The sequence below is a fragment of the Trichosurus vulpecula genome, chromosome 2 (assembly GCF_011100635.1).
Source record: "Trichosurus vulpecula isolate mTriVul1 chromosome 2, mTriVul1.pri, whole genome shotgun sequence".
Classification (NCBI taxonomy): Eukaryota; Metazoa; Chordata; class Mammalia; order Diprotodontia; family Phalangeridae; genus Trichosurus; species Trichosurus vulpecula.
Genome location: NC_050574.1, coordinates 252543867 through 252615955, shown reverse-complemented (window position 1 = coordinate 252615955; position 72089 = coordinate 252543867). Strand labels below are relative to the sequence as shown.

Genomic DNA, 72089 nt, shown 5'->3' with positions numbered 1-72089 from the left:
AGCCATGAACACACCTGCAACAGAGATCAATGGCACACAGATGTATTATCTTGTGTTTCTATTATGGATGATGGGGAGTATTTAGCAGACATTTAAGAAAGAGGCAGAATGAAAATCATTGCCACTAGTTACAGATTAGCATTCAAGGTAGATCATTGCAGTTGGTTTGGTAGTCTTTGTAAACTGACTCAAAGCTATGTGAGGCCCTGGGTTTGAGGAGGAGTTTAGTTGAATAGTGAAGATCTTAAGAAAACCTAGAAGGGCATCAATCATTGTGCATTCTCTGTGTGGACACTGACCTTTTAGGGTGATGAAAGAGCTACCAGATATGATTGTTGAGCAACCGTCAGTGATCTTTGAAAGACCCTGAAGTCTGGCAAAGATAACAAAAGACAGAAGCAAGCAATGTTAGAAGGTCTTTGGGAAGATAGTCACACTAATACCTAACTGGAAGAGCTACAAATTGGTTCAAGTGTTCTGGAAAATAGTGTGGAAATATGTTAGAAAAGTCAGCAAACTGCTCATACCGTTTGATTCAGTATAATGACAGAAGGGTTCTATATGTGACAAAGTGCTAATACCACCTCTCCGTGGTAGTAAAAGAAAAAAAAAGACTGGAAATAAAGTGAGTGCTTATTTATAGGGAAGTGGCAGAACAAAATAGTGTATGTCAATTAAATGGAATATTATGAAGATATAATTTTAAAATTAAATAGGAATTCAGGAAAAGGCACAGAAAGACCTGTATGAATTCATGCAGAGTAAAACAAGGTAGATCCAAAAGAACAATGCATGCAATGACTTAGAAATGTAAATAAAAATAATACTTAAATATACTAAAACAGATTAATTTCAATAGCTAGTTTTGGTGCCAGAGTGCAGACAATGAAATGAAATACATTCCTACCGCCCAACGGAGAGTAGGGGACTGAGGGTACAAAATGTTCAATATAATATCATACCTGGTTACTTTGACAATCTCGTTCTAATTTTCTCCCTGTTAAAAGGAAAGAGTAAAATGGACATAGATATCCTGGGAAATGATTGTGATGGAAAAAGCAAAAGTCATCAATGAGCTTGTTTTAAAAAGAAAAAGCATTAATAAGAGGACTAGAAAAGGGAAAATGTTTTCCTGATTTTCAAAAGAAAAAAAATCAGGAAAGTATTAGAAAATGTGAACTTTAAGGCTAATGAGTTTAGCTTCAAGTTCTGACAAAACTCCATAAGATATTATTAAAGGAGTGGTTTCTGAACATTTAGAAACAAAAGTGTAACACTAAGAACAAGCAAAGCCTTAACAAATCTAGGTCAGACCAGACTTAGGCAATTTCTTTTTTGTAACAGGGTTACTGGACTGGTAGTATGGGAGAGACCACAGACATAATTTGCCTAGATTTAACAAAGATTTGATACAGTCTTTCATGCTATTTTTCTGGATAAGGAGAGACATGGGCTGAAAGAAAATAAAGTTAGAAAAATTCTGGACTGGTTTAAAGACTGAAATCTAAAAGAAAAAAATAGTAGTTTAACATGAGTTTAGAAAGACTATTTTAGTAGTGTTTGCCAGGAATTTGTCCCTGGCCTTGTGCTCTTCAAAATTTTTATCAGTGACTTTGGATGAGGGCCTAGATATATTCTCATCAAATTTTCAAATGACACAAAGCTGGGAGGGAGAGCTAACACTTTCAATGATATACGCTGCATTCAAAAGCACCTTAACAGTTCTTAACAAATGAGTTATAAATTTAAAGAAAATGTATGCCACTTTTTTGTAGCTCCCCAATATCCTTACTCTTACACAAAAGTAAACAATTAAGCAAAACATACTTAGTAATTGAAAACATAAGAAACAATCTTCACCTGTGTGACAATTATGAAGGCTGCTCATCCACCTTTGGTGTCCACCTGTCACCCAACTCTTATTGGTGGCTTCAAGAAGCTATAACATGTGCAGTGGCCACATCACTATAAAATGATCTCAGCAGATAGGTTAAACCAGGTTGAGGATAATTGATAGACTTCAAAACAGTTGATGAGTTAGGGGGATTCCTACCCCAAGCATGTGAAGATTCCTCTCAGTGGAATAGACAGATAAAAACGATTTGTTCCAACAGCCACAAATGTGGCTGAAGCAGGTTCTGTGGGGTGCTTAGAGCTTGGTGAGACATGGAAGATGCCAAGGTCATCCACTGCATCCCAGGCCATCACCAGTCTGTCTGACTTTCATCTTACCACTGGACTTTGTTGACTTTGGAAGAGATAGTGAGATTGATGATTTTGTGCAACTCTTGTCAATTTAAATGCAATAAATGCATGAGTCAAGACCCTTTCATGTCATTAGTCATCTTCAAAAATTAAGAATGAGCAACAAGCTCCTCTATGTTAGGGACTGATTAATTCCTATTTTTGTATCTTCATTTAATAACAAAGTGCTTAATAGGTAGTACTTAGTAGGTACTTAATAAAATAGTTTTTGAATCAAGTTGAATTAATGCCTAGAGAGGTTAAATCACTCACTTGAGGTCACACATGTAGGAAGTAGAAGAGGTGGAATTAAAACCCAGGATCTCTGACTGGATAAGTGTTCTTTTCATTTCACTAAAATTTACTGCCTCTAGCCATCTTCATAAATTTAAAGGACTGTCATGTAGAAGAGATGGTAGAGTAATACAGTGGAAAGAGCCCTGAACTTGGAGTCAGGAAGACCTGAATTCAAATCTGGACTTAGAAACTAAAGAGCTATGTGACCCTAGGGAAGTCACTATATTTCTGTCTGCCTCAGTTTGAATGAAAATCATAAGAGCACCTACCTCCCAGGGCTGTTGTGAGGATAAAATGAGATATTATTTGCCAAATGCTTCTCACAGTACCTCACACACAGTAGGTTCCATAAGTGTTGAAGAATAAGAACAAGAAGAACAAAGACAAGAGCAGGAGGAGGAAAAGAAAAAAGAGGAGGATGAGGGGGAAGAGAAGATCAGGTTTGTTCTGTTTGGCCCTAGAAAGCAATTCAAGGATGCTGAATAACAATTCCAAAGACTTCAGCTTCATCTAAGGGAAATTTGAATATTGATTAAGCCTGTTGAAAAATGGAGTTGGCTACTCTGACAAGGAGTGGGATTCCTCTTCCTAGTTCTTTGCAAGACTGAATGATGACTTTGGGGGATTTTTTGCACAGAGTTCCTCCATGGGGAAAGAGTGATAGGAGGTGGTCTCTGAGATTCCTTCTTGTTCTGTGATTCTGTGATTGTTTTTCTCCATGATCCCTTCTAAAGGGCTCATGGGTATTTCAGTGTTCCCTCATCCAGAGTTTCTTGGGTACCACTGCTATCTGTTAGTTAACAAGTTCAGTCTGTGTTGGTAAATAGCAGCAAAATAAAATGTGAGAGGTTCTGTCCTGTCTCCATCAACTGTTATCTTCATCCCATCCACCTTGATAACCAGAATGTATCAATTAATCTTCTTTCAGCATAGAGAATTCCCTGAAAATTCCCAGATATTGTATTGTCATCACTGCTGTGTCGTGCTCATAGACATGCAAGGAGTATGAGCCAAGTGCACCCAAGTGTTCCGGCACGCCATGGGGCAAGCATTTTCAGCCTTCCCCTTTCTCTCAGGGGGATCTGCCTCATGCTCTATGAACATTTGTGATCATGCTTCTCTGGCAGCTTTCTTGAATTTATCATCCATTTCCTTCTTTTGGTCAGGTAGATTACAGCATATGGCTACAATAGGAGTGCTTCTATTTCTCTCCATTAATCATCACTCAGTTGTTTTCTACCATGCTCCTATCTTTAATTCGTGGATTACACTAACATGAATAAGATACATTTCTATCCTGCCCTTCTTTTGACTTACCAGTTCATTTTGAACACATTAGATAAGTAATAAAGCTGTTTTCAGTGATGAAAAACATTCCTTGGTTTTCAGTTTGTAGTGATGCAATGTGGTTTTAAAAAAGATATTGTATTGGCAGTAATTATAATTAATTTAGGTTAGCTATCCAGAAGAGCTATGTTCTGTATCTATAGAACCTGAGTTCTAGTTCCAATTCTGCCACTTACTGGTTCTGTGAAAATGGAAAAATCACTCAACTTCCCTGATATTCGGTGAAAGAGGAAATGAAAATGAAGAAGCCTAGCTCGGTTATCAATATTTCTTTCCAGCTCCAAAATTCCATATTGCAAGAACTTCCTCAAAATCAGAATTATTACTTGTTTGGAATATATTGCTAAGGGAGATTCTGCTATTCTCTTCAATGAAAAAATTTAACAGTATCAAGTAATAATTTTATGGGCTGGTCTGAATGAAATCCTATATGAAGATCATAGTTTAGATTGGATAAAGTCCTGGGGAAGAAAAGCTTAGACATCTGGTGATATCAATTTTTTTTCTATTTATACTTGAAATAGAGTATAATTCTAAGTAATGTATATTTCTCATGTCATTAAGACTACTGTTATTTAGCAAAGCCATTAAAAACTATAAATTCATTTCATTCAAAGTTTACTTCAAATTCAAAGTATTGGTTGCTTTTGTTTTTGTTTTTTGACAGTGGCTCAATATGCTGATGCTCTGCCCTCTTATCTAGCTTAGTGATTTCAAGATCAAACTGCATGTTTGTTTTACATTTATAACACTCTTTAATTTGCATTATTGTTATTTAAATCTTCATTTCTCTTCACAAAAAAACCCCTTTTTCAAAGCAAGGCATATCATGCATTAAATACTTGTATAAGTAATACTTGTGTACACATACTTAGGTACTTGTGAAAAAAGAGATAAGGTTACATATTATGACTTAAACATGTAGCCTGAAGTAACCTGTGAACCATTAGTTTGAGACTACCCATAGGTTATGTTACGTTGGTACTCCCAAAAAACAGATCTTCTTAGTTTGACCAATGACATATTCTCAAACATATTGGCCCAATGGCCTTTTTTTTCCTTTCTAAATTAAGTCAATGAGCACTTATTAGGTACCTACTATGTGCCAGAAGCATATAATAAATTTTCAAGGTATCTAACAGGGGCTCAAGGTTCTGACTCTCCTTTCTCTTTATTTCCATATCCTGACTCTAACAAACTCAGAATATTTACGTGAGACATAAAGAAAGTAAAGAAATTTATCAGCAGATGGTTTGCAATTCATTTGTTCCATTGGCATTGGCATTCTTCCAGATGGGAAAAGGAAGAGAACAGGCCAAGGGGAAGGATGCCCAGAGTGCTAATCTGTATGAGGTGCTAAAAATACTATAGGGGAGGTTCTGAGGCAAAAGATACAAAGCCATCCAGGTGCTGGCTGCCTGGTGTGCTCCAAATACCTCATGTTCGTGTCCACTGTCCCTGTCAGAGAGCTAAAATGGAGTGTTAGAGACAAGATTACAGATTTGTCTCTGAACTAGAAAAGGCACTTGTGTCCTCCTCCTCTGAACATACTCTGTCATTTAGACCATTTGATAGCATAAATCTGACATGAGATGGTGAAGTTCTAACAGGTCTCTTTGAAACGTCAAATAGTCAAATGCTGGTTTAGAAATGAAAATAATAATAATTATAATTTGCTACTCAGCACTTGGCTTAAAACCCAAAGCAGTAAGTGAGAGCAGAACATTTTGGGGTCAAATCAAAATCCTACTCAACATTCTCTGAGTTTCAGAACTCTAATCTAGTGTGGCATTTTACTGAAATAGTAACTTTAATTCTGTTGTAGGAAGCTCAATAAACAAAACAGAAAACTCACTTTCATAGCTAGAACTAAGATAGTTGACCTCTGATAGGGAAAAGGAAGTTTTATCATACACACACATGTCTATATTTATATCTATATCTCTCTATCTATAAATGTATATATGCATGTATATATTATGTATTATATACACATATACATATCTATATATACTTTTACATATGTACATGTGTGAGTATGTATGTATATATACTATATGTATAGTATATGTACAAACATAAATATATGTGGATATTTGCATGTACATATGTACATTTTTATATATTATATGTATGTGTGTAAATATAATGTTCATAGTATTATATATCCATCTGTTTTCAGTCTATTTTCACTGAGGTAGAGAGAATAAGAAAGCTTATAGGACTATAAGTGCATTTGTGTGTGTGTGTTTGTGTGTGTTTTATGAGAACCTTAAAAGCAACATAAGATAAGGTTAAAGACAATAAAAGTGTTACTGCAAATATTTCAGCAAGTATTTATAGAAATGGGAACTGGGAAAGCCACAGGAGCAGAAAGAGCAAACACATTGATGGAAGACCTAGATCCCCAGACCTGTTCTGAATCTCCCTGGGACTTTTACTGAAATGAAGTCCATAAACCTTAAAAGCAAACCACTCAAAACCCAAGACAGGAAATTGTTTGGTAAGGAAACTTCACTGGCTGTGACCTTCTGTGGAGATCACTCAAAGTATACACACCACAGGCTCTCAAAATAAATGATAGATGGAAAATTGGCATGATGATCCCTAAGGACTAAACAAGGTAACATCATGTAGTTTGTAATGGTGTAAAAATTTGTCACCATGGCCCTTATGAAGGATACACACTGTGCAAATGTTTATTTATGTGCTCCATCACTTTGGTATGTGACTCCCCACCCCCCCAAAAAATATGTAAAATAGTCTGTCATTTGGCACATTGCTGAATAGTGACTGCAGTCGACTATGCAAATTCTTAATTATTATGGCACACACCTACACATTATAACTTTTTTAATGAACTTTCTTCTGCATTAAAATAATCTTTCCTTAACCCCCTATAGGAGAGTCCAAGGGCCTCATCCCCCAGGAGGTGTGGTCTGTAGTTACAAGGACTAAAAAGACAATAGTTCTATACTGGGGGACCCAGCAGGGGACTTCTCACGCAACTCCAAGGACAGTGGCTATGAATTATTTATTAGATATATCTCTATCAAGGGTTGGACAAGAATGCCTTTCTTATAATTGATCTTTTTTTTTTTTAAATTCGTGACCTGGTAATTTTTAAAGTACTCCAATATGTTGATGAACCTGTGAAATCCCTAGTATAGGTATTCCCTCCAACAATATAGACTGCAGCTCATCTATACCCTGTTATCCCATTTGACAGTTTTCTATGTTCTGTAAAGACTCTATAGTAGGTCCATCCAACAGAAGCTGACTTTCTCTAGTGTTTTTGACATGGGATGATTATTATGCAACTCATTAAACAAGGTTTCTAAGTAATGTATACGGAAGTTTTTCATTCTTTGCTATTTTGAAATCTATGTTCAGATAATTGCTAAGGCCAATGAAGATAAATTCTTAATACCAACTTGTGATTTTATGTTTTGGGTTTTTTTTAACTTGGGGGTTTTCTTAACTTCATAATTTTGAAGGATGCAAACTGAAAAAATCATAGTCACAATCTCTAATAATGCATTTTGGATAGTTGTTGCTATTAGTGAAAGCTTCGCCCCATTTACAAGTTGCATTAGCCTAAGGGACTTCTTCCAAAGTTTCAGGGATCTCATTGGTCATTGAGGCTTAAGCTTGAACTCTTAGAGCACTTCCCTTGGATGTCACTTAGAGACAGATCACACACTACATGAAAAAATGGAATAATTATACATATAAAAGTTTTATCACCATTACTGTATTATAGACTCCCCAAGTATTAAGGACTACATCTTATTTATCTGCATATCATTACTGCTCTCTAAAGTATGTTCTATAGGCTCCTTACATATAGCTGATGGCCAGCGGGTATCTGTTGAATAGATGAACTTTCTTCCAAAACAAATGACAATTTAGAGGCATTATGCAAGTCCCATTGGTAGCCAGTGTGGCTTCTTTTTCTGCCAAATTATCAAACATATATTGCCTTTGGCCATGATTTCATATGCAACTTAAAGGACATTTTCCTTGTAAAAGCTTATGGAAAGCATTGGTACAATATGTGGAGTAGTATATTGATTCTGTTTGAAGTATCGCATTTCAGAAATAATCTTTTTTTTAAGGTGAAGAGCATACAGAGCAGAGAAACCAGCATGGCAAAGTACCTGAAAGCAATGCCATATGAGGATTAGTTGAAGGAAATCAGAGCATTTAGCCTGGGGTTTACAATGTGGGAGAGTACATGAAAGTAAGCTATTTTTAAATTATCTTGTTTTTATTTTTGTCCCTGAATCCCATATCTGACATATGCCTGGTATATAATAGGTGCTTCATAAGTGATTATTAAAGTGAAAGGAATCTCAGGAACTTGCTGTGTCTGAGGGCTGATTCCTTTTATGTTTAAATTCAAAGGGAAGAACTAGGAGTCCGTAGAAGTGGCAGAGAATCCTAAGGCTTGATACAAAGAAAAAAATCCCTTGTGTTTGCTGCTACCTGAAAGCATAAGGGGATGCCTTAGTTGGTCTTCAGGCAAGGGCTGGAATACAGTAAGTTCTTGTGCACATATAGATTCTACTAGGGGGCCTCTGAGTTGCCATGAGTCTGTGCGTAGCATTCTAAAGAAGTGTGTTGCCCCAAAGGGATAAAATTTCAACATAGTGATCACAGTAAAGAATGTTTTTGGTGCATTTTTTTATGTTAGGCACTTCCTAAATGCTTATGAAATGAATTAATCACATAAAGGAAATCCAGGAAGCAGCCATAGCACAAAAACTAAACATTCTCTGTCTTCTTGGCTACTTGGTGACCATGAAGCCACAAAACTATCTGTCTAAAAATTAAGAAAAAATCAATCAGTTCTTTGCCCTTACAGTGCATAGCATACAGATATTGGGCATCATGTAGATACAACCTAAAAGGACATTCCATATAATCAGGAAAGATGATGTCTATATATTCTACAGGGTGTTCCTAAAGTCTGGACACATAGGCAAAAATGCATATTTTCAAGAAATGAAATGAATGAAATTTTCAACAGCTTTTTATTTAATGAAATATTAACAAGTAACATCTTAAATATGATTTCCACCATTTGTGATGCAAAGGTTTATGTGCTTTGCAAGATTCCCATGAACTCGATGCAATAACTCCACATTGCCATCAATTGCTTATGTGTCTAGACTTTAGGAACACCCTGTATATTGGTCTAGTGGCTGCCCCCCTATATACTTCATTGAAAACATTACTTTCATCAGGAAGGCTGAGACATGAGGAGACTCCATACTCTAACTTTATTAGCAGTCTCAGCTAGAAGAAGGTCAACACCTGTCATTAGAGAATTAGATTGGAATTGTCATTGAAACCATCAAATGATAAAAATTCATTTGACATAAATGTGAAAGAAAAAAGATTTCTTTTACAAGGTGTTATTGTCCATTGGATAAAGTCTCTTTCTGACTTCAAATCCTTCTGGATGAAAGGTGTAGCAAAAGCAATTAGCAATTACTATTTCACAACAAATCATAGTTGTCTGCTAGATAAAGCACTGTACTGGGAATTGGTAGACCTGACTTCTATTCCCCAATCTGCTATTTTCTCACTGTATGACATTGGAAAGTCACTTCATCTCTGTGTCAAAGAAAAGTTATAATTAAGTTTTATTGGAGTATAAATCTCTATCTGCTAGAGCTATAGAACTACAAATATAATTGTAATCAGAATAAAAAGGGCTTATCATGACTGGGTATCTGTTTCCCCATGAATACTTTGTGTGCATGTGTAGGAATATGCATGCATGAGACAATGGGGGTGGGGTAGGAGTTTGGAATGCTTTTGAAATTCTGAGTTGTCAAGGATGTAGAAGTTCATTCTCTGGAATTATACTGGAGTCATTATCAGTTTGATTTTTCTTTAGTAATATGAAACACTGAGATTACAATTGCCTTTACATTAGAGCAACAGTTTCTATTAGAAATGACAGTATATTCCTATTAGAAAGAGATAACTTTTATTCTCTTCTACCTGGTTAGGCTGAGCAAATCACCTAAGTTTCCCTTATGGACAGAATGAGATGATTGATGATCTATCAGCAACGGCCAAATTGATCATCAAGGTCCCAAAAGACAGAACCTGAATGGAAACTACAAAAAGTGAAATTTAGGCTTGATATGATGAAAAACTTTCTAAAACTGAGAGCCATCTCAGGGTGGAATATGCTCACTCAGGAGGTAGTGGTGTTCTTTATACTGAAAGTTTTCCAAAAGTTTGTCATATATATGAGTGGAGATTCTTTTTCAGGATTTGATTTGCACAAAAAGGCCTCTGAGGACCCTTCTAAATATAATGATTCTGTCATTCCCTCCAAGCCATAATTCAACTTTTCTCTATACTTTCCCTGAGGACTTGGGCCTTTGCCTATGCTACAATCACCTATGATAAGTTCCTGTAGCCCAAAGCCCCATCCTAAAGAACATCTTAGTACATCTTGTATGTGTAGATCAATTTATTGCTTCATTCTTTCCTTACATTTACAAAAAGCCTTCTCTATGCAAGGCACTGGGATTGCAGAAAAGAGGATGGATTGGAATGGGAAGAGACTTGAGTCAAGTAGGCTCATCAGAAGGTTATAGCAATAATCTATGCATGAGGTGATGAGGTCCTGCACTACAGTGGTGGCAGTATCAGATGAGAAAAGAGGGCAAATTTGAGAGATGTTACAAAGGTGAAATCAACAGGCCTTAGCAACAGATTGGATATAGGGAAGGTAGAGATAGTGAGGAATCTAGAATAACTCCGAAGTTGTGAGCCTAAGGGACTGAAAGATGGTATTGCCCTCTATAGAAATAGGGAAGGTAGAAGGAGGATTTTAAGGGGGAAAGACAAAGAGTTCCATTTTGAAAATATTACTTTTAAAATGTTTATTGGGTATCCAGCTTGAGATGTCTGAAAGGCAGTTAGAGAGGCAAGCTAAGAGGATAACAAAAAAAGTTAAGGCAAAATAGGTAGATTTGAGAATTATTGGCAGAAAGGTGGTAATTAAATCCATGAGAGCTGAAGAGATAACCAAATGAAATATTATAGAGCAGGCCTACACAACCTATGTCCCATGGGCCTCTTGTGGCACACCAAAGGAATTTGGGCAGCCCATGTAGAAGAATACATCCTCTACATTTTTCATGGGCCACCTGAAATCCATTGGCCTGCTCACAGGCCACAGGTTGGGCAGGCCCGTTATAGGGAGAAGAGAAGAGGACTTAGGACAGAACCCTGAAGGACACCTACAAGAGAAAGATCTAGAGGAAGATCTAGCAAAAGTTACAGAGAAGGAGTGATTAGATAGGTAGAAGGAAAACCAGGTAAAAGTGGTGTCCTTAGAGATAAGAGACTATCTAGGAGGAGAGAGAGAGAGGGATCAACAGTTTTGAAGTCTCCAGACAGGTCAAGGGGAATGAGGATTGAAAAAAGGCCAACAGATTTGGCAACTAAGAGATATTTAGTAACTTTGTAGGGAATAGTTTCGGTAGAATAAGGTCAGAAGCCAGATAATAAGAGGTTAAAGAGATAGTGAGAGGAGATAAAGTGGAGGCACCTTTTGTAGATGGACTTTTCAAGGAGGTTACCCACAAAGGGCAGAAGATATATAGGATAATAGTTAGCCAGGATACAATGATCAAGTGAGGATATTTTTCAAGATAGGTGAGACATGGGCAGGCTTTTAGGCAGCAGGAGATGAGCCACTAAAGAGGAAGAGATTGGAAATAAGTGAAGGAGTGTGGGTGACCAAAGGTGCAGTCTGTTGGAGGAAATGGAGTAGAATGAGATCACTTGAACAAATAGTGGGGTTAGTTTTGGTAAGAAATAAGACTACTTCATTATGTAAGATAGGGATGAAGGAGGAGAGAAAGTAGTGATAAGACAAGAAGAGGGGAGAAGAGTGAGTTCACAGTTAATGTTCTCATTTTTTTCTATAAAAAATGAAGCAAGGTTCTCAACTGAGAGAGCAGATGGAAAGGGGACCATGGGAGGTTTAGAGAGAGATGTAAAGGTTTGGAGGAGTAACTGTGGAGAGTGGGCTGGTGAGTTGATAAGGGAAACATAGTAGTACTGCCTGGCGGTAGTGAGGGCTCACTTAAAGTTATGTAACATACATTTGTACTGAACCCAGTCAGAATAGTTGTATGATTTTCTTCACCTTCATTAAGTAGTACATGTATAGAAGCAAAGGCAATGTAATCCAAAAATGAGACTGGACTAGTTATAATTGGCCATATAAGAGAGCTAGAGATTCAAGAGAGAAGGACAATGTAGCATTGAATTGTTTTGCCAAGGAGTCAAGATAGGTAGAAGAGAAGAGAGTAGCTTATTCAATGGAGATGGTCGGGGAGAGAATTGATGGTCGAGGGATTGGAGCTCATTTGGTGTGGATAAAGAGAAAGGTTATATAAAGTAAGGTAGAAAAAGAAGTGAAAATCAATATTTTTTTGGATAATGGAATTTCAGCATTCTTGAGCATAATATATTCAAGATTGGTGGCAAGATCAAGGGCATGACAATCTTTGTGTGTGACTGAGGTTGGGTAGAGGAGTAGTTCATGGGAGGTGAGTAGGCTGAGGAACTGTGTGGTTAGTGTATTTGAAGGAGAATCGATACATATTTTGAAGTTTCTCAGTATAAGGGCAGGAGTTGGGGAGGAGAGAAATATTATAAGCCAGGTATCAAACTCACTGAAGAAGGGAATGACCTGGGCATTTGTAGATATCAGCTACCAGGATTTTGATAGGGAGATGGATGCAAATAGCAAGGACCTCAGAGAAAGAGAGGTAATTGAGTGATGGAGGAAGGTGAAGAACCTGGGAGTGTCAATGGAGAGAAAGGAGTATATCAACTCCCCTGCCTTGACCAGTGAGCCAAGGAGAATGAATAAAGATGCAGCCAATACTGGATGGGGTGGCCAGGGAAGTTGTGTCACCAGGAGGAAGGCAGGTTTTAGTAAGAGCTAGTAGTTGGGAGGAAGGAGTGAGAGATGGATAGATTTAAGATAAAGGGAAGTTTGGTGCCTATTGACAGATATTCCAGAAGGTACAGTCAAAAGGGTGGGTGGAGTTAGGATAAAGCTTTGGAGTGGGACAGTTAAGGCTGATAGGAATGCAGAATTGGGTAGTAAGGGATATGGAATGAGGTTTGGAAGATCATCTACAGGAGTTTACAGTCACTGGGATATAAAGATTATGACCAAATGTGAGAATAGTCATCATTCACAGGAGTGTGAAAAAAATAAAAGTGCAGCTGGAGTCCAGGCTAGATATAGTAGGTCACAGAGGCCTACATTCCCACCAATCAGGAAGAGAGTTCAAGGTTAGACATGATGAGGGAAGTGATTGAGTAATCCACAGCTTCAACTCTGAGTCAGACAGAATGGTGGCTAGTAAAGAGAAGTGCAGAATATATACCCTGACCTTTGATGTTGTGAATGGCAGAGGTAATAACTAATTTGAATTGATAAGTACATCTGCCTCCCTCCTCTCAGGATGAAAGTGGTGGACCATAGGTATGGAAATAGGCCCACATTATCAAATATTGCCAATACACTGTTTTGTCTTCCTTCCTTCAGACAAATCTTGATTCTTACTAATGTCTGACCTCATCTGTTTGAGATGACAGAGAATAAATACAAAGCAAACTCTGAGGTCTTCATCTGAGTCCTTCCCCTATGCCCCTCTTTAATTTTTCCTGCCAGCTTGCATTTACTATGATCTTCACCTTTAGAACATTGGGTTAAGTGTCTATCACTTTAGTTTTCAACTACATTTAAGCAGTATTTTATTGTACCTTAGCATAAGATAACACCATTATAGAACTCAATAAGCAGGTGAGTTCCACATTATCCAGCCCCTACTCCCTGCCCAAAACAGTGGTGGTAGAAATCTCTTAAAATAAAAGAGAAACATAAAATCATTAGGTACTCTTTAAAAAAATGCTGGGCCAAGAAAACAAAGAAAAATATTCATCAATGCAAGATATGTTACTTAGTACTACTGTGGCAGCATAAGATTTTCAAGATTTACCTATGGAGTTTCTCTCATACATTTTTTTTTTTTGGAAAGCATACATTTCTTCTCATATAGAGCATACAGTTAATTTTCAAATCAATGTATTATTCTTTATATATCTTTTAACTTTTTAATTAATACAACTGTTTTACCCAACAATCTCAAAAATTGTATTGCAAATACTCAAAAAAAAAACCATCTATGATCTCATCAACTTAGGAGCTCTCTCCAATAATGCAATATGTAATCCATTCATGTCTGCTAGTCCTATCTCTCTCTTATCCATGTCTGTACAAATGTTTGCGACAGGGAATCTACTCAACATGCTGAAGAAATTAGTCACTTTTCCTGACATCTTGAGGTTACCATTAGAGTGCCTGTCATCCTCCTTCTTGATATGTGATGAACACATCTTCTTTTCATATCATACAATTTCTACATGACCTCCCTTTGCTTTTGTTCCGTACCCTAGAGCCAAGATCTCCATGGCACTAAAAAGAGGGAAGACAGAAGGGGTATGTGGTCAATCTTTTTGCAAGTCTATTTAGGTCAGCTAGAGCAGTCACAAAGCTGATAATGTGAAGTGTTGAGGAGGGGTGCTGAGTGAGCACCATGTAGAAGCCAGTTCATTTTTTAAATCTCCTTTTGGATTCCAGGTGTTCTACATCAGCTGAAGTTTCTGTTTTGAAGAGATTTGAGAAGTCTAGGGGATCAAAGTCTAGTATTCCTTGTTTATAATGTGGTCTGTATTATAGTTTGATTTTTAATAACCTAAACCTTATTAAGATTTTGGGGACACTGTTCATGCAATAATAACAGCCATTCCCACTTAGATAATTTGTTAAAATACATCAACAGGCACTTCACAAAGGAAAATAAAGTTCCCAATGTCCAGATCAAAATTTGTCTCATGCCTATTGCATCAGCAAAGGTGAAAAAATAAAAACAAAAAGATGAAAATTGTTGGGGGTGTTTTCAAAAACAATTATGTTGCTTCAACATTGATAATGCTGTAGTTTTTCCATTGTGGAATACAATTTAAAACTATATCTTAACTCACTAAACTGTGTATACCCTTTGACTTAGATATATCAATATGATCTCTATATCCCAAAGAGATGAAGGACCTACATGTCATATATACATATGTATGTATGTATACACACATGTATGCACACATGTATGTGTTTATCTCTATATATACACGTGTGCATGCATATATATATAATACACATGTATTATAAAATTTATTTAATTATGACAAAGAACTAGAATCAAAGATTATGCTCATCTTCTGAGGAATGATAATAACTTATAGCATATTAGTGTAATGCAATATTATTATGCAGTAAGAAATAATGGAGACAATTAAGAGAAACCTAGGAAAACCTGTATGAACTGATGCAAAATAAAGTGGGAAGAACCAATTGAACAATTTATACCCTGGGAACAACATTATGAAGAAAAACTTGGAAAAACTTAGGAATTCTAATCAATGAAGCAGCCAACCACAATTCTAGAGAATTGATAGGTCTGATAACGAAGCACACTACCAATCATCTAACAAAAGAGTAAGCAGAATGAAAAATACATTTATTGAAACAATGACTGTATTCATTTGTTTTGCTGTTATGCCTATTTTTTCAAAGACTGTTTTTTTTTTTCTTTTTTCATGTCAGGGGAAGCTTTGGACAGTAGAGGGGAAGTTTCTGGTAGGTTGGGAAAAAAGAAATAAAAAGGTCACTAAAGCATTTTTTTCAATTCACCAAAAAGAATACAAGGAATTTCAGAAGAAAATACAGACAAGCAGGACAACTTTGAAAATGATATATTGAATTTGTATTATATATGGTATATTGAAAGTAAATTATATATTATAGATTTTCAAAATTTCATATATAATCATTTTCTCCACTTTTTCCCTCTTGCCCACCATTTGTAAAATAAATGAACAAGCCTTTGTTTGATTTGCTCTTCCTATCTTTTGTGGTTGTGCTTTTTAATCTTTAGCATAAAGGAGTCTAAAGAAATGTTAAATAACAGACAAGCTGGGGGATTCCAAAATATCAAGAAGGTTAGCTGTGTCAATCACTCCAGAAGCATCTATTAAGCATATACTATGTACTAGACATCATTCTAGCATTGGTGATGCCAACTGTAGTTATTTAGTGGTTCAGTCATATCTGACTCTTTGTGACCCCATTATGAGATTTTAGCAAAGGTACAGGTGGGGTTTGCCATTTCCTTCTCCAATACAATATCAATATAAAGAATGAGATAATTTAAGTGAAAAGATTACATTGTAATGGGGGAGAGAACAAGTACATAAATAAGTATATGAAGAATAAATACAAAATAGTTAAATACAACATAGTTTGGGCACTAGCAGTTGGAAGCATCAAAATAAGCTTTGTGTATGAGTTGGTGCCTGAACTCAGTTTTCAAGGGAAAAAGGAGTTCTCTGAGGTGGAGGTTCAGAAGAGTGCATTCTAGGTGTGGGATATGGCCATTTCAAAGACACAGTGATAGAAGATGGAGTGCTGTGTCTGAGGATACAGCTTGGCTGTTCAATGAGCCTAAAAAGATAGGTTGGAGTAAGGTTGTGAAGGTTCTAAAAAGTTAAAGAAATGAGTTAAAATTTATCCGAATTGATTGCATAGGGGAATTACATTGTTAGGCTACACTTAAATAAAATGATTCTGGCAGCAATAGGTAATGTGGAGAGATTTGAAACAGGCAGATTAGCTAGGAGGGTTGTTGCAATGATCTAGAAGAAAGTGATTATTTCTATGACAAAAGTAGGGTGGTAGCTGTGAAAGTAGAGAGAAGGGTTCAAAAATAAAAGATATTGTGGAAAATTAGATAGATACATAGACACATAGATACATAGATATAGATGTATAGTATGTGTATATAAAATATTTATATATGATATATGATTTTTATTTATATATTATAATATAATAGTATACATATATGTGCTATGTCATTCAATATGATAATGTTGGATGTATGGGGAGAAGAACAAGGAGTCAAGGTAACTGATGAGGTTCTTAATGGGGGGGGGCTGAAAGCACGTTGGTATCTTTGACAAAAGTAGGCAAGTTTTGGAGAAGGAACAGTTTGTAGGAAAAGATAATGAGTCCAGTTTTGAAAATGTTGAGTTTGGAATATCTTTAGTACATTGAGTTTGAAATGCCCAATAAGATATTTATGATGTGAACAGAAGTGGAAAGGTCCAGTCTTCCATGAAAATGAAAATAGATTTCCTTTCTAATCATTCTTAACTTCCCCAACTGATCCATTGCCAGTCCTTCATTAGTTCACCCCCCCCAAATGCACGCTCTTGTGCGTGCACACACACACACACACACACACACAGCCCTAATCTTGTTTAAGTTAAAATGGAGTCCAAGATCCTGAGTTTCTAACCAAAGTAGGTTTGGTTTGGTAGGGCTCTTATTCTCATCTCCTTTTAGACTTATCTTTAGATTATGGGAGAAGAAAAGGAGTAAATAGGAGAAGGATTTGAAGAATGAATTCTATCTGACATGCAAAGAAGCCTACCATAGTCATCCGCCTTTCTTACTACACTGATACTACAATTCTTCCTTCATTGTGCGTGGGGGTCTCAATAATTCTTGTCCCTTGGTACTGCTAGCTCTACCTTTTGCTCCCTTAGATGAGAAAGTTTATCCCTTGTCTGGTCTGCCAAGAATCTTCCCATAGGTACTTAAAGACCTTAGAGTCAATTTCTTCATTCTCACTGGAATTTCCCATGTACATATTTTCCTGAAAGGTTGTTTCTCACCTTTGACCTATTATTCTGTGTCTTTATCAATTTGCACAAAATAGCTTTACTGGAAAAGTTTTGAATTTAGTTCTTGTTAGTTGAAGCTTGATTTCTTGAATTTTCGTTTTATATTAATAAAAGGACAAATAATTGAATGCTTTCTCTTCCAGTTTTTAATTATTCCCTACAGTACCTCCCACTAAATTTTTATTTCTGGACTCTCATAGATGTCAGAAATAAGATTACACATAGGTCTTCAGTTCAATGAATGATCATACCTTTACATAAAAGTAGCCAAATTTGCCAACTTCCTCATGTTATTTTTGATTGCTCAACTCTCTCAGATTTTGCCCTTCTCTGTAGTTCCCCATTATAATAATAATAGTGCCCCTTTACAGATTTCAAAGTACATTCATACTTTATAAGATAGATACTCCAGTCTTGTCATTCTCACTTTACAGATGAGGATGGAAGGAAACAAGACAAGTGAGCACCTATTTTGTGCCAGGCACTGTACTAAGCAAATTATAAATATCTAATTTGATCTTCACAAAGATCATAGAAGATTGATGCTAATCCCCTATATCCCATTACAGTTGAAGAAGCCAGGAAGACATAGGTTAGGTGAGTTGCCTAGGGAAACACAGCTAGTAAGCGTCTGAAGCAGTTTCCTCAAATGAGCAAATTGAAATGCACAGAGATGATGCCATTTGCCTATGATAAATCCTTAATATATTTCCTTATAGACGTACAACCCAGAATCATAATCCAAACCTCCCGACTTTTAAATATAGCACTCTTTCCACTGCCAAAGTAGGCTCATCACTACAATTTGATGATATCAAAGATATATCAAACAAATATATGACAACAGTAACAGCTGATTTCTACCAACAGTATGGAGGAGAGTGCAGAACAGTTCTAAATGGTCACTTTTCTGGAAAATCGTTTGTATATAATGTATGTAGAAAATGTGGCCACCATTTAAGGTCATAAACTATAAGTTTGCAATTTACCCTCTGGAGTTTATTCTGGTAGGCTCAAGGCTGAAAGAATATTGAAGGGAATTTTGGAAGATTCCACTCCCCTCTAAACTTAAAACCTGTATGTTTCTTTTCTTTTATTGTGGGGAAGAATCAAAGCTTGTGGCATGGACTGAATTCTCCATGGAGGTAAGCATTTTGCCTTATCTAAAATCTACTATTCAGGGTTACAAAAGATTTTTTAAATGAATAAATGGAAATTAAAAGCATACCAAAATTTCTAAAGTTGTAAAGTTAGTAAAGTCACTAAAAGTTTCTATTTCAAAATATTTTCCACTAAGCTTCAACAATTCTTCATTTTATTGATGGATATATTTGAGTTTTTTTTTAAATCTGCACATATTGTGTAAAAGTATTTACTATTAAAAGTTTGTCTAAAATCTTCTTTTGGATAGCACATTACACAATCTAAAGTGACTAAGTGTGAAGTTCTGGGTTGGGCCTCTAAGCTCTAACATTTTAAGGTGCTAATATAATAGTGGAAGCAAAGAAAGGCAACTACAATGAAAGAACCTGAAGATGCAGGAGTACTTAAACTTTGATCTATTATAAAGTGGAAGTTTATATACAAGGTTTATTTAGGGCTTTCAGAAAGATAGTAAATGTCTTCTGGATCTGAGTATATCATTAGGTTACACAACTTTGGGATCTGAAATACTGGAGCAAATTTTATATATGTTCTGCTGGAGAAAAAAAGAAGGTAAAAGTTGTTTTTAATGGGACCACTTTATTGGTTATTTCTTACAAATCAGTCCTAGGCTTTGCCTTTTAAAAAGGTGGCTGCCAAGGGCCTAAGGGAAAGGGAGGACTGCCAGGGATTTTGACCCATGAGTCGATTGTTTTCTTCTGTCAGGGAGTTAGTGCTAATCCTTTTGATGAGCTGGCTTTTTCCCTTGGTCAGTGACACAAACTCATTAGTTCTCCTGACTATGGTCTAGTGAATCAGCCAAAAGAGGATGAAAAAGTTGTAAAAGCAAAACCCTTAGGAATAGTCTTGGAAAACAAGTTTTTGAGCTTGCCTTGTTTGTTGTTTTTGACATTTTCCAGGCTTGATATTTCTTTTGGACTCTGAAGATTTGGTAGTAGGCCACTGAAATTCCACAGAAAAGGAAGAAAGAACAAAAGTGAACCAAATGAAGTGATAAGATTTCTAAGCTTCACACTTATTCCTTCTTGCTGGGTCAGTATGAGCCATTTCCATATATCCATTTAAAGAAATATACTGTGTCATAAGATAAAAGTGAAAAGATCTGTAATTTAATTAGTGGAGGAACTTTTGCTAAACAGAGTATAATCCTTCCCTACCTAAGTAGGTAAATTCAAAAGCTATTACTGTAATCAAAATAAACCATGTCCTGATGAACAATATCCAAATTTAGGCCTTTAATGATAGACACACATAGTTTTTCACCACAGTCATTTTTCAAACCTTCCCAGTGTGGAAGAATTTGCCGGAGCTTGTGCTCTGCTTCTACATAGATTTTGAGAACCCAAGCCATTTCTATCCCATAAGCTTCCTGTAAATGAGATAGATAACTTACTGAATCTGACAGAGACATATGTACAAATCCAACTCTCCCCCCCCCTCTCTTTCTCTCTCTCTCTCGCACATACAAAGTAAAGTAGAAATGTATTCTGGGCAGAGTATTCTGCAGAGTTATAGCATATGTTTTTCTTTTGAGCTGTAGGTTCCAAATTGCCTATTTGTCATTAAAATTATTGTCAAATTCACATGCAGCATGAATCTATATTTTAGAAAATGGAAATGAGTCTTTAAAATTACTTGTTCAATTTGAAGAAATTGTAAGCCCTTAACTTCATGTTTGATATGAACACATAGTTTGTACCTCTCTGATGTACCTTTACACTCTACTTTGATATTTATTTGTCTTATGCTCCCCTATAGACTATAATCTCTTAAATACATCATGTTCACATCTATCTGTGTACATTTGCTCATGCTAGTCCTCATAACTGATATGCTAACAGGCTGCTATCTCTGCCATTCAATATCATATCAACTCTCTCTGCCCATCTAAATCTTCAAATGGTCACTTTCAATGCCCCATTAAAATTCTACCCTTTGTTCATGAAGCCTACTCTTAGTATTCTGGAACAAATTCATCTCTTCATTCATTGAACTAGTATTGGAATTGATTTCTATAGAACTCACTTTAGTCTTTATTGTTTTAATTTATTTTATTTAGCTTATTTATAAACATTAATTTGATTGTTGGCACTTTCAATATGAGTGTTTTGTCTAAAGTAGGCATGCTACTAGAAGAGCCAAATCATGTAAAAACTTTACATTTTTACTATAAATAAAATCACAAGATATAAGACTAATCTGCACAAACAAAGAAAATAATTGGCAGAGTGGTTTTTAGCTTATAAAGGCAACAAAAAGTACAATTTAATGAGATACTTGGTCACATTGCCTTGCACAGCCCATAGGAAATATAAGCAGAAAAAAAATTCATCATGAAAATAATTGCTTAAGTGTCAACATCTGCTGAGGATCATGAGGAGGCAGAAAAATTCTGTGAAGAATTCAATTGACTTCTTCCAAATGAGGTCAACATGTACCTTGGTTCTTGGTGACTTCAATGCAAAGATGGACAAAGGGAAGAAGAGAAAAAATGGAAAGTGTGATTTATGATTAATAAACAAAAGAAAGGGACTCACAGACTTTTCAGAATTACTTATGCCAATAAGTGATTATTATTTTCTTCAAGAAGATTGTCAGAATATACTGGACAGGGCATACATGGAACAAAAGCACTCATACAATTAGCTAACCATATTTTAACAGTAGACAAGTAATGACTAGTTGATGATGAAGGAGATAATGAAGGACCATGAAGGCTAGATTCTTTTTGGAGTACCAGGACTTCTTGTTATGTTTCATAAAAAGAGAATGGATCAAATGCCACCCTGACAGGAATCTGATTGCATCATAAAACTCCTCATTACCCTGTGGGGAGATACGTGCCTTTAAATAAGCAAAAGAGGAAAACCCTATGAACATACAATAAAGCATTTACCCTCCCATAATGATGATGATTGAAGGCTCTTTTTCTTTCTGCCTACAAAAGTAGTACATTTGACCACACAGAGATTATAAGGGGCTCAATGAAATAATGATCTAACATTGCTATTCTACATCTCACTTCTGGTATTTTTGGTGATAATTATAGTATAAACACATACAAACTTCATTTTTGGAATATTTAAAATCACATGAGATTCAGCTCACAGTTAAATAGAAGATGGTCCTCTATTTTAAAAAAATGACAACTATGAATACTGAGTTATGTCATTTGGGCTGCCCAATGTTTCAGCAAAATCATAGTACTTAATTAATAATGACTTCACTTAACTTCTTGATTAATTTGTTATAAAATAGATGAAATTTGAGTATGTTTGCACCCTGAAGAGTGACATACGTTTCACATGAATAAACTTTTAAGCAGGTTATGACATTATTACTTACATTGCAAATTAGAGAAAAGCATTTTCCATTAGGTTCAATTATTAGAATTTGTTTTAGCACTAAAACAGACCACTTGTGCAACATATATATATATATATATATATATATATATATATATATATATATATATATATATGCCATACATCAGTAGATGAAACTTCCTAAAGTGAAACCCTTGCTATGATTCCTAGAGATTTTGAATTTTAATAGGAATTTTTACCAGGGTCCTAAAGATCACTGATAAAATTTAACAAAAAGTAGCTAAATTCCATTGAGAACAGGTACAACAGGGGGCCTTTCAGGCCTTGAAAAAGGAACTTCTGTCAGTACCATTTTTATAGCATCCCTAAGAGTGCATTATTTATGAAGACAGATTAATTGGAGGAAGTTCCTGGAACATCTCTTATACAAAAGGTTTTACTTATACTTATACAAAAGGTTGCGAACTTGAGCGTGGAAACCACTGCCTACTACTCAAACTAGTTAACCTTGGAAGAAAGAGATCATATTGCAGTAAATAAGGAGTTATTAGTGATCCAGGTAGATATAGAAATATGACATCATCATTTAGAGGGGTATCAATAATAGGTGACATTGATCCAGCTAATGAGATAGGCATTTCTGTTCTCCAGTCAGTAATACCACGATTACCATCATTCAAAATCCTGGCAATTCATTGTCAATCAGTCAACAAGCATTCACTAAGCAACTTCAATGTTCCAGACTCTATGCTAAGTTCTGGGGATATAAAGAAAAGAAAAAGACAGCTTTTTTTCTCTTAAGAATACCACATTCTAATAAGGGAAACAATATAAAAACAACCAAGTAGAAAGAAAATCTATGTAGGATAAATTAGATATAATTAACAAGAAGAAGGCATTAGCACTAAGAAGGAAAAGGAAAGACTCTTTGTAGAAAGTATGATTTTAGCTGGGACTTAAAGGAAGCCAAGAATATCAAGAGGTAGGGATGAGGCACAAGAGCATTCCAAATATTGGGGATAACCAGTGAAGATATCCAGAGTCAAAAGATGAAACTTGTTAGAGGAACAAAAGAAAAACAGTGTATTCCATAGCAGAGAATATGGGAGTGATGAAGATAGAAGAAGAATATAAATTTAGGGACTGGTTTAGGTCATGAAAGGCTTTGAACACCGGATGATTTAATATTTGATCCTAAAAGTGGTATTGAGCCGCCGGAGTTTATTGAGTAGGAGGGTGAAATGGTCAGACTTTTGCTTTAGGAAGATCACTTTCAATAGCTAAATGGATGATAGATTGGAGTGAGAATAGACTTGAGAGAGAGAACAAGCAAAAGGCTATTGTAATAGTCAAAGCATGAGGTAGTTAGGGCCTGCAGCAGGCATAGATGAGACACATTATGAATATAACATATAAATATAATCAAAAGAATGTAGGGATAGTATTTATATGGGAGTGAGTAGGAATAAGGAGGCAAGAATAACATCTAGGTTATAAGCGCGATTGACTGGGGCAATGGCAGTACTCCTCAAGAGTAATAGGGAAGTTCAGAATAAGGGAGAGCCTGGGTTGAAAAACAAAGAGGTCTAATTTTAAGATGTTTATGAAATATCCAGTTTTAGGTGTCTGATGTGAAATTTGCAACATGAGTCTGAAGATTATTAGTGAGGTTAAGGCTGGATAAGTAGATTTGTGAGTCTTCAGTAGAGATAAGATCACTGAATCTGTGGGAGCTAGTGAGATTACCAGCAAAAAAAAAATAGTATAATGAGAAAATAGAAGAGAGATGATCATAGAATTCCAGAGGCTATCATGGTTAGTAGGAATGGCATGGATGAGGATTTAGAAAGGAAGACTGAGAATTGTTCATATAGGTAGAAGAAGAACCAAGATAGAGGAACACCATAGAAAACCAGAAAGAAAAGAAAATCTAGGAGAAGAGGTTGATCAACAGTATCAGTGACTTCAGAAGTCAAGAAGGATGAGGTTTGAGAAAAATACATTAAATTTGATGACTAAAAGATCATAAAAAAACTTTAGAGAAAACATTCCAGCTGAAGGGTAGGGTCAAGAGCCAGATATATGCAATTAATAATAGAATTGGAGGAAAGGAAGTAGAGGTACCAGATGTAGATGGAATTTTAAGGAGTTTAGCCACACACACACACACACACACACACACACACACACACAAAGGGAGTTATGGGAACATAACTATTGGGGATAGAAGGATGAAGTGAGGTTTTTGTTTTCTTTGGATGAGGGGGACAGACACATTTGTAGGGAAGAAGCTGGTAGACAAGGAGAGATTTAAAGATAAGTGAGAAAGTAGAGATGATATATGAAGAAATCTGCAGAAGGTAAATTGGAATATCACTTGTGGATATACAGGAATTTGCCTTGTTAAGGAGAAGGGATATTTTATTATGTCAGAAGGGAGTGAAGGAAAAGATAGTAGCAAAATGCATCTGAGTGATATGAGATGAGGAGGGGAAGAGAGAGTTTTTTTATGTACTACTGATTGAAAGTAGCCTAGCAATTGTACTGTGCCAGATAGTGGACTTAGATGAATTAACAAAGGGAGAAATGGGTTTCTCAGTAATACTAAAAGGACATAAGTTCTGGCTGCCATATTTCAACTGAAAGATGATGGTGTCCATATAATAATGAAAGGAGGTCATTGGAGCATATAAAGACCTCCTATGGTAGGAATCCAGGTTGGAACTTGATGAAGGAATTAATAGGCAATTATTTCATTTGGCCAAAGGTACATGTGATATTTGTTGTTGTATGAGGAGCTATGAAACCTCATCAAAAGTCAAGGAACAGAGTTTAACCTTTACATCCCTTATGACCATAGTTCCAAGAAATGTTAGATTTCATGATAGATTTATCTCCCTTACTGTGTCATCAGGGCATGTAGGTGGTACAGTAGATAGCATACTGGGCCTGGAGTCAAGAAGATTCCTGTTCCTGCATTCAAATCTACCCTCAGACACTCATTAGCTGTGTGACCCTGGGCAAGTCACTTAACCCTGTTTGCTTCCGTTTCTACATCTGTAGAATGATCTAGAGGAGGAAACGGCAAATCACTCCAGTACCTTTGACAAGAAAACCCTAAATGGTGACTCAACAGCAACAACAACAGCAACAAGGTCATCAATCATTTTTGAATAATTATCCACTTTTAAAAAATGTACCAAACCCCGACCCTTCATCCAAAGTTGCTGTTTGCACCCTAAATAGCTTGGTGTTTCGCAAAACGTAGTTAAGATACATGAACTTACAGCATAAATAGCATAAATTCTGTTCTAGGTTCTGAAACCCACAACCAAGGTAGTTTCAGGCAAATGCTAAATTAGGGATGCACCCTTATGCTGCCTCTGGAAAGCCTTCACATGAAAGACTGATTGACAGGTAATAGGGAGATGCTAAAAATAATCACACAAGGCTCATAGGGATAGGTAACCAGAATCACAGTTGGAATGTTCTACTCATGCTACTTCTTAAATCCCTCACCCCACAGGTTCTTCCATAGCTTCCATATGCAGATAACATTGCTTACAACTTAGCTCAGAGGCAGTTCTCTCAGTACTGCCCCCTGAAAGTGCTGACTTGGCTCATATTCTTCAGCCTTGTCATACCCCTGACCAAAGTGTTGACTCTATCAGTGGTTTCTAAGAAGATTGATATTACTTGATCATGGTAGATTTGGACTGGCTATGAATGCTAAATCATAGCTCTTGTTCACTGAAAAGTTCTGAGACTCTTTTTTTTTTTAATTAGGATTTTTTTTTTATTTTTAGTTTACAACACTCAGTTCCACATGATTTTGAGCTCCAGATTTTCTTCCCCTCCCCTCCCCCCTGCCTCCAAGACGACATGGAATCCAATATATCTTCTGCATATAGCTTCTCAATAGTCAAGTTACTAAGAAGAATTATGACCAATGGAATGAATCATGAGAAAGAAGAAAAAAAAATAAAGAGAAAAAATAAAAGGAGAGCAAATAGTTTGCCTCAATCTGCATTCAGAATCCATAGTTCTTTCTCTGGATGCAGATAGCTCTTTCCATCATGAGTCCTTTGGAGTTGTCTTTGAGCCTTGTATTGCTGAGAAGAGCCAAGTGTATCAAAGTTAGTCATCACAGAATCAATATATCTGTTGTTGAATACAATGTTCTCCTGGTTCTGTCCCACTCACTCAGCTTTATATCATGTAGGTCTTTCCAGGTTATTATGATGTCTGTATCTTCCCCACTTCTTATAGCACAACAGTATTCCATTACATTCATATACCACAACTTGTTCAGCCATTCCCCAATTGATGGGCATCCCCTTGATTTCCAATTCTTTGCTACTACAAGAAGAGCTGCTATAAATATTTTTGTACATATGGGTCCCTTTCCTACTTGTGTGATCTCTTTGGGACACAGCTCTAGAAGTGGTATTGCTGGGGCAAAGGGTATGCATATTTTTATAGCCCTTTGGGCATAGTTCCAAATTGCTCTCCAGAATGGTTGCATCAGTTCACAACTCCACCCACAATGTAACAGTGTTCCAGTTTTCCCACATCCTCTCCAGCATTTATCATTTTCCTGTTTTGTCATGGTAGCCAATCTTACAGGAGAGTTGTAGTAGCTAAGAGTTGTTTTGAATTGAATTTTCTGAGTCTCTTTTGAGTTATATTAGGAACAAGGGGAAAGTACAGAAAAGAAAGGGGCATTATTTGGAGAAGGTAGAATAATGGTAATTGATGGAAAAGAAATGTGATATTGAAATTGATGGAAAAGCAGGCAAAACTGCTCAATATTTCTTGAATTTCTGTAAAAGAGTTAGAGAAACTCTATTCTTGATTGGGAAAGATATAACAAAAGTAAAAAAAAAAGCTTCAGGAAGACATAAATGAAGGGGAGGGAATATAACAGATATATGCCTTTAGTGGTTTATAATCACTAAGCTAAGCAGAACAATATACCTTTGTAGAGGTGGGAGGTCCACAGGTGTAGATCACTGTATATAATTTTAGATTTGATCAGTTTGGCTACTTGTGTTTTTCTTCTTTCCATTTTTTTCCTTTAATCAAAAGGGGGGAATTGTAGGGAGTGAGTGCCGACCCCAGGGCTGCTAGGACCCTAACGCTTGGCCTGTTTCCTGGGTAAAACCAGACAGGTTTAGTAGGAGTTGGAACGGTGAGGCGCCCGGAGGAAAGACTTCCGTCCCTAGCAGCCCCCCTAACAGCCCCCCCCTCCTGCTCTGATAGCCATCCTTTCTCATGCAGGCAGAGTCCATTCACCAAGGACTCACAAGCCCAGTAGCTGGCCATTACCGAATGCTCTTGAACCAGTGCCTAACACAAACATGCTTTAATTAATGGGAACTTCTTGGATACTTTACAAGGGCATCCTGCCCCATGCCTCACGTAGCTCATACAGTTCTGATACCAGCTTGTATCCTGCCCAAGCCTTCCCATGCCTCTTTAGATACTGTTAGAACAGCACTCCCCTTCTATTCCCATACTCCTATGGAAACTACCTTACCACAGCCCTAGTTTTTCCCATACGCTTGTAGGCAACATAGTTTACAACAATCCAGATTCTTCCCACCAGATATCGATCTTCCCATGCTCTCATCTCCTTACCCCTTGAACACCTGTTTCTACTTATGTAGTGCAAAACCCTATAAAACTGGATAACGTCTGTCAATAAATCGGAGTTGCATCTTCCCTGACTCCCGCCTCATCATTGCGTACTGAGATAGGGATCCTCGCTGGTCAAGGACCCCTAACAGGGTATGATATAACTTTCTGGGAGAAGGAAAGTATATGGGTGGGGGGAATTTAAATAATGAAAAATAAAATGCATTAATAATTTTTTTTTCAGAAAAATAGAACCATAGTTACCAGAATGAAGTGATGTTTCCTCTGTACTCTGCCTCAGCCAACCCATATCCAAAGTTTTGGGATCAGTTCTGAAATAAATTTTAGCAAGAACACTGACAAATTGAGTATTTCAAATGGAATAGGCACTGGATGATAAGGTGCTATAAAAGGATTGGTTGGAGTCATCCAAAATTTTTACACTGGAAAACACTTAGTGGTGACATAATAAATAATTGCTTTCAATTATTTGAGGGGTCTGTCATACAGAAAAAAAACAAATTTGGTATGCTACGTTGAACTCCAGAGGGAAGAAATAGGAGCAAAGGGTGGAAATTTCAAGAAAGAAGATTTTGGTTAAATATAAATTACTGTCTATTGGAGCTATAAGACAGTGAAATTGGCTGCCTCTGTGACAGTGATTTCCTATCTCTGGAACTCTTTTATTTTTAGGATTTTATTTTTCCCCAGTTACATGTAAAAACAATTTTGAACACTTGTTTTTAAAATTTCAAGTGCCAGATTATCTCCCTCTCCTAAAACTTCCCTCATTGAGAAGGCAAGAAATCCAATATATGTCATACATGTGTAGTCATGAAAGACATTTCCATAACAGCCATGTTGTGAAAGGAAACAGACCAAAAAAAATCTAAAGAAAAATAAAAAGTATGCTTCAATCTGTATTCAGACAAGATCAGTTCTCTCTCTGGGGATGAAGAGCATTTTTTGTCATAAGTCCTCCAGAGTTATCTTGGATCATTTTTTTTTTTTGCTGAGAATGGCTAAATCATTGACAGCTGATCATCTTACAATATTGCTGTTAACTTCATACAAAGTAAATTCCACTTTGCATCAGGTCATGTAAATCATTCCATGTTTTTCTGAGAGCATTCTGTTTCTCATTTCTTATGCCACAATACTATTCTGTTAAAATCATATATCACAATACGTTCAGCGATTCCCCAATTGATGGGTATCCCCTCAAGTTCTAATTGTTTGCCATTAGAAAAGAGCTGTTATAAATATTTTTGTGCATATAGGTCCTTTTCCATTTTTTTTATGTCTTTTTGGATACACTCCTAGTCATGGCATTGCTAGCTCAAAGGTTATGTATGGTTTTGTAGTCTTTTTGGCATAATTCCAAATTGCTCTAAAGAATGATTGAATCAGTTCATATGGCATACTTTAACATGGAGCACATTAATGTCTCATTTTTTCACGTCCCCTCCAACATTTCTCATTTTCCTTTTCTTTCCAATTAGCTAATCAAATAGGTAAGAGGTAGTACCTCAGAATTGTTTTAATTTGCATTTCTCCAGTAAATAGTGAGTTAGAGCATTTTTTCATATGACTATGGATAGCTTTGATTACTTCATCTGAAAACTGTTCATATTTTTTGATCATTTATCAGTTGGGGAATGGCTCTTATTTCTATAAATTTGACTCAGTTCTCTATATGTTTGAGAAATGAGGACTTTACCAGAGAAACTTGCTTCATTTTTTCACAGTTACTATTGCTAATTATATTTTCCCCCCTCCTATCCCTCCCTTTTATTCTATTTTCTCTCTCCTTTCACCCTGTCCCTCCTCAAGTGTTTTACTTCTGATTATCCCCTGCCCCAATATGCTCACCCTTCTATTACACTCCCTTTCACTCCTACTTTCCTGCAGGATAAGGTAGATTTCTCTACCCAGTTGAGTATGTATGTTTTCCCCTCGTTGAGCTAATTCTGATGAGAATAAATGTCTCTCACTCCTCCTCATCTCCCTCCTCTTCCCTTCCACTGGGGGCAGAACAACTTTTTCTTGCCTCTTTCATATGAAATAATTTATGTCCATTCTATCTACCTCTCCTTTCCCCCTTCTCCCAGCACGTTCCTCTTTCACATCTGAATTCTATTTTTAGATATCATCTCTTCATATTCAACCACATCTGTGCCCACTGTCTATATATACTCTAACTACCATAATAATAAGGTTCTTATGAGCTAGAAGTATCATCTTCTCATGTACAAATGTCAACAATTTAACTTTATTAAACAGTTTAACTTTCCTTTTCTTGTTTGCCTTTTCTTGCTTCTCTTGGGTCTTGTATTTAAAAGTCAAATTGTCTATTCAGCACTGGTTTTTTCATCAAGAATGCTTCCAAATCATCGACTTCATTGAATATCTATTTTTCCCCCTGGAAGGATTATACTCAGTTTTGCTAGGGAGGTGATTCTTGGTTGTAGTACTAGCTCCTTTGCCTTCCACAATATCATATCCTGAGTCCTCCAATCCTTTAGTATAGAAGCTGCTAAATTTCAGGTTAGCCTGACTGTGGCTCCATGATACTTGATTTTTTTTTTCTTTCTGGTTGCTTGCAATATTTTCTACTTGATCTAGGAACTCTAGAATATGGCTGTAATATTCCTCATAGTTTTCATTTTCTAATCTCTTTCAGGAGGTGATCAATGGATTATTTCAATTTCTATTTTACCCTCTGGTTCTAAAATATCAGGGCAGTTTTCCTTGACAATTTCTTGAAAGATGATGTCTAGGCTCTTTTCTGTTATCATGGCTTTCAGGTAGTCCAATAATTTTTAAAGTATCACTCCTAGATCTATTTTCCAGGTCAGTTGCTTTTCCAATGAGATATTTCACATTGTCTTCTTTTTTTCATTCTTTTGGTTTTGTTTTATAATTTCTTGATTTCTCATAGTTGTTAGCTTCCATTTGTTCAGTTCTCACTTTTATGGAATTTTCTTCATGAGATTTTGGACCTTTTTTCCATTTGGCCAATTCTATTTTTAAGGAATGTTTTTTCAATGAATTTTTGTGCCTATTTTTTTTTTCTCCATTCAGCCTAGTCTGTTTTTTAAGGTGTTATTTTCTTCAGCATTCTTTGTATCTCCTTCGCCAAGCTGTTGACTAATTTTACATGATTCTCTTGCATCACTCTCATTTCTTTTCCAATTTTTTTTTCTCTACCTCTCTTGCTTGATTTCCAAAATCCTTTTTCTTTTGAGCTCTCCCATGGCCTGAGACCAATTCAAATATTTCCTGGGGGCTTTGGATGTATGAGCCTTCACTTTGTTGTCTTCTTCTGAGTATCCATTTTTTTCTGTTTGCTCATTTTCCCAGCCTTTTTCTTGACTTTTAGTTTTTTGTTAAAGTAGGGCTATGCTTCCAGGGTGAAGGGTTGTACTTTCCGAAACTTCAGGGATTTTGTGAAACTGTTTTCAGAGATACTTCTAGGGACCTGTAAGTTTTCAGTTCTTCCAAGGTGGTATAATCTAAGGAGAGGTGTTTGCTACTCTCCAGGCCTGTGCTCTGGAGTAACCACAGGTACTCTGTTCTGCCCTGGAACTATGAGGAGGGTCCCTCACTCCACTGTGGCTGTAAGCTCTGGTGTGCTAGTGTTTCTTCTTGGCCTGAGACTGCTACCCAGGACTGCAACCTGGATCTGAGCATAGGCAAAGCAACAGAGTCCTGGCTCAGTGCTAATAAAGAGATCCCTGTTCTTTTGATAGGTTTTTTGTCCCCCTTTCTGTCTGTGGGTTGAGGAATCCATGCCTCTGCTGATTCTGTAGTTCCCAAGGACTGCTCCTGGTTTTCCGGGGCTGGAACTGGGGCTGTGCTGGCTTGGCCTGCACTATACTGTGTGCCACTATCACCCTGGTCTGACAGACCTTTCCTGCTGACCTGCTGAGTTATTTTTGGTGTCTGTGGGCATGGGGAACCTGGGCAGGAAACTGCCACTGCTGCCACTGATTCAGTTACCCCAAGGTCTGCTCTCAGTTTGCTGGGGTCAGTGATGGACTGTACTCTCTCACTGAGGTACAACAGATCTTTCCTGCTAAGCTTCTAAGCCGTCTTGTGCTGGAACATAGTTTTACTCTGTCTTTTTGTGGGTTCTGCTGTTCTAGAATTTGTTTAAAGTTATTATTTAAAGGTATTTGGAGGGGTCTGGGGAATTGCTCAGGCAAGCCCCTGCCTGCACTCTACCATCTTGGCTCTGCTCTGGAACTCTTTAACTGCTGTGGAGACAATCATTTGTGCATGTATTAGAGAAGATTCCTGCTTGTGTAATGGTTGGAACTTGGAGATCTTTTTAGCTAATTCCTTTCTGTGAACAATTGTAGTTATAGAATTAATTAGCAATTGACTTTAGGAGATATCCACATTGGCATTTTGCTATGGCTTGCTGACAACAAAAAGTCTAATTATTCACTTTTCAAAGCTAGAAATATCTTTATAATATTTTGGTTTCTGCCATGAAGCTATATGAAAAGCAACAGCCACATCTTCAATTCCCACATGGTAAACATATATTATACCAGTCTGGAAAACCCTGTGCTTGGTAGGGTTTCCCCAGTTCTTGTAGACAATTTTCATCACTTGGGTAGAAAGGGCCATGGGGGAGGGGGTTGTCATTTATAAAATACAGTATGGGAAACGGCGGCTCTAAGAACAGATCTGGACTCGTTAAGCATGTCCTAAGTTTGTATTAGAGGAATAGAGGGTCCCAGGAGAAGTAACACTCAGAAGCTAAGAAAAAGTGAGGCAGGCCAGGATGACAACTATATCGGCATTAGTACTACTGTCTCTGCTGATTTGAGCACCAAATTGACCCATCTCTCTTCTAGTCCTCACTGAGGCCAACAGTAAATGTCAAGCTTTGTCTAGTGATCTTGCAAAATCTATTACCATGGGTACTTCAATGCAAGAGCATAGCAATAACAATTCTTTTTCTTTTATTCTGAGCCCAAAGTAAAATCCCTAAAACATAGTCCTTGGATTTTTTAATCTCTTGCTTATAATACAAATGATAATGGCTGTGAAAGTTGGAGCAAGCCTTAGTTTCCAATGAATTCCCTACACTGAAAGAATTGCACACTTTTCTGTACCATTTCATTGCAATAAAAGTCCATTGATAGGTGCTCAACATTCCTGGACTCTATAGATCATTTGAACAGCAAATACAAAAATACATACATACTTTTATTACACGGCTTCCTTTTTTAAAAAAAAATACAGTATATAGCCTTCCCCATAAAGTAAACACAGTAGGAAACACAATCAGCACGTCTTAGGTCAGGGATTTACTTCCAAACATAATAAGAAATATTATATCCCCTTTGAGTTTATAAGGAACAAATCAAAATGTGGTGTGGGTTTTTTTGGTGTTTTTTTTTTTTTTTTGTTCAGACATTGCTTGCTTTTGGAGAGAGGAAAAGCAGTAAAGAATAGTGAATTGTATACAGGTAGGCACCAAGAGTGATTGGCTATTTCAACATTTCAAAACATTTTTAAGTGTCTACTAAGTTGTAGGGATTAAAAAAAGGAAAAAATATCCTCTGAGCTCAAGGGAGTTATATTTCTACTTGGTATGGGGAAAATATAACATATATACAGATAAGTGAGAGTACTGAGTAAGTTTAGTTGAAGAAAGCAATAACTGAGGCATCATGAAAAAGTATCCTGTAAGAGAATGAAACTTAATTGACCATTGAAGGTAGTAAGGGAATTTAAGTAGTAGAAGTGAAGGAAAATATTCCCAACTTGGGAGATAGTCTGGGCAAAGGCATGGGGGCTGGAGATATAATATTATGTACTGGGAACACCAGTTTCTGTTTTATTGGGAAGTGATAGAGAAGAATGGAAAAGATCTATAAGACTGTCAAGATGTGTTAGAGTGGGAAGTAAAGGAAGGGGAACAAGCATTTCTTAAATGCCTACTATGTGCCAGGCACTGTGCTAAGCTCTTTATAACCATTATCTTCTTCTGTCCTCAAAATAACCTTGTGAGGTAGGATGTATTACCCTTATTTCACAGTTGAAGAAACTGAGGCAGAGTTAAAGTGATTTGCCCAGGGTCATACAGCCAGGAAGATTTGAACTTGTCTTCTTTTTTTATTAAGATTTTTTTTTTTATTTTTAGTTTACAACACTCGATTTCACACGATTTTTAGTTCCAGATTTTCTTCATCCCCTCCCTCCGTCCTAACCCAGATGGCATGGAATCTGATATATCTTCTAGATATAGCTTCACATTAAATTTACAATAGTCAAGTTGTAAAGAAGAATTATGACCAGTGGAATGAATCATGAGAAAGAAGAAAAACAAACAAACAAACAAACAAAAAACAAAAGAGAAAAAAAAACAAAAGGAAAAAAAAAAAGGAGAGCCAATAGTTTGCCTCAATCTGCATTCAGACTCCATAGTTCTTTCTCTGGATAGCTCATTCCATCATGAGTCCCCTGGATTTATCTTTGAACCTTGTATTGCTGAGGAGAGCCAAGTCTATCAAGGTTAGTCATCACAGAATCAATATATCTGTGGTTGTGTATATTGTTCTCCTAGTTCTGCTCCACTCACTCAGCATTATATCACGTAGGTTTTTCTAGGTTTTTATGAAGTCCATATCTTCCCTATTTCTTATAGCACAATAGTATTCCACTACATTTGCATACCACAACTTATTCAACCATTCCCCAATTGATGGGCATCCCCTTGATTTCCACTTCTTTGCTACTACAAAAAGAGCCACTATAAATATTTTTGTATATACTACTCCATTTCCCATTTGTGTGATCTCTTTGGGATACAGCCCTAGAAGTGGTATTGCTGGGTCAAAGGGTATGAACAATTTTATAGCCCTTTGGGCATAGTTCTAAATTGCTCTCCAGAATGTCTGGATCAGTTCACAACTCTTCCAGCAGTGTAACAGTATTCCAATTTTCCCACATCCTCTCCAGCATTTATCAATTTCCTGTTTTGTCATGTTAGCCAATCTGACAGGAGAGATGTGGCGCTTAAGAGTTGTTTTGATTTGCATTTCTCTAATCAGTAGTGATTTAAAGCATTGTTTCATATGCCTATAGATAGCTTTAATTTTTTCCTCTGAAAACTGCCTGTTCATATCCTTTGACCATTTTTCAATTGGGGAATAACTTGTATTCCTATAAATTTGGCTCAGTTCCCTGTATATTTTAGAGATGAGGCCTTTATCAGAGACACTAGTTGTAAATATTTTCTCCCAGTTTTCTGCTTCCTTCCTAATCTTTGTTGCATTGACTTTTTTTATACAAAAACTTTTCAATTTAACATAATTAAAATTATCTATTTTGCATTTTGTGATGTTGTCTCTCTCTTGTTGGGTCATGAATTCTTTCCTTTCCCATAAATCTGATAAGTAACTATTCCTTGCTCTCCCAGATTGCTTATAGTATCAGCCTTTATTTCTAAATCATGAACCCATTTTAACTTTATTTTTGTATATGGTATAAGATATTGGTCTATGCCCAGTTTCTGCCATACCATTTTCAATTTTCCCAGCAGTTTTTATGAAATAGTGAGTTCTTAGCCCAGAAGCTGGATTCTTTGGGAGGAGGGGGCTAGGCAAGTAATAGGAGGGCAAGGTGGCAGATAGAAGTAAAGTAGATGAGACAGGAGGGATAGGAAACAAGAGATATGTACAAACAAACATAAAAACAAAGATAAGGAGTAGAATATGTTTGGGAAAGTATATGTCTATATACACATGTATATATGTACAAGTGTATGTATATATCTATATGTGTATGTGTATATCAAGAAACATATTTAAAGTATATTGTAGTGTTCTGGGGGTGGGGGAAGGGGAAAAAGAACAAAGTTAAAAAGTGCACAGTACAGAACTAAAGAAAGCACAAGGAATCAAAGAAAGGATGGACAATTCTCAACACAAGGTATACTATTTATCATACAGGTTTTCTTGAAATGAAAATTTATTTTTTACATATTTTGAATTCTCTCTTATGTTCTGCTATGCACATAACATGTTTTTTCTTTCTTTGTATTTAAATTTCAATATTTTAGTTTATGATATGTTTTTGTTTCTTTTCTCTATTCTGCATTTGTGCAGTTGTGATGAGCAACTGTGAATGACTACAAAAAAAATTCCAAAGCATCTCCTACCGGAGAATGCAATCCACCTCCAGGAAAGAACTGATGGAGTCTGAATACATATCACAGCATACATTTAAAAAAAATCTTTTTCTTGTTTTATTTATTTTTGGTCCTGTGCATAACATGACTAATATGGAAACTTGTTTTACATGAGTGCACATGTTGCAAATTGATTGCCTTCTCAATGAGAGGAAAGAGGGAGGGAGAGAATTTGGAATTGTAAATTTAAAAAAAAAGTTTAAAATTATTTTTACATGTAACTGGAAAAAATAAAATATTTAAAAATTTTTGCATAAAAATATTCTTTCCCACAATGACCCACATTTGGTTTGCCCAATTCTGAATTTTCCAGTCCTGCATCATATCTGCCTCAGAGCTGCTATGATGTTTGTTTGTATGTTTTTTTTTTTTCTAAACAGTGCTTTCTCTGGGAACTCTGATGTAGTTCTTTCCCAATAAGGCTGCCATCTCTACTCATGACTTTTCCTTCGAATTCCCTTTGATTTTGCAGCTTCTTCCCAGGAATTCCATAAAGGATATAACTATTTTTCCCTATGCATTTTAAAACATCATTATACAAAAAAGGGGGTGAAGTTAGCATCATTGCAAAATAAGTATGTTTCCTTAAATCCAACACAAGATTTAAAAGATATTGTCATCTTGTAGTTTATTTGCTAGTTTATTTATTTTTGGTCCAACCTTAGGATTTCATAAGCGAAGGGAACTCCCTACATAAGGACTGTCTATGTAAATGAAGACCATCCGTTTTAGTCTCAGAGAGTTGACTAGAGGCACTGAGAGGTTATCACCTATCACAATCACACAGCTAGCATGAATCAAAAACAGGACTTGAACCCAGATTTTACTAATTACAATGTCATCTGCTATTTTATATACTATTGGGCCTCTGATCACACAATATGGATTATATAAATTGCTACCAAGAAGAAAATTAAGTCCTTGAGAAACACAAGCTATACACTTAAAAACACAAGATGAAGGTTAGACCAGATATGTTTTTGTTGACCCATAGCCATATTAGAACAGTCCTATTCTGTCATTATCCTATTCATTTTCTTCATCTGTAAAATTGACATAATATGGGCAATAGGGTTGTTTTGAGGATCCAATAAGCAAATATATATAAAGTAATGTGCAAACCTTAGAGTGCTATATAGATATTAGCTCTTAATATCTTTGGCTTCCAGGGGAAAAGTCACAAGGCATAACAGCAAAAATATAGTAGCTGACATATCTGTAGTACTCTATGATTTAGATAATACAATACATATATTATCTCATTTGACCATCATTAAAACACCAATATAGAAAGCGCAAGTACCATTCTCACCATTTGGCAGATGTGGAAATTGAGTCTCAAAGAAGTGAAATAATTCACAAGTACAATGAGTAAGCAGCAAAGCCAAAGTGTGAAACTACATCCTCTCAGTCAATTTCTATAAGCACAGCCAAAAAAAAATACAAGGTCTTAAAGTTAGTTTCCTATAAAATCTGGAGAATAGATCTATTAGGGTGTGTGTCTTCTTTCCTTTTTTACTTCCTTTTTTCCTTCCTTCTTCCTTTCTCTCTCTGTCTCTCTCTCTCTCTCTCTCTTTCTCTCTCTCTCTCTCTCTCTCTCTGTCTCTCTGTCTCTCTCCCAAAATTTCTGATTAAAAGGAAAAAAATATATAGTTTTAGAAGTCTAATTTGCCTGGTCATGAGAAAATCCAGATCAAGCTAAGGAGACATTCAAAGGGGTCTTTCTGAGAACATATATACATTGAGATCCTTAGGAATCATTTTGGAGACAAGATTTATCAACAGATTACTCAACACAGGCTAGTTACTCAACAGCAAATAGCTTCTCTACATTAGCCAGCTAATTCAATATTTGCAATGTTCTTGATCCATTGCACATTCATAAATGTTTAAAACTGTTAGCAATTGTTTACCATTTTGCTGTCAATAAAAACAGGGGGGGAGTAGAAAACTTATCAGTATGAAATAATAGCAACAAGTATTTATTGATTACTTACTGTATACTAACAATATGAAATCAGACTTTGTGAAGGGGTGTCATGAAACATAATATGACATGGTCTTTGCATTCAAAGTATGTGGGTTTTGCCTTCAAAGCAATATGAGATGTGGTCTTTGCCTTGCAAATTGGTTACATGAATTAGATAAAAAAATATAAATTTATATGTATGCATATTCATACATATGCATTCATACACACATATATGTATATAGCTAAGTTTAGGAATGCAACATGGTGAAGTAGATAGAGTCCACTTTGAAGTCAAGAAGATCTAGGCTCAAATACTGCCTAATTGAACAGAGGAGACATATGAAAGTGAAAAGTTAAGTAATGCTCCAGGAAACTTGAATGCCTTGGTAAGTTTGACCTGTACAGACAGAAAGCAGGGGGTGGATTTGAATGAGGCTTCTGAGTCTTGCTAAACCCCAGGCTTCCTATAGAGACACTGTTTCTTTGTATTATTACAGGAGACTTGTGCCCAATTAGAGCGAAAAAAAGAACCTTGGTTAAAGTAATTACAAATTGATAGACTTTCAAAAGAAAACATAAAAATAGAGAAAATATATTCCAAGAAAGTCAATTCCCTGAAACTTGGGGGCATAGAGGGAAGAGTCCCAAGAGAAGAGATTTAGAGAGGCAAAGGAGTTCAGAAGAGTTAGATATTCTTTAAGGAATAAGTTCTGGGGGGTTCAAGAGAAAGCTGTGCTAATGAGGAAGAAAAATGAGGATAGCAAGAAACCAACTTGGCTAAATGGAAAGTTGAAATAAAGACCTGAAACACAAATAGGGAACTAGGTCATGTTACCAAGGATAAATTTGAGAAGAGAATACAGCTTGTGGGAATAAGATGAGAAAGGCCAAGAGAAAAATTTAAATGCAACTTGCAAAAGAAGAACAAGGAAGCCATTACAGCCAAGAGAGAGGACGCTACTCCCAGGTGCCAAGAAAGAGCAGAGGCCTAAGACTGGCAGCTGCAAGCATACAAATAAAGCAAGTATCTTTTTTTCTCCAAAGGAAAATATGAAATCAAGATAGATTAGGACAGGAGCTAGTCCGATGTCACATCCGTAAATATAGACAGCACGTATTTTAGAACACTTTAGCAATTTTCTTAAGGTATTGCAAAGACATTAGCTATTTTTGTGAACTCCTTAAGGCTATAAGATTGCAAAAGACTTACTAAGGAATAATAAATTAATTCTTTAAAAAAACATCGTGAATATATTCACCAAAAATTTTCATAAGATTAACTTAGTGAGTCAGAAGTTCAAAGTGCTGTGGGGATGAGAGGTCTAAAAGAACACAGGTGATTCTGAGTGTATCAAGGGAAAGGAGGATATACTGTAGGCTTGTACTGATAAAGGAAACACACCAAGTGAGGGAGATGCCATGTGGGACATGGGCTGAGGTAGTGTGTGGTTGGTGGCATGTGGAAGCTGATTTCTACTTGTTTGTAAGATCAAAGAATTGTAGATTTAAAGCAGGAAGGAAGCTTAGAGGTCGTCAAGTACAAACAACTCCTTCATTTAACTGATAAAGGAAATTGAGGGCCGAAGAAGTTAAGTGACTTTCCCTGAGTTACACAGCTAGTAAATGTCCAAGGCAGAATTTGAACACAGATCTACCTGACTGACTGCAGGTCCGTCATTTTGTAGTATATGTCAGGGAGAATGAAGCTGAGAGGTACAGTGATCCCAAATTACTTGACTGTGACATCAGTAGGATACATAGGGATCTTCTAAGCATGAATCAGAATTAAAAAAGGGCATTGGCTTCAAGAACTATGGTCAAAAAGAGTCAGAAACAGTCAGGAACAAAACCTACTTTCAAGTAAGTTCAGGACCACTGGGTTTAGAAATAACATAATTTGTTTTGGGGACAAAAAGGCATAGAAAATGAACCTGGGAGGCACAGTAAGGAAGGAATCACTGAAAGTATTGTGACTATTCAGATAAAGAGATGGTATCCCTGCGGAATTGTTGGTTGTGGTGTTTGTCCTTAGTTCTCAAAGAGGATCATGACATCAGGGAAATGATATCATGACTTGCAATTGACTTTGTTCTGAGTGAGGGAGTGCTACGCAAGATCAACAGCCTCACTTTCGCCTCCAGAGCAATCTGAGTCCAGTGTCCTGATATTCACCAGGATGCCTGGGTTTGGCCCATGATGAATTGGGAGACCCTGGCCCTTTTAGGCTAAGCCCTTTTCAGGTGCTCACTGTGAGGGAGGTTACCCCCATTCAGTGAATAGGCATCTTTAAGAATTTCTCCATTGTCTCTGATAAAGGCCTCATATCTAAAATATACAGGGAACTGAGCCAAATTTATAAGAATATAAGTCATTCCCCAATTGAAAAATGGTCAAAGGTGATGAACAGGCAGTTTTCAGAGGAAGAAGTCAAAGACATTGTTGCAACAATCTTGCTAGCCTCTACTGTGGCTTCATAAAACCAACAACAATCAGCACACAGAAGGCTGCCAACACAGATTCTTTTGATCTGCTTTACTAAGGAAAGCAATGTTAAGGGGTTAACAATCTCAATTTAATCAAACATACAAATCTCATTCACTCAGTTCAGGGGGAAAAGCCAGAACACTGAACTTCAGAGCAAACGCAAACAAATTGCAAACATCAATAGATAGACCTTGTCTGATTCAAATCTCAATGCATAGTTACCAGAGTTTAACAAAGTCTGAACATCCAGGTTTACAAACTGGAGGGCTCTTAACTACAGCTGCCCAGAGTCTCCACATCAGCATTCCACCAAGAGTGAGAGCCCTAAACAAATGGTTCTGTTCTCTCTTTTTTTACACTCTTTAGCTGTCATCGAAGGTCATCTGAGCAACCAGAACTCAGGCTCCTACTATTTGCTCTGGTCTTAACAACTCCCCTTAGGACCATGAGGGGTTCACACCCACATAGGCTTAGCACCTAGTAGGTAGGGGTTTGGGCCTGGGATTTAGCACCAAGTAAGACTCAATCAAAGACACTTAATCATTTTAAAACAGTAAGAAAGTCCCACCTTAATTAATATTACAGATATCTACAGGCATATGAAAAATGCTCTAAATCACTATTGATTAGAGAAATACAAATCAAAACATTCTTAGGTACCACATCTCTCCTGTAAGATTGGCTAACATGACAAAACAGGAAAATGATAAATGCTGTAGAAGATATGGGAAAATTGGAACATTGTTATATTGTTGGTGGAGTTGTAAACTGATCCAGCCATTCTGGAGAGCAATTTGGAATTATGTCCAAAGGGCTATAAAAATGTGCATACCCTTTGACCCAGCAATACCACTTCTAGGGCTGTAACCCAAAGAAATAATGCAAGTGGGAAATGGACTAGTATGTACAAAAATATTCATAGCAGCTCTTTTTGTGGTGGCAAAGTATTGGAAATCAAGGAGATGCCCATCAATTGGGGAATGGCTAAACAAATTGTGGTATACGAATGTAATGGAATCCTATTGTGCTATAAGAAATGAGGAGCAGACAGACTTCATTGTAACCAGAAAAGATTTATATGAACTGATTCTGAGTGAGGGGAGCAGAACCAGGAGATCATTATACACCATTACAGACACAAGATACCTGTAAGGACTAACTTTAATAGACTTGACTCCTCTCATAAATGCAAGGTTCAAAGACAGCTCCAAGAGTCTCATGATGGAAAAAGCTATGCACATCCAAAGAAAGAATGATGGAGTGTGAATGCAGATTGAGGCAAACTATTTGCTCTCTCTTTTTTTTTTCCTTCTTTTTTGGTTTCGTTTCTTCTTTCTCATGATTCATTCCATTGGTTATAATTCTTCTTTACAACTGGACTATTATGTAAAAAAGTTCAATGTGAAGGTATATGTAGAACCTACCTTGGATTACATGCCATCTTGGGGGGTAGTGGGGAAGAGAGGGAGGGAGAGAAAATTTGGAACCCAAAAACTTGTGGAACTGAGTGTTGTAAACTAAAAAAAATAAACTTATTATTTAAAAAGAGGGGCAGCTAGGTGGCATAGTGAGTAGAGCATTGGCCCTGGAGTCAGGAGGACCTGAGTTCAAATCCAGCCTCAGACACTTGACACATGTACTAGCTGTGTGACCTTGGGCAAGTCACTTAACCCCAATTGCCCTGCCAAAAAAAAAAAGAAGAAGTTAATCAAGGGATGGCCCCTTTAATCAAAAACTCTAAAAAAAATAAATCAAACTGGGAGGGGAAGACCCTCAGGGTTCCTAGCCAAAAGAGAAACAGTTACTATTTAGTACCTTCACTCTGTGCTAGGAGGGCAGGGATTTATTGTCCAATCTATGAGCTCCAGAGTGAGGTGGATTTAAAGCTTGGTTTTTGAGAAGGATATCTATCCAGTAAACCTAAAGTAAATGAGGTGGCCTTTGGCCATCAAAAAGTGAGAGGAGAGGGGAGGGGAGGGGAGGAGAAGAGAAGAAAAGGGAGAGGAGAGGCTCCTCACAGGTTGTGTTTGTCCTTAGTTCTGGAAGAGGACCATGACATCAGGGAAATGACAACAAGACTTGTAGTTTACTTTGATTTGAGTGAGGGAGAGCTGTGCAAGGTCACCAGCCTCACTTTCTCCTTCAGGGCCATCTGGGTCTAGCAGCCTGACATTCACCAGGACCACTGGAGATGGCCCACCCCTGGGGCACTAGAAGCTTAGGAATTTAGTAAATTATTTTTAACTCTGCTGTAGAAAGGGAATCAAGGGTGTCAATGCCTCCCTTTCCAAGCCGGCAGCTCTGAGGTTTTTAGACAAATGGGCAATAAGAAATTGTGGTAGGCCAGACCCACCCCATCTTCAGAGAGAACCTGTTTCAGAAAAAAAAGAGAGAAGTATGTAATGAAAAAAAAACACCTGGATTTCCTTGGAAATTTTTAATTCTTACTGGATGTAATAGTGGCTCATGATTATAATCCTTGCTAATGGAGAGGTTGACAACCACTTGAACTCGGTGGTTCTGAGATGTAGTGAAATAAGCCACTTGAATATCTGCAACATGTAGGGGGCCAAAACATGGAACACTCAGGCATATGGGGCCACTGGGCTACTTCCCCAAGGAGAAGTAAGCAGACCCAAGTCAGAAATAGAACCACTTAAATCTTCTGTGCCAATCAGTAGTAGGATCTGACCCATTCCAGCTTGGGTAAATTAGGGAGATGAGAAGAAGAATGGAGAGTAAGGAAGTAGAAGAGAGGAGAGGAAAAGATATATGTGTAATCTCTATGTATCTCTATATATCCAGAACATTCCTGCCAGTAGGATGGACTTCAATTAAAAATTGTGTATATGTATAAACAAGTGACTTCCATGATATCACACAGGTAAGCATCACAGATATTAAAGTAATTGAACCTAAGTCCTCTGACTCCAGATACAGTATGGAAAGAGTGCTGGATCTGGAGTCAGAGGTCCTGGCTTCGAATGCTATCTCTGATGCTTACTAGCTGTGTGATATCATGCAAGTCACTTAACTTCCTCGGGGCCCACTTTCTTCATCTGTAAAATAATGGAGTCAGACTAGCTGGCCTCTGAGGTCTCTTACAGCTCTACTGGAGATGTATGATACCATGATTTCTGATAGTACAATAGTATTGCCAGAAGACCCCTGGGCTATATCTGTACATCTCAGGACTTTCCTAGAACTGATTAATCCTATATAATAAACAGAAAATGACCTGCCCTCTTGGAAAATTTAGGCTTTGGAATTCTAGTTCATGAGTTCCTTGGGAGTAGAAGGCATGTATTATTTAGTCTTTGTATGTTCCCCTAGTTTCTATCACAGTACCTTACACAAATTAGGCATTTGGTAAATAATTGAAATAGAAGGGCAGATAGTTACAAATATTACCCATTCTAAGAGGATCATGGTTATGATTGGAACCAACCTAGCCTTTGGGATTAGCCATTCCAAATGGAATGAGAGCTACCTCCTCACGACCCACCCCATAAGTCTAAAAACTCCCTATTTTGCCCATGACCATACTAAGACTTGCATGAAATTCTAAGTTCTTAAGACAAGTGAAGACACACACACACACACACACACACACACACACACACACACAGATATACATTTTTCCTGATGTTAGATATTTCTTGGCTATTAGAGTCCCTCAGGTGCTGAAACAGGTGGTTCCTGGAGATTATGAAATTGTTTCTCACTAAAACATTAATAACAAGATAAGACATCCATCTGTCAGACATTGTTTAGATATACTCTTGTCTCAAGGACAAGTATAAAATGGCCTCTTAAAATCTCCTCCAGTTTTCCTTTTTTTTCCAATTTCAGTTTCAATACAGTTTCTTCCCACTAGTAACCTTTTTCAGCAGCTGCACAGCTACAACAGGAATAGAGGCTCAGTTGATCTCATTTAGATGGTAAACAGCTTTGGAGACCCCTTTGGTAAGTGCTCTGCAGTCTACGTTGATTTGTTGATTGTTACTTTGATTTTAGCTCATGACATTGATCCTGCAGGATGTACTTTTGGGAAAGGCTAGAATATAAAACTATTATATTTTATTGATTCCTACTACAAAAAAGAATTTCTTTTTAGTTTAGATTGTTTGATTTGAAAAAAAAAAGTATCTCTATTCCTAAAGGACAGTGCTAAAAATTTGCCAAGCACATGGCTTCATAAGTAAAAATTGAGTAAGATACTTTGGAGAGTCATACAGATTTTGATTATGATTCAAAAATCCATCTTCAAAAAAAAAATCCTAAGTACCCTATAGAAAAAACATAGAAGACAGAAGATTGGCTAGAACCTGCAGTGACCAATCTTAAGTGCTAATTTATCTTTTCAAAAAATCGACTTTCAACAGAATCACACTAACCAAATTTTATCTGTTGGATTTCAAGAGCTTAAAAGGACAGGCTTGGCAGGACACAGTTCAAGTGGGAAGAAGACAGGATTGTCTCTCAGGAAACAGATTCTCCTACTAGCCCTCCCACCAAAGGTGGGACCTCAGACTTCTCATCTATTTTCTCTAAGCTTCAGTTTTTTCATCAGTTTATAAAAAAGGTATGTAAGGGAGTGATTGGATGATTTTTAAGGTCTCTCTTCCCACTCTAAAATACAATAAATGTGAATTCTATCTTATTTCTTATTCTTTTTTCGAGGTGCTGTGGTATAGAGGATAGTCCATTTCATGAAAAAAATTCTTTAATGCAAACAAAACCTAGTTGTTCAAGGCCTATATCTGACAATACTGACTTGTATGACTGCGCAAGTGTTCTACATGTCTCTAGCAATATTCGTTGTGTTGAAAGTGCCCACAAACATTGGTAAGGGGGAGTTTCTCTCCAAGTAGTTCTTTCCAACAAGGAAATTGCAGGTCACGTCCCTCTCTCTTTTCCTATTTCCCTTCCCAGTCTGTCTTATATATACTGAGGTATTTACACGTATTCTGCAATAGAATGTATGTATGTGCTTGGAGGGCAAGGATTATTTTTTTGTACTCTTGTATTCCCAGTCCTTAAGCATAATACCTGAGAAATACTAATTGTTTGATGCTTAAAGAAAGATTGACTGGCTGACAAAAACTCTGACCTAGGCAGAAGATAGGCGTGGGCGTGTGTGTGTGTGTGTGTGTATGTGAGCTGGATGTATGTGTATTATGTGTATTATTACTGGCTTGGTGGTACACATCCGTAATTCCACTTCTAGGGAGATGGGGACTTGTGGATGTCTTGAGCTCAGGTCTGCTGAACTGTAGTTGACTATACAGTTCAAGTATCCAAATTAAATTGTGTCAATATGACAAGCACTTAGGAATGGACCACCATCTGTTTGCCTAAGGAGGGGCAAACAAGCCCAGATCGAGTTCCTGTCTCAACTAGTAGTGAGATTATTCCCATGAGTACCTCCTGCACTTCCAGGCTGGACAAGCTAGGAAAACCAGTCTTTAAAAAAGATACAAATTAAAAAGCTCATGACCTCAAGGTAAATAACTTCTTTAAATTAAACATGATTTCTTCTTGTGTATTTGTATTCCTTGCACCTACTAGAGTGCCTGGCAAAAATTAGGCACTTTATTATTGTCTTAAAATATTTTGGCAGAGACAGTAAATATTGGTTCTGAGAACTGGGGATATTGAATAGCCTCAAGATAAAGGAGAATCAAGAAAATTTTAGGATTAGTCCAAGTGCAGCCACCGAGTGGGGAGGTTGTTTGATAGGAACTTGGGCACTAATAACGTTAACAGCATGGCTAATCAGCTGACACAAATGCAGATTGCAGACTTCAAAAAAGCCTTTTCACTATTTGACAAGCATGGAGATGGTACTATAACAACAAAGGAATTGGGAACTGTAATGAGGTCACAAAAGCTGAATTACAGGATATGGTTAATGAAGTAGATGCTGATGGTAATGGCACAATTGGCTTTCCAGAATTTCTGACTATGATGGCAAGAAAAATGAAAGACACAGACAGTGAAGAAGAAATTAGAGAATCATTCTGTGTGTTTGATAAGGATGGCAATGATTATATTAGTGCAGCAGAACTTCGCTATGTGATGCCAAACCTTGGAGAGAAGTTAACAGATGAAGAGGTTGATGAAATGATCAGGGAAGCAGATATTGATGGTGATGGTCAAGTAAACTATGCAGAGTTTGTACAAATGAGGACAGCAAAGTGAAGACATTGTACAAAATGTGTTAAATTTCTTGTACAAAATTGCTTATTTGTCTTTTTTTTGTTTGTAACTTATCTGTAAAAGGTTTTCCCCCATTGTCAAAAGGATATGCATATGCAGTAATTAGGACTTCATCCCTCCATGTTTTTCTTCCCCTCATCTACTGTCATTGTCCTGAAACTTTATTTTGGAAAATTGATCAAGTAAAATATGTTGCATGTGGCTTACTCTGGATATACCTAAGACCTTCTGCATATCTGAACGTAGATGGAGTTGGTCAAATGAGGGAACATCTGGGTTATGCCTTTCTCTTTTTTAAAGAAGTAGTTTTATTTAGGAGCTGTCAGCATGTTGTTGTTGATGTGTGGAGTTGTAACACTGTCTGGACTATGGATAGTAAACAATATGTGCTTAAAGTTGCACTATCGCAAAACGGGTGTATTATTCAGGTACTCACACACTGTTTTTTTTTTTTTTGTACTGCTGGTCCTGTATCAGAAAACATTTTCTTCTATTGTTACTTGCTTTTTAAACTTTGTTTAGCCATTTATTAAAAAAAAAAATCTACATATGGCACAATTCGCCTCAAATCCATTCTAAGTTGCCTATTTTTTTCCAATAAAAAATAATTACAATTTAAAAAAAAAGAAAATTTTAGAACAAAGGAATGGAAATTAAACTTATTTTCAAAGTGAAAAAAAAATTCATGGGTAGTATTTTTACTTGTACATAATATCTGATTTTAAAATCAACATGAAAAAGATATTGCTGGCATAACAATTTTCTTTCCTCAAATTGCTTTTCAAATATCCAGAACACCAGGGCTCCAGGGAAACACCTCTTTAAATACAGTCAGTTCTACTTTAACTCTTGTTTTGAAAACATGAATTTGTTCCAAAGTGACTGATATATTAGGAAACAGTTTGAGCATAACATGAATTTCATGTTTGCTTATGTGTGTTTTCTTCAAACAATGAGAAAGCAGAAAGCTTTACCAATTCACAATAATTCACAAACTGTAACCCTTCTAACACCCACTTCCACAAGCAAAATTCAAGTGTTTTTCAAGGTAAAGTGACATTGTATATCTTCTGTTGCAGTGGAAGCCGTGGAATAAGGAGGGCTGGTCTATAGCCCAGCATTCCATGTACCTCCCTCCCATCTTTAGTCACTTGAATCCTAGAGTTGCTGCAAATCAGTCTACCCTCACACCTTCTCAACTCTACCAGGCAGGGTGAACAGCAGCCAGAGGCTGTAGATGCTGCTACTTCTTATTATAGTAGTAAAGTATTTCTTAAACATTTAACATATATCAGACTGTGCTATCATTTTTATTAGGTTCCTATCCTTTTTTTTTTATTTCACTGACAAATATTTTGAGCATTGTGCCCTAAACCCTTTTCCCCCTAAAAGCCCTGTGGTTTTTATTGTATTTTTTCATAGCAGTTTTGTTTTGTTTTGTTTTGTTTTTTGTTTAGGAATCAATGTGCCATTTTATAGCAGAACTGACCAAAATTCCAAACAGGTATTTATATATTTAGTATAGATCATCACAGAAGGAAACTATAAGTACACTTTCTATAATTTGATCCCCTACTATACTGTCGTGAAGTTCTTCTTATGTCCAACTCAAAACTTCTTATCTCAATGGTTCAATTCTTTGGAAAGAAGTAAAACTGCTGATTACCAAGGTAGTTCTAGAAGAAACTAAACTTGAGTTTAGGCCCAACTGTACCACCTATGAAACTTTTGGCAAGTCCTATCATCCCTCTCGGGCTAGTTTCATAAATAGTGATATGAGGAAGTTTTGCTTGATGATTTTTACTCTATTTCCTAATATTCTTTGAACTTTTCCTTCTTGAAGATAGCTATGATTTTTTTCTTCTTCAGACCAAACATAATTATCCATATTTATTTTGAGAATCTACTATCTACTCATGTTCAAAAAACTATGTTAGATACTATAAAAAAATCTGCACTTTAATGCCTGGGTTCTTGGGCTACTAGGATTTGAGAAGTTACAGAACACCTAGTGGGATCCATCTCTAAGCCAAAAACAAATGAAGTTCAATCTTTTTTGTTTAAAAGTTTTTGGGGGTCCTTTTTTTTTTCTTTTTTAAAAATTAATTAATTAATTTAGTTTTAGTTTACAACATTCAGTTCCTCAAGTTTTGGAGTTTCAAATTTTCTTCCCCTTCATCTTCTCCCCCCTCCCCACCCAAGATCATATGCAATCCAATATAGGTTCTACATATACCTTTACACTAAACATATTTTCACAATAGTCAAGTTGTAAAAAAGATATTACAACCAATGGAATGAACCACGAGAAAGAAGAAACAAAATGGAAACAAAAAAAGAGAGCAAATAGTTTGCTTCAATCTGCATTCAAATGCAGTAATTCTTTCTCTGGATGTGAATTGCTTTTTCCATCATGAGTCTTAGAACCTTTCATTGCTGTCAAGTCTATCAAAGTTAGTCATCAGAGAATACCATGTTTCTGTAATCTTGTGTAATGTTCTCCTGGTACTGCTGCCCCCATTCAGCATCAGATTATATAAGTCTTTCCAGGTCATTATGAAGTCCGTCTGCTCCTCATTTCTTATAACACAATAGTATTTCATTACATTCATATACCACAACTTGTTTAGCTATTCCCCAATTGATGGGCATCCCACTGATTTCCAATTCTTTCCCACCACAAAAAGAGCTGCTATAAAGATTTTTGAACATACGGGTCCTTTTCCCACTTGTATGATGTTTTAGGATACAGCCCTAGAAGTGGTATTGCTGGGTCAAATGGTATGCACATTTTTATATCCCTTTGGGCAAAGTTCCAAATTGCTCTCCAGAATGGTTGGATCAGTTCACAACTCCACCAACAACACATTAGTGTTCCAATTTTCCCACATCTTCTCCAGCATTTATCATTTTCCTGTTTTGTCAGTTTAGCCAATCTGGCAGGTGAGATATATTACCTAATAGTTGGTTTGATTTGTATCAATCAATAGTGATTTAGAGCATTGTTTCATATGACTATAGATATATTTAATTTTTTCCTCTGAAAACTGCCTGTTCATTTCCTTTGACCGTTTCTCAACTGGAGAATGACTTGTATTCTTATAAATTTGACTCAGTTCTCTCTATATTTTAGAAATGAGGCCTTTATCAGAGACACTGGTTGTAAAATTTTTTTCTCAATTTTCTGCTTGCCTCCAAATCTTGGTTGCATTGGCTTTGTTTGTACAAAAACTTTTTAATTTAATGTCATCAAAATTATGCATTTTGCATTCTGTAATGTTCTCTATATCTTGTTTGGTCATAAATTCTTCCTTTCTCCATAAATCTGACAAGTAAACTATTCCTTACTTTTCCAGATTGCTTATAGTATCAGCCTTCATATCTAAATCATGAACTCATTTTGACTTTATTTTTGTATATGGTGTGAGATATTGGTCTATGCCCAGTTTCTGCCACACTATTTTCCAGTTTTTCCAGAAGATTTTGTGAAAAAGTGAGTTTTTATCTCAGAAGCTGGAGTCTTTGGGTTTATCAAACAATAGATTACTATAGTCATTGACTACTGTTTCTTGTGTACCTAACCTATTCCACTGATCCACCACTATTTCTTAGCCAGTACCAAGTAGTTTTGATGACTGCTGCTTTACAATACAGTTTAAGATCTGGTATGGCTAGGCCATCTTCCCTAGCATTTCTTTTCATTAATTCCCTTGATATTCTGGACCTTTTGCTCTTCCAGGTGAATTTGGTTATTATTTTTTCAAGCTCTATAAAATAATTTTTGGCAGTGTAATTGGTATGACACTAAACAAGTAAATTCCACGAGCAACTGATATCTTTTCAATTAATTAATTTTGACCTTATTTGTGTGAAAAGTGTTTTGTTATTGTGTTCATATAGTTTCTGGGTAGGCCTTTCTTCTTTTGCAATTATTGACAGCTTCTTGTTTAAAGAAGTCATGAAGACATCAAGAATAATGGTTTAGAAATTATTAGCTAAAGGAACAGTCAAAGCAAAGGATAGAGGGAAATGAAATGCTAACCAGATTTTATCTGGTTTAGGTAAATAAAGGATTAACAGGATATTCAATAGGATTTTGATCTCATTAATCTTGTGGAAAACAATTCACTATAAATTAAAGACCAGAAATATTGTGGTTGAATGAAAGAGATGAGAAGTTGAGTGTAGGAAAGGTTATTAGAAGAGTTAAAAAGATTCTTATTTTAGCATTAGTGCCAGGGAAGCGTAACATAATCATAAGAACATGAAAATGTCTTTAGATATCAAGATTTCATAATTCTCTTCTAGAATAAAAATAAGTCTGGCATGGCCTGTGATCCCAAAGAGAAACAAAGATGTTGATGAGTAAAGGAAGCCTGGCTTCACATTCAGCTCAAGTGTAGGACTATGGTTTATTTTTCTCCATTATTTTTTATAGACATATAAACTCAGGCCTTTCCTTTTGTATCCTCATTCTTCCTGCTCCACCCCTGTTTTTCTTCTATATATTAGAAAAATTGAGGAGCTGCAATAAAATCATGGGAATTTTTACTTTGAATGGTCAATGGATTATTTGAATCACATAATTAATTTAATTTAATAAAATCTAATTCTCCACTTAAATTTGCATAATCTTGTTTTTATCTCAATCATCTTTGCTTTTACAGTGTCTTTGCATCCATTGCCTCTTCCTATTGCTACCATTCTAAAAACACCTTTTATTTATGCATTTTTTATAGTTTAAAACATGCATACACTTTTTACACAATAACTATCAGAAAGTTTAATTATATACCCATGGTCATACAGCTATTAAGTAAGAATCAGAGCCAAGGTCTGGACCCATATTTTCTTCCTGAACTTCTACTACAACTTCTATCAGTGTTGTTACTCTAGCATTAGACATTTCTTCTTTATCAATGAATCTATGATCCCAATGACTTTCATTAGTTTAGAAATCAATTAACTCACACTTTCTCCTACAATGTTATTCTCATCAATTTAATCTAGACATAAATATATGCAAAGTCCTTACCACAGTGCCTGACATATAACAGGTATTTAATGAATACTTACTCCCTCAACCTTCCCTTCTTGGAACCTTTCTCTGAATATGTACCCATTGTGGTGAAGGCTTTCTTCCAGTTCCTTTAACATTCTGCGGATAGAAATACAGCACTCCAATGGTGCAGAAGTTAAACTTTGATCTTGCTACATCCCGTCTCATTTGGATAAACTTGACTTTTTCTTTGCTTGTCTTCCTGACCCCAGTTTCTATTCTTGACCAGTGACACTAGCTTCCTTACAATTCCTCAAACAAGCCACTCCATCTCCAGACTCCAAGCATTTTTACTGATGGTTCTCATATCTAGAAGGTTCTCCCTCCTCATCTCTGCCTCCCAACTTCCCTACCTTCCTTCAAATCTTAGCTAAAATTTCTCCTTCAAGAAGCCTCTCCCGATCCCCCTTGATTCTAGTAGTTTTCATTTGAAATTACTTTTATTTTTTCTTGTATGTATCTTGTTTTCACATAGTTATTTGCATGTTGTCTTCCCCCATTAGATTGTAAACTTCTTGAGGGCAGGGTCTGGTTTTGCCTGTCTTTATATTTATAACACTTAGCATAGTGCCTGCCACATAGTAGGCACTTATAAATTCTCATTGATTTGACTTGACTTAGCATAGACCCTTTCAGCAGTCTAATGAAGCTTACTATGGTATATTGTCTACATTCATAATTGAAAGAAAAATAAATAAATTCCAGTTAGAGATGAATGAAAATAATGATGTAACTTTCTTTCACATTCAAGTTCACAGACCTCCTGCCCCCCAATACAATAATAATCTCTGTCTAAATCAATCATGTGCCAAATATAATGATTAAGTATTGGAAATAGAAAGAAAAATAAAAGATACTTCCTGCCTTCAAATATCTTACAGTCTAATGAAGGAGACAACATGCAAACAATTGCACACAAATAACATATATACATAACAAATTTGAGATAAGTAACAGAGGAAAGGTACTAGCATTAAGGGGGGAAAGAAAAGCTTGCTATAAAAATAGAACTTTGAAAGCTTAGACTTGAATGAAGTCAGAAAAGCCAGGAAACAGAGTTTGGAGGGAATGAATTTTGGACATGGGTGGACAGACAGTGACTGTGCAGAAAATCAGGATATGGAGCAACAAGAAGGCCAATGTCACTTCATAGTACTTGGAGTTGAGTAAAGTTTAAGAAGATTAAAAAGGAAGGAGAAGATCAGGTTATGTTATGAAGGGCTTTGAAAGCCAATCAGAAGGCTTTGAATGAGAATCAGAGGATCTTGTATTTGATCTTAGGGTTGTTAGGGAGAAACTGGAGTTTATTGAATGGGACTGTGTGACATGGTAAGACCTATATTTTTGGGAAGGTCATTTTCACAGCTGAGTGAAAAATAGATTGAAGTAGGGAGAGACTTGAGGCAGAGGGAACAACTAAGACTATAAGTGATAAGGGACTGCATCAGGGTAGTGACAAGTCAGAGAACAAAAAAGGAAATATATAAGAAATGGTATAAAAGTAAAATTGATAGGAGCTAGCAACAGATTAGATGGTGTGGAGGAAGGTGAGAGCGAGGAGTTGAGGATGACACTTAGGTTGCAATCCTGGATTACTGCAATAATGGTGATACCCTCAACAGTAAACAGGGAAGTTAGGAAAAGGGGTAGGGTTTTGAGAGAAGTATGATAGGTTCAGCTTTAGACATATTGAACTTCTGACATCTACTGATCATCCAGTTCAAGATGTCTGAAATATAATAGGAAATGTGAGGCTGGAGGTAAGAAGGAAGATTATAGCTGATTGAATAGATTCAATAATTATCAGCATAGAGATGATAATTGAATTCATGGGAGTTGACAAGATTAACAAGTGGAATGATATAGAAAGAAAAGAAAAGGAAGTTCAGGATGGAGTTCTTTCTTCCTTTCTTTCTTCCTTCCCTTCTTCCTTCCTTCTTTTCTCCCTTCCTTCCCTTCTTTCTTTCTCCCCTTTCCCTCTGTCAGCATAGGATATCACACCTTTACTTGTGGGTCTTGAAATCCCCTAGCATGAAGGTAAAAATTGGGGAGGAAAGACTAGGCATGATGATATGAATGAAGATCCAGCAAAGAAGACTAAGAAGGACCAGTCAAATATGCAGGAGGACAACCAAGGGAGAGCATTGTCAAATAAATCTAGAGGAAAATAAGTATCAAAAAGGAGGATAATTAGCAGTGAAAAAGACTACAGGGAGGTGAAGAAGGATGAGAATTGGGAAAATGTCATTACATTTGACAATTAAGACATCATTAGTAATTTTAGAAAAAGCATTTTCAGTTGAATGATGAGGGCAGGAGCCAGATTACAGTGAGTTTGAGACAGTAAAAGGAAAGGATGTGGAGGCACTGATTGTTGAATGCCTTTTCAAGGCATTATTTTTTTTTTTAAAATGATGCCATTTAATCTCATCTTCTCCAACACATTTCCCCCTCTATTATCCCACTCATTTATCTTCAATATCACCCTGTCTACTGACTGCTTCTCTACTGCCTACACACTCACACCCCCATGTCTCATCCTCAAAAACAAAAACAAAAAACCCTCACTTGACCCATCCATCCCCACCTGCTATCATCCCATATTTCTCTTCCTTTTTAACATTCATTTTTTAAAACAAATTTTGAGTTCCAAATTCTTTCCCTCCTTCCCTATCCCCCTTCATTGAGAAGGCAAGCAATCTCATATAGGTTATACATGTACAGTCATGAAAAACATATTTCCATGTGAGTCATGCTGTCAAGGAAAACATACACACACACTCCCACGCACACAAACCACAAGAAAAATAAAGTAAAGAAAAGGTATGCTTCAATCTGCATGCAGATTGCAGAGATTCCTCTGGAGATAGATAGCATTTTTCGTCATAAGTCTGTCAGAAATGTCTTAGATCACAGTATTGCTGAAAACATCTAAGTCATTAAAAGTTGATAATCATAGAATATTGCTGTTACTATATATAATGTCTTCCTACTTCTGCTCATTTCACTCTGCTTTAATTCATGTAAGTCTTTAGAGATTTTTCTGAGAGCATCCTTTTCATCATTTCTTACAGCACAATACTATTCCATCAGAATTATATAGAACGACTTGTTCAGCCATTTTTCAATTGATAGACATCCCTCGATTTTCAATTCTAAAAAAGCTGTTATAAATATTTTTGTTTTACATAAAGGTCCTTTTCCTTTTTTTATCTCTTTTGGATAAAGACCTGGTAGTGGTATTACTTATCAAAGTGTATGCATAGTTTTATAGAACTGTGTGCATAGTTCCAAATTGCTGTCCAGAGTGGTTGAATCAGTATACAACTGATGCATACAGTGCATTAGTGTCTCAATTTTCCCACATCTGAATGGGATCACTTTTTACCTACAAAAGGGATCACTACATTGGCAAGGAGAATGACCACTACTTCAGGTGAGATGGGTAAAAGAGGACATAGTCGCAAGAGGCTCTTGAGGGATATAAGATGAAGAGAAGGTCAGAAGCAGGAGCTTGTGGTGATTTCAAGCTTTAAATTTTCAGTGAAATATGAAAGAAGGTGAGAAAATGGGGGAAGGGGGATTTATGGGAGTTTTGAGAAGAGATGAGAATGTTTGGAAAAGCCACTTTGGTGAGCAGGATAGAGAATCAATTAAAGAGGTATGGAAAAATTTTCATGATAGTAAGAGCCCAGGTTATTTTATATAACTTAAGCATCACATAAGTAGGATCAAAGGCAGTAGATGGTGAAAGTAATTTATGGCTGAAACTTGGCAGCACAAGCTTGGTGATAGGATAAGGAGATAAGAGACTCAAGAGAGGAGGACAGTGTATAGCTCACCAAGGGGAAAGAAGAAGAGTTTAGCCAATACAAGGGCAATGAATGGAGAAAACTGTGAAGGGTGAAAGGGTTGGAGGTCACAAGAAGAATGAATAAAAATAAGAGCTTATAAGGCAAAAGAGGAGGTACAGTTGTGATCAAGTAGGTGAATTTAGGACTTAATATGAATGTGAATGTGGAGCATGTATGGGTGATGAGAAGATCAAAGGTATGACTAATTTTTCTATGTAGTTAAGGTGGGGTGGAGGAGTGGGTCATAGAAAATTAGTAAATTGCAGAAGTGGGAGGTTAGGGTATTAGAGAGAATATCTATAAATATGTTGAAATCCCCTGCTATGTGTCCTTCATTCTCAAAGAGGACCACAAATGACATCAGGGAAGTGATGCCATGACATGTAAGTGAATTAGATTAAAGTGAGGGAGGGTCGTGCAAAGTTACCAAAAGTTCTCCTCCTGAGCCATCTGGGTCCAGTGGCCAGATAAAGATCAGGATGACTGGAGATGACCTGGATGCAGTGGGGGACCTTGGTCTTTTCAAGCTGAGGTCTTTAACAGGTCTCAGTTCAACTGAAGCAATGCCCATTCAGTGCCCAACTTCCAGTTTGGCAACATGGCTTCCTTCCTTCCTTCCTTCTTTCCTTCCTTCCTTTCTTCCTTACTTTTCATTATTTCTTTGTTTCTTTCTTCCCTTTCCCTCTGTCAACATAGGATATCATACCCTTACCCGTGGGACTTGAAATCCCCTAGCATGAAGGCAAAAAGTTGGGGAGGAGAGAAAGACTGTGAACCAGGCAATGAATTCATTTAGGAAAGAAGAGGGGTGTCTGAGGTCAGTAGACAAAAGTTTTCAGAATTTTGATTGAGTGGTAAATACAGATTGCGTGAACTGCAAAGGAAGAGAGTGATGGTGGTAAAGGGTGAGCTTAGAAGTGGCAATGAGGAGCATAGAGTATCACAACTTCTCTCACCTTGAGGGAGACAAAGGGTAGGAGAAAAAGTGCAACAAGTTCTGGAAAGGGTTTCTATGTAGGCTAAACCACCAAGAGGGAGGCAACTCTAGTGAGAACCAGAAGATGGAAAGAGTGAGAAAAGAAGTTTTAAGATGTAATCAAGTTTATTAGTTATGGAGAAGACATTTCAGAGATCAACTTGAAAGCAGTGGGTAGCTTTAGACTGAGACATTGTAGGGATGGGCTAGGTTGAGGGGGGTGGGAATATGGGAGGAGGGGGACAGAGAGCAAGGGTTGAATAATGATAACTGTGGGTTCAGAATCACTGGCTGAGATTGGGAAGGTATGACTAGATGGCAGTTTATCAAACATTGAGGAATGAATTTCAGTAGGTAATAAATATCATTAGGACCATGGATTCAGTATAGAGCTTTCTCAGACCAGAAGAGAGCTTTGGCAAGGGTTACAGTTTGTGGAGTGGATGGAATATTTTTCTCTTTGTTAAGGCAGGCAGACCAGACCAGACCAGACCAGACCAAAACACCAGTGGAAAGATCAGCAAGCAATAGTGTTTTACTTCATCTCCTGCAGGCTGAACAAGGCTAAGTGAGGATATATGCTAGTGATGGAATGACTGATGTTTTTCTCTGTCCCCTGCAGGAAGGAAGGGTCCCCCTGTAAGCAGGAAGAGGCTACCAAAGGGCAAAAAGCAAATAATGGCATACAACAGCTGATATCCATTTCCTTCCTAAATTATGTGACTAAGCCCTGGAATTCCCCATACTCATGGTATGTCCCTAGAATTCTTCACTCTCCTCATCTCCCCACTCCCGCTGGGAAGTTTCTTTCCTAATGATCTGACATCATTTCGATATTCAAAGCCTGCTGAGAAGAGGTAGTTCTGAAGTTTGAAGGCTCAATTAGAAGGCTCTGACAATGCTTAGGGGACACTAGTTGCAAGCGATTTCAGAGTTTTGAGAGTACCCACCTGCAGAAGTCCTAGTGGTTCAAGAGAAGATTGACCAGAAGGGGTAAACTTTGGGGATATGATAGAAGAAAGAGAGCTATTTTGTTAAATAGCAAATAGCAACTCTTAAAGCTTCTTTGTCTCATGACCTCTTGATCATGCTTCTGTCGCTTTCTTCTCAACTTTGGCATTTTGTATCTGTATCAGATAACAACTACTGAGGTCCTTCTAACTTCTCTAGGTCTGTTCACAGTTGGATTTATATGTATCCTTCTTTGCTTTTCCACCTATTGATATCCTATTTTTACCAGCCACAACTTGCCTGACAAATGGATTTTCACAACTTTAATCTAAGCTTATCTAAAAGAGAAATCTTGTTATAGATGATTGTCTTTGTGATTAATGTATTGTACTGTACACATTAGTTATAGACTTCTGAAGGATTTTGAATGAAGACAATAGCTTTAAAAAGATGAAATTAAGAAAACAATACAGCAATTCCTTTTCAAAAGCCCTTTTCAGCTATGAAGTTTGTACTATACCTCACAGTCATTTTTTAAAAAGCTTTTACACCTCATCGTACTAATTAGTTGAAATTAGAGACGTGCTCTTTAGCCATATTATTAAGCTGTAATTGAACCAAGGAAGTAACTGTGGGTAACTGTAAAGTCATTATCAATTCATAGCATTTATATGAAAGGACCTGGAGTCTTTTATTCAGCAGATTTGGTTCAGTAGGGGTTGCACTTGTATGATGATTTAATAAGCCTGGCATTATCAGAAAATATGATAGACACAGCTGCTGAAGACAAATAAAGTGGGAAGTAATGACAAATTATATTTAGTATGCCAGGAAAGGGGGAAAGGGCAAAATATTAGGTACTTTCCAAGGGTTCCGTACAAGAATCCAATTGAGCTCTAGATAGGGAATCATAAACTTCTACCCAAAGAGTCTTTTAAACTTAGTGACAACTATCATTACTATTCCAATATCAGTGAAAATCTTTTCATTCTAAAGTTTTGTTTTGATTTATTTTTCAAAAGAATAAACTTGACCTTCTCATCCTCACAGTCATCAAAGAATTTATGCTGCCCTTCATGCTTGGAGTAGAGGATGAATAGGGAGGTAGGGAACAGATTGGACAAAACTTCCCAATCCCTTAAGCATTTTGTAGGATGAATCACAAATTCCTTTCTTTGACAAACTTTAATCCACCCAATATAGGGTAAAAATATTAAGTCATTGCTTTATTGTCTCTGAGGTAATATAAAAAGAGAAAATAAAACTGCTCAGAAATGGGTTACAAGTTTTTACAAGGTAAGCAATGAGAGAAAAAATCATCTTTATCATAAGGAAGGGCAGACAGTAACAAACCTGAGTTACCTCATAACATATGAAAAAAACATGGATTTCCTTTCTTCATTTAAGAATCTTGTCTCATTCTTGTTAAAATCTCTCATTTCCATGTCCACATCCCTCATTTTTCATCTCTACATGTCTATTTCCTGTACTTACTTCCATTACTAATTCCAGGAAGAAAAAAAAACTCATCTAATTAACTAGTTGGTTGGTTATTCCAAGTATACAACTTGAGATTCATCCATATTCATTTCCTTTATTATATCTGATATGTCAAGGTTTAATTTTTTTTACATCCCAAGTTAATGTATTGGTTAATTCTTCTAATTTCATGTTATTTATAGTCATGAGATAAATATTAATCAAATAATTCATAAAATTATTTTATCCAAATCATTGATAAGAATGTCAAAGAGGACAGAAGCCTACAGGGCTCCATTAGAGACCTCCCTCCAGTTACAATATATAATGAATAACACTATCCTCTAGCTCTATAAATATGCATTGAATCTTCAGCGGGATTGATAGTGACTTTGGAACAAGCTTCTACTTCATTCTAATTTTTTTCAGTTAAAAGCACAGTGCTGGACACTTATGTACATTGATCCATCTTGATTCAACAAATCAAATATAATTGTAGAGTGCTTATTCCTCTTGTTCAGCTGTTGGTCACTCTGTCACAGTACGTTTAGCCTAAAAAATACCTTTCTGCCAAATTGGGTGGTTCCAACTTTGGAAGACTGTCTCTGGTCACTCAAATAACCCATCAACTCTAGAGGATATCACAAGAGAAAATACATGTACATATGTGCATATATGTAAGTATACATATATGTAAGTATACATCTATGTACATCTATGTAAGTATACATACATAATCTCTGTGTTTTTCTACATACACATAGATGCATACATGTTGTGTGGTTTCTCCTTTGTTCTCAAAGAGGACCATGACATCAGAAAGAAGATAACATGACTTGCAATTAAATTGGATTTAAGTGAGGGAGGGTTGTGCAAAGTCAACAGCCTCACTTTCTCCTCCGGAGCCACCTGTGTCCAGTGACCAGATATCTGTCAGGACAACTGGTGATGGCCCAGGATGCAATTGGAGACCTTGGCCTTTTTAAGCTAAGGTCTTTTCAAGTTCTCATTTTGAGTAAGGCAACACCCATTTAGCAAATAGACCTGTTTAAGAAGAAAAAAACACAACTTGTAAGTAGTCTGAGCTGCCAGAATGGGGACCCAGCTGGCCAGTTCTACTTGGGCAGCTCAGCTCATCCTCTCCTCTCCTCTGCTATTCTAGGATATTATGATTTTACTTGAGGGTGTTCTACCCAAAGGAAGGTAAATTTTGATGGAGAAAACCTAGTTAACTTGGGAATTACTGGCTAGATTTTTTTTCTCAAAGACCAAGCCTTAAACCCAATTCACTCTGGTAAGACCCTGCCCTGCCCAAGCACCACTTAAAGGTTATTTTTGGGTCCTTCTGGCTCAGAGTGAATGTAAATAGTAATTGTTTGTCTTTTGGCCAGCAACCCTGAGGGTCTTCCCCTACCAGTTTGATGTCTTTTTTTTTTTTAATTAAAGATGCGTACATATACATATAAAGGAGAGACAGACAGAAAGATAGAAGATGAGACAGAGAGGTATGTATATTTGTTAGGGTTATTATAGAGACAATTTCTGCTTCAGCAGGGACTGAATTGGACTCTGTGTTTCCTTCAAAATCTGACATTTTATGATTCATGGTAAGCACGCAGATCTATGATACGAAACCTAAGTGAGCAAAATAAATGGTTAGGGAAGGGAAAATCATTGTGAGCTGGGTTCATGGAGGAAGTGAAACTTCACCTGAACTGTACTCATACCTCTCAAAATAAGTTAGAGGATAATTGAGTAGAACAGAAACAGAGAAGCAGGGATACAGGACATGAGATGACATGAATGTGGGACAAAGGTCATGAACGCTCATTGCTAAGCACCTCTTTTAAGTTTATCAGAGTTTCAAGTTCATTTCCTTGGTTATAATGCTAAGCTGTCAGGGATAAGACACAAGTTATAAGACATTTACTCTGCCTAATCAAAATATTAGGGGAGTTAGGAGGTCTTTCCATGGTGGGTTGAGAATGACAGTGGGCTTAAGGGGATAAAAAATATATTCATACTTATATTATGAACTTTTTGTGTGCAAGTCTAACATGACAATGGCCCAACCTAAAACAACCATGGCATTCTGACTGAGGCAGTGTAACCAAAAAGCTATCACACACTTTAGTTTCTCTACAGGAATATTGGATAGAAGATTCTTCTGAAAGAACATTGAATATAGATTCCAGAAACCTGAGTTCTAGTTCAAGCCTGCCACTAATAAACTATAAGACTTTAGATATCACTCTTCCCTCTCTGAACCTCAGTTTGCTCATTTGCAAAATGAGTTGATTGGACTATGTTGACATGTAGGGGTGCTTGGACCCCAAAATAGTGGTGCATAGGTCCTGCCTCAATGAATTTGATTCAAGCCTTCTTTCAGCCAAAATAAACAAAGTCTATTAAAGATCTGCCATATTGGGTAGACTCTTAAGGAATCTGAACATTTGTAACACTAATATAAGCAGGCCAGATTGAACCTGAGCAACTTTGTGGAAAGAAGACAGATCTTTTATACAGAAGACTATGGAAGGGATCTAGAATTGGCCAAGTAGTCTGGGATGACTGTGGGAGGGGTCTAGGGAAGATCTCGACAGGAGTGGCCAGTAGGCTGGGGTGACTAGAGATTGGACTCCAGGAACCAACAGAATGGGATTAAGGGTGGGAAGTAGCCAAAGGCTATCTAGAGATAACAAACAAGGGAGGGCTAGGCTAGGTTAATGGTAACTGATAGGTAGGCTTGGTTAGTTGTTGTGCTCCTTCTCAAGGAGGACCAAAATGATATGCTATGCTACAGTCAAGTTTCAATGTATTCTACTGTGGCTGATCAGAACAATAGGAGCTCTGCCACAGATTGGGCACAAACAGTCCCTGTGAACATTTGAGGTAGATAACCTAAATTTGCACATCCTGCATTTCTTTTGAGCTGTTTAAATTCTGCTTTGCTCATAGAGCGCAGCAATTTCTCTGATGTGGGCATGCCATGACGACTGGTCCTGTGCCAGTGTCTCCCATCTGACACAATCAATTCCAAAGTTCTTAAGAGAGACCTTGACAGTGTCCTTGTATGGCTTCTTCTGACAGCCAAGTGAGTGCTTGTCCTGTGTGAGTTCATCATAAAAAAGCCTTTTTGGCAAGCCTCCATTTTGCATTCAAACAATGTGGCCAGCCCATCCAAGTTGCGCTCTCTGAAGCAGAGTTTTAATGCTTGGCAATTTAGTTGGAGTAAGGACCTCAGTGTCTGGCACCTTATCCTGTCAGGTAATCTTCAGAATCTTCCTAAGACAATCCAAATGGAAGCGGTTCAGCTTCCTGGCATGGTGCTGGTAGACTGTCCAGGTTTCACAGGCATACAACAATGGGGTCAGCACTGCAGCTCTGTAAACCTTCAGTACCCCTTCTCTCCCATACTTTCTTTCAGAGCCTCCCAAACACTGAGCTAGGTCTGGCAATGCATGTGTCAACCTCATTATCAATGTCTACATCTCTGGAAAGTACACTACCAAGGTAAGTGAACTTATCCACAGCATTCAAAACTTCTCCATTTGCTATTACTGATGGCTTCATGTATGGATAGTGTGGTGGTGGCTGATGGAGCACCTGTGTTTTCCTGGTGTTAATTGTTAGGCCAAAATTAGCACAAGCAGCACAGAATTGATCCATGCTTTGTTGCATCTCAACTTCAGAGCATACATTGTGTGCACAATCATCATTGAGTGTGCAAACAGAAAATCATGCACCAATACTCCCTCCACTTTGGTCTTCTCTTGTAGCCTTTTCAAGTTGAAGAATTTACCATCAGTGTGATAGTTGACCTTGAAGCCATGTTTATCCTCATTGAAAGCATCATAGCAATAATGAAAGGCTTAAAGCCTAAGGTGAACACCAGGTTAAGTGTGAAGATTCAAGGAGAGAGAGGCACCAACATCTGGGTCTTCAAAGCCGGGGAGCTCCAGCGGCTACCCAGAGTCTCATCTGGTCAAATCACAAGATACTGTTCCAGTGAGTGAGAGCACCAAACAAAATGCTAACCTCTGAGTTTATATACCCTGTTCAGGGTCAAAGGGCATCACAAGCTTGTGATTCAAACCTATGTGAACTAGGCCTTCTTGTTTGTTAAGCAGTCAAAAACTCTTGAGTCAATCAAAGAAACAAAGGCCAGACTGATCAAGGCACTTGATTACTTCAGTGCTTCAAAAGGGAAAAGAGTAAATAAATAAATGAAAAAATCACACCTTAATTACCATAACACATAGTGCCTAGTACATACTAATCATTATATGTGTTAGATATTACTATAGTTTAGTCTTGCACCATTCTTAAATCAGTGAGATTTTTTGCTCTCATGTACTTAAAGAAAGGTTACATATCCATAGTTACACAGTAACATTATTTTGAGAAATAATTATAGCACACATTTGTATAGCATATTAAGGCTTACAATGAGTTTTCCTCTCTGAAACCAAAGAAATAGGTAGGATAATTAAATTGAAATCCAAGACATAATATTTCTCTGATTTTTAGCAGTCAAGTTGTTTTTAAGGGAACCTTAAAAATATTATTTTGTGTGTTATGTGTGTTTTTGATAGAAAGCCAAAAGAGACATCATTTGCAAAGAGATTAAAAGATGTTTAAATTTAAAATTTATTTTCCTTTAAGATTTCAACCTTGGAGATTTAGGAGAAGGAAAATCAACAGCTCTAGTTCATCCTTTACATCCCCATTGGAGACTGTAGGCATCTTCGGGGTGCTGACAGATGGGTATCCCTCCCCCAGGAGGAGGAGAAGGACAGAAGGACCACAGAAGCAAGGGATTCAGGTGAGGTGACAGCAAAAATAGACAAAAGAAGTAGCTACTGATTAGTTCTCCCATCTACTCCCTTCCTCTTTTTCAGCTCCAAATATTTAACTCTTAGCTTCTTTAAAGAGGTTCAACTCTAGTCTAAAACGAGTACAGTACTACCTGGATAACTCTAGGCAAGTCATTTAACATCTCTTAGCCTCAGTTTCTTTATTTATAAAATAGAGAAAATAATAACAATTGTTTGATGGGATTGTGGTGAGATATGTACTATTATCAATGACCTAGTATAAAATGTGTTTTAGACAACTTAAAGCACTCTATAACTGCCAGCTATTGTTTTAATACTTCATTAGCTATTGTTGTTGTTTGACCTTTGTTCTCCAAGACAATCATGACATCAGAAAGATCATATAGATCAGGACCACTGAAGATAACCCCAATAGAGCAGGAGACCTTGGCCTTCTTAAGCTTCTTTAGCTAGGCCCTGGCTGGCAACAAGTGGCTATTTTTGAGAAAACGTAGTATAGAAGTTGTAAGAAATAAGTCATATCAGAAAACTACATTTTCCTTTGAGGTGTGTGAGGGGAATTTGAAGGGAAAAACACATGATAAATAGAATATTATCTTCTTTTGTTTTGTGAAATAATAATAATAAATATGCCAACTTTCCTTAATCTTTAGCCAAATTCCATTTACCCAATCCTCTCAACTTGCATGGGGAATAGTTTATTGATCCAATAGAATAAATTAGTAGGTCTGATATTTAAGTCATTAAAGTAATTCAAAAAATTTAATTGATTAACTTACTCAATTTAAAAATTAATTAAATTAATTCATATGATGATGACAAAATAGCTCCAATTTGGAAGTGAAAAAAAATGGAAAGGTATAATTGTACTTTTGTCTTTCTACTCAGATTTAATGAAAATTTACCATATTTTGATTTGCGAAATAGGAATAATAATTAAATTTAAGTTATCTGGCATTGCCTCCCCTCTAAGAATCTGCATATGAACATGGGAAGTACTTTAAATTCCTAGGAATATTAACATTAATTCATATTTAACAATTGAAGATATACCATTTCCGCACAGTGATACTGTGAAGAGTATGGCTTCTGTGAAGTAATTAGCATAATTATTATAAGTTACAAAGAACAAAGAAGAATCTATGACTGAGAGAAATTAATAACTTTGTCATATAAAAACAACTAGTAAGCATCAGAACCAGGATTTGAATTCTGATCTCCTGAATCAAATTCTGATTTTCGTTCTACTCCCCATGCCAAAGTCACTCTTGAAATTTCATTAATTTGAATTAGGCATTAGTAATCACTAATCTTTTTCTTCTTGATGTTAAGTTGTTTTAGTTGTGTCCCCAATTTTCTGCAACCCCATTTGGCAGAGATAATAGAGAGGTTTGCCATTTCCTTCTCCAGGTCATTTTACAAATGAAGAAACTGAGGCAAACAGGGTTATATGATTTGCCCAAGGTCACACAGCTAGCACAATCTGACATCAAATTAGAACTCAGATCCTCCTGTTTCCAGGGCTGGTACTCCATCCAGTCCACCACCTAGCTACCCCAATTACTTTTCTTACCTATCTTTAATGAAGGTAGCTTTTCACCAGTATCAAAAATGAAAAGGGTGAACTCACCACCAATGAAGAGGAAATTAAAGCTATAAGAAAGAGCTCTTTTGCCCAACTGTATGCCAATAAATTTGATAATCTCAGTAAAATGGATGAATATTTACAAAAATATAAATTTTCCAGATTAACAGAAGAGGAAATAAAATACTTAACCCCATTTCAGAAAAAGAAATTGAACAAGATATGAACTCCCTAGGAAAAAATCTCCAGACCCAGATGGCTTTACAAGTGACTTCTATCAAACATTTAAAGAACAATTAATTAAAATGGACTAATTTCGAACATAGGCAAAGAATGAGTCCTACAAAATTCTTTTTTATGATACAAATATAATAGTGATACCTAAACCGGGAAGAGCCAAAATAGAGAAAGAAAATTATAGACCAATTTCCCTAATGAATATAGATGCAAAAATTTTAAATAAAGTATTACCAAAAAGATTACAGCAAGTTAATCACAAGAATAATACACTATGACCAATTAGGATTTATACCAAGAATACAGGGATGGTTCAGTATTAGGAAAATATCAGCACAATTGACCATATCAACAACAACAATCACAGAGACCATATGATTATCTCAATAGATGCAGAAAAAGCTTTTGACAAAATGTAACACCCATTCCTATTAAAAACATTAGAGAGTATAGGAACAAATGGAGTCTTTCCTTAAAATGATAAGTAGCATCTACCTAAAACTCTGTTGGACCTGGGTGAGAGAAAGGCGTGGTCTAGCCCCAGCCCTGGGGGCAGCAGCAGAGGTGGCTGCAGCAATTGCAGTGGCAGAGCAGTTGCTTCCAGATCTCCAGGGTCACAGACACTGGCGGGGGGGGGGGGGGTTAGGAGGATCAAATGGCTGATCAGAGCAGGAGTGCAGGGATCTCTTTGCTCATGCTGAGGCAAGATTCTCTTGCTTTGCCCGCTTGGATCTGAATCACGGTCCTGGTTGGCAGTCCTGCCGTCAGGATGAGCATTGGTGTGACAGAGCTTGTGGTGGCTGTGGAAAGGGAGTCCTCCTAGTACTTCCAAGGCAGAGAAGAGTGCTTGAGGTCAATCACAGGCTAGAGCACAGGCCAGTAGAGGAGTGAATACCTCTCTTTGGATCATACAACCTCAGAAGAACTGAAAATTTACAGGTGCCTACAAGTAGCTCTGAAAATAGCTGTGCAATACCCCTGAAGCTCAGGACAGAGCATTCTCCACTGTAGAAGCAGTGGAGACAAAGAGCTCAAAAATCAAGTAATTGGCTGGGAAAAGGAGCAGACAGCATAATAAAATAAAAAAAAAAAAAACTCGGACCACAGAATCTTACTTTGGTGACAAAGACCAAAACATACAACCAGAAGGAGACAACAAAGTCAAAAATCCTGCATCAAAAACCTTCAAGAAATATATAAATTGGCCATGGAAGAGCTCAAAAAGGATTTTGAAAATCAAGCAAGAGAAGTAGAGGAAAAATTGGGAAAAGGAATGAGAGGAATACAGGAAAATCATGAAAAACAAGTCAACAGCTTGTTAAAGGAAATTCCCCCCAATAGAAGAAAATAACAGCTTAAAAATAGACTAACCCAAATGGCAAAAGAAGTCCAAAAAGCAAATGAGGAGAAGAATGACTTAAAAAACAGAATTGGCCAAAAGGAAAAGGCAGTCCAAAAGCTCACTGAAGAAAATAATTCCTTAAAAATTAGAATAGAGCAAATGGAAGCTGATGACTTTATGAGAAATCAAGAAATTATAAAACAGAACCAAAAGAATAAAAAAAAAAGAAGACAATGTGAAATATCTCATTGGAAAAGCCACTGATCTAGAAAATAGATCTAGGAGAGATAGCTTAAAAATTATTAAACTGCCTGAAAGTCACGATCAAAAAAAAAAAAAAAAGCCTAGACATCATCTTTCAAGAAAGTTATCAAGGAAAACTTCCCTGGTATTCTAGAACTAAAAGGCAAAATAGAAATGGAAAGAATCCACTGATCACCTCCTGAAAAAGATTCCAAAAGGAAAACTCCTAGAAATATTGCAGCCAAATTCCGGAGTTCCCAGGTCAAGTACAAGAATAAAGAGAAGTACAAAAAGGTAAACAGGAAAGAAAAATCATAAGGGACTTATTAAAGTAGAACTGTTTACATTCCTATATGGAAAGATGATATGTGTAACTCACAAGACCTTTCTTAGTATTAGGGTCGTTGGAGGGAATATACATATATATAGACAGAGACCACAGGGTAAGTTGAATATGAAGTGATGATATCTAAAAAATAAAATTAAAGGGTGAGAGATGAATATATTTGGAGGAGAAAGGGTGAGATAGAATGGGGTAAGTTATCTCAAATAAAAGAGGGAAGAAAAGACTGTTATAATGGAAGGGAAGAGGGGGGAGGTGAAAGGGAATGGGTGAATCTTATTCTCATCAGATTTGGCTTAAGGAGGAAATAACATACACACTCAATTGGGTATCTCGCCCTACAGGAAAGTAGGGAGGAAGGGGATAAGAGGGAAGGGATGACAGAAGGGAGGTCAGATTGGGGGAGGGAGTAGTGAGAAGCAAACACTTTTGAAAAGGGACAGGGTCAAAGAAGAAAATTGAATAAATGAGGGATGGAATAGGATGGAGGGAAATATAGTTAGTCTTTCACAACTTGACTATTATGGAAGTGTTTTGCATAATGATACATGTATAACCTATATAGAATTGCTTGCCTTCTCAAGGAGAAGGGGTGGGGAGGGAAGAAGGGAGAGAATCTGGAACTCAAAGTTCTAAAAACAAATGTTAAAAATTGTTTTTACATGCAACTGGGAAACAAGATATACAGGCAAAGGAGTATAGAAATCTATCTTGCCCTATGAGAAAGTAATGGGGAAGGGTATAAGGAGTGGGGAAGTGGGATGATAGAAGAGAGGTCGGACCAGGGAAAGGGGGCAATCAGAATACATGTTATCTTGGGGAGGGGGGGGAGGGTAGAGATGGGAAGAAAATTTGTAACTCAAAATCTTGTGGAAATGAATGTTGATAACTAAAAATAAATTAATCTTTAAAAAATGAAAGAAAATAGCATTGGACTTGGATTCAGAGACCAGGGTTCAAGTCACCAATTTGTCATACCACTGGTTCTCAGTTTACTCATCAGGAAAATCAGTGGACTGAATTTGATGTTTGTAGAAGTCCCTTCCAGTTTTACCAATTTATGAATCTGTGTTGGAGAGGAAAAAAAATGCTCACCTCTTTCTTCTAGTTTCCATCTCCATCCACCTAGATGGTATAATACATACGATTAGGTAACAAGGAATTTGGTTGCCAACTTGTTGATATACTTTTACATGCACTGTTCCCAGCTTCTGGATCCCCTGATGGCTCTGATCATACCTAGGCATCCCAGCAAACACAACTGAACATGCTTTACAGTAATTCTAACCTTTGGTATGCAACCTTTTTATTGGTAAGACTTCAAAATATCAGTGGCTTTTGTTTTAAATAATGAAATATTAAACTTTTCTGTGAGTTTCACTTCAAAATCCTTAGGTTATTTGTATAAACTCCCAGTGACCAGCAAGATAATCTTTGAAGCACATGTCCAAATGGTTCTATTTTTCCCAATTCTTTCATTATTTAGGGGAGAAGGGAAAAATAAGTAATACGTGAAGAACCTATGGATAACTGCAGTCCTTAAAATTTAGTACTTCCTTGTCTCACCTCCATTCAGGGTTTCCAAAGATGAAGGATTCACAAAGGAAAACATCTGGCAGAGCATAAACCCATTCTCTGTCAAGAGCCTCTCTCTGTGATCTGGAAAAAGTACAGAACAAGTAAAGAAAGAGAACATAATGACAGATTTCATTTTGTCACTAAAGATTCTTTGAAGTTGCTCATTAATCTTTTAGACATTTCTGGCATATTAATGTCCAGCTCTAGAATACTAATATCACTCCTAACTATGAACAAGGGGAATTGCTGGCTATTAAAGTTCTCTCTGTAGCTCAGCACTGTGATAACTCTTCTTACTTGAGTCATATGTGAAACACAGGCAATTGTAGAACTGTTTAGTTGGCTCCTTTTCTAGGTTTTACTATCCCTGTGGCCTGTCAGTTGCTTTGTTTTATTCTACAGGAATTGTTTCCAGAGAAGGGTCCAAGCAAGATAGGAACCTGAGAAAGATTTTGGGCCCAGATGATCAGCATTGTTGTTTATAAGGAAGGTCAAATGGGTTCGAACACATAAACAAAATGCCACAACAGTGAATGGCATTTACAAGGAATGGTTCTGTATAAAATAGTTATTTCCATGCTGCCATCACTCCCTAATAAACAATGGAATTCTGGTCATGTATAATCCTATATAACAATGCTTTCTCTAACCTTCAACCATAGTCATTGAAGAGAGTGCCTTCATGTTCTTTATGTGGTATTTAAGGAAAAGAAAATAAGTGTACCAAACCACTGAACAAAGCTCTTTTTAGCTCTCTTATCTATCAAATAAAAATTACTTTTCAGTTCCCAATAACCAGCCACATCTTAAACATCTTAACCAAAAACAAAGAATCAAACAATCAGAATACATAATTAATCATGCCAAAGTACTCATCAAGGGAAAAATACACATAAGATTCCGAGTAGAGGAAATAGAGTCTGATGTGTGTTGCTTCTGTCTTTCTCAACCATGTCCAAACATTTATTTTTAATTGGTGTTTCTCCAAAGGAAGGTTAGCATCAGTTAGCTTTCATCTCAGGATCATTTATACTGGGAATGTGAATTATAGACTTGTGTTCTTTAGGATAATATGCCATTATCAAAAGGAAGCAATCAGGGGCCATAGAGGTTTGAATCTTGCCTTTGACATTTGCTAGCTATGTGATCCTAAGCTCTCAATCAATCAACAAGTATTTCTCACAACATAACAGGCAGTGTGCTAGCGCTTTGGGTTACAAAGACAAAAATAAATAGTCCCTACCCTTAAGGAATTCACATTCTAAGGGGGCAAACAACACATACACTTTTAAGTATATACATAATACATGAAAAATTATTTCAAGGTAATCTGGGAAGGTAGCACACTAACAATTGTGGGATTAGAAGAGAATTCACGTAGAAGCTGGGACTTGTGCTGAGAAAGGAAGAGATCGGAAGGAAACCAGGAATTCTAAGAAGTGGGGCTAAGTAGTGGAATAGCCAGTGCAAAGGCAGGGAGATAGAACACGGAGTAGTGCCATTTGCATATGGAAGAACAAGTAAGCCAGTGGATCACAGTGTGATTTAACATCCCTAAGCCTCACTTTTCTCATCTAAAAAATAAAGATACAGCATCATACCTGCTTCAAAAGGTTTATTGTGCGGATCAAGTACATATGAAGTATTTTTCAAAAGCTAGAGTTCCACAGGATTTTAGTTGCTATCATTAACCAATTTTGAGGTCCCAAGGAGTTTGCTGTAATGGGCTTTTGCTGTAATTGGCTTTTACCGGTATGCAAAACCAATCCTAATCATCTCCAGAATGCTAAATATTTCTGAAAATCAGATTTTTTTTTCATTTCGTAACAGAACTTACATAATTCTCTCTGGCAAATTTACACTATGTAATTAATGCTCATCAAATATCCCTTCTGAGCTCATCACAATTTCTCAGGAAAAAAAATGATAAAGATTCTATATAAGGAGGTCTGTTGCAATGTGAAGAATACCCTTTATAGAGTGTGATGATAACCAAGAGAATATTATTTTATTTTAACTGTTTAAAAGTTAAAGAGGAAGTGAATTTATATTCTGTGTATGAATTTTGGCTAAATATTCTTAGTCACTGGGGAAAACAAACAGACATATGTGAGATTTAAACAGTGATACATCTTACCATCATAGTATCTGGTCAAGCTGATCACTGGATAGGAGTTTTCTAGAAAATTCAGGGAGTAAGAGAAATGATACTAACACAGCTAGTAGTCCCTGCACAAAAGATAGAGACCTATAAAATGGTTCAGGACAAGTGTACCTCTAAGTATTGGGGCCTACTTCCTAGGCACTCCAAAAGGGTAGATTAATGGGTCAATGAAATGGATACAAGCATACTGTAGTACAGCTAGTAATGTGTCTATTCTTCACAAAACATTGTGCTAGTTAGGATTAACAAGATGAAAAATACATGATCTGTCCTCTGGGAGTTTACCAGAGGGATAAAAACCAACACAGATAGATAAAAGCAAATATTTATGCAAAATGAATTCAATGTAATTTTGGAGATGCAGAAGAATCAAGAAAGGTATCATATAGGAAAATGGCATCTGAATTGAGCCTTGAAAATTGTGTATTCGAAGAAACAGAAATTAGAGGACAGAATAGTCTAGGCATGGTGACAACCTGTGAAAAATCATGGAGGAAGGAAATGTCACCATGTCACTGAAGTTTCTCATTTTTAGAGAGGTCCAAGCTGTTTGCATTTATTTAAAATGTGGTACTTCAAAAGTAGGGATGCTACCACTGAGTCTTGGTCAATCACTAATCGGTTAATTTATATTCTGCCTTTCTTAGGTCCCCCTATAGTACCATTGAAGGA

At 36.8% G+C, this 72089-nt stretch overlaps 1 pseudogene; it reads left to right on the top strand.

The window, feature by feature from the left end:
* The first annotated feature begins 46316 nt into the window (after positions 1-46316).
* On the top strand, positions 46317-46750 carry LOC118838249 (annotated as a pseudogene).
* Positions 46751-72089: the final 25339 nt, after the last annotated feature.